Source organism: Rhinoderma darwinii (genome assembly GCF_050947455.1).
Source record: "Rhinoderma darwinii isolate aRhiDar2 chromosome 3 unlocalized genomic scaffold, aRhiDar2.hap1 SUPER_3_unloc_12, whole genome shotgun sequence".
NCBI lineage: Eukaryota > Metazoa > Chordata > Amphibia > Anura > Rhinodermatidae > Rhinoderma > Rhinoderma darwinii.
Window position 1 is genome coordinate 1 of NW_027461737.1, and position 70,677 is coordinate 70,677.

The 70,677-nt window shown below is 38.7% G+C and overlaps 39 non-coding genes across 39 annotated transcripts; all 39 read left to right on the forward strand.

Moving 5' to 3' along the window:
* Window positions 1-350: 350 nt before the first annotated feature.
* Window positions 351-423, forward strand: TRNAD-GUC (transfer RNA aspartic acid (anticodon GUC)). The gene has a single exon. It is a non-coding gene; the product is annotated as a tRNA-Asp (tRNA).
* Window positions 424-1,499: 1,076 nt separating this feature from the next.
* Window positions 1,500-1,571, forward strand: TRNAD-GUC (transfer RNA aspartic acid (anticodon GUC)). Its single transcript has one exon. It is a non-coding gene; the product is annotated as a tRNA-Asp (tRNA).
* A 1,070-nt stretch (window positions 1,572-2,641) lies between these two features.
* On the forward strand, window positions 2,642-2,713 carry TRNAD-GUC (transfer RNA aspartic acid (anticodon GUC)). The gene has a single exon. It is a non-coding gene; the product is annotated as a tRNA-Asp (tRNA).
* A 2,238-nt stretch (window positions 2,714-4,951) lies between these two features.
* Window positions 4,952-5,023, forward strand: TRNAD-GUC (transfer RNA aspartic acid (anticodon GUC)). Its single transcript has one exon. It is a non-coding gene; the product is annotated as a tRNA-Asp (tRNA).
* A 1,082-nt stretch (window positions 5,024-6,105) lies between these two features.
* On the forward strand, window positions 6,106-6,177 carry TRNAD-GUC (transfer RNA aspartic acid (anticodon GUC)). Its single transcript has one exon. It is a non-coding gene; the product is annotated as a tRNA-Asp (tRNA).
* A 1,082-nt stretch (window positions 6,178-7,259) lies between these two features.
* Window positions 7,260-7,331, forward strand: TRNAD-GUC (transfer RNA aspartic acid (anticodon GUC)). Its single transcript has one exon. It is a non-coding gene; the product is annotated as a tRNA-Asp (tRNA).
* Window positions 7,332-8,413: 1,082 nt separating this feature from the next.
* Window positions 8,414-8,485, forward strand: TRNAD-GUC (transfer RNA aspartic acid (anticodon GUC)). Its single transcript has one exon. It is a non-coding gene; the product is annotated as a tRNA-Asp (tRNA).
* A 1,082-nt stretch (window positions 8,486-9,567) lies between these two features.
* TRNAD-GUC (transfer RNA aspartic acid (anticodon GUC)) lies at window positions 9,568-9,639 on the forward strand. The gene has a single exon. It is a non-coding gene; the product is annotated as a tRNA-Asp (tRNA).
* Window positions 9,640-10,721: 1,082 nt separating this feature from the next.
* On the forward strand, window positions 10,722-10,793 carry TRNAD-GUC (transfer RNA aspartic acid (anticodon GUC)). The gene has a single exon. It is a non-coding gene; the product is annotated as a tRNA-Asp (tRNA).
* Window positions 10,794-11,875: 1,082 nt separating this feature from the next.
* TRNAD-GUC (transfer RNA aspartic acid (anticodon GUC)) lies at window positions 11,876-11,947 on the forward strand. The gene has a single exon. It is a non-coding gene; the product is annotated as a tRNA-Asp (tRNA).
* A 1,082-nt stretch (window positions 11,948-13,029) lies between these two features.
* Window positions 13,030-13,101, forward strand: TRNAD-GUC (transfer RNA aspartic acid (anticodon GUC)). Its single transcript has one exon. It is a non-coding gene; the product is annotated as a tRNA-Asp (tRNA).
* Window positions 13,102-14,183: 1,082 nt separating this feature from the next.
* Window positions 14,184-14,255, forward strand: TRNAD-GUC (transfer RNA aspartic acid (anticodon GUC)). Its single transcript has one exon. It is a non-coding gene; the product is annotated as a tRNA-Asp (tRNA).
* Window positions 14,256-15,325: 1,070 nt separating this feature from the next.
* TRNAD-GUC (transfer RNA aspartic acid (anticodon GUC)) lies at window positions 15,326-15,397 on the forward strand. The gene has a single exon. It is a non-coding gene; the product is annotated as a tRNA-Asp (tRNA).
* Window positions 15,398-16,479: 1,082 nt separating this feature from the next.
* Window positions 16,480-16,551, forward strand: TRNAD-GUC (transfer RNA aspartic acid (anticodon GUC)). The gene has a single exon. It is a non-coding gene; the product is annotated as a tRNA-Asp (tRNA).
* Window positions 16,552-17,633: 1,082 nt separating this feature from the next.
* TRNAD-GUC (transfer RNA aspartic acid (anticodon GUC)) lies at window positions 17,634-17,705 on the forward strand. The gene has a single exon. It is a non-coding gene; the product is annotated as a tRNA-Asp (tRNA).
* Window positions 17,706-18,786: 1,081 nt separating this feature from the next.
* On the forward strand, window positions 18,787-18,858 carry TRNAD-GUC (transfer RNA aspartic acid (anticodon GUC)). The gene has a single exon. It is a non-coding gene; the product is annotated as a tRNA-Asp (tRNA).
* Window positions 18,859-19,939: 1,081 nt separating this feature from the next.
* Window positions 19,940-20,011, forward strand: TRNAD-GUC (transfer RNA aspartic acid (anticodon GUC)). Its single transcript has one exon. It is a non-coding gene; the product is annotated as a tRNA-Asp (tRNA).
* Window positions 20,012-21,092: 1,081 nt separating this feature from the next.
* TRNAD-GUC (transfer RNA aspartic acid (anticodon GUC)) lies at window positions 21,093-21,164 on the forward strand. The gene has a single exon. It is a non-coding gene; the product is annotated as a tRNA-Asp (tRNA).
* A 1,082-nt stretch (window positions 21,165-22,246) lies between these two features.
* On the forward strand, window positions 22,247-22,318 carry TRNAD-GUC (transfer RNA aspartic acid (anticodon GUC)). Its single transcript has one exon. It is a non-coding gene; the product is annotated as a tRNA-Asp (tRNA).
* Window positions 22,319-23,404: 1,086 nt separating this feature from the next.
* On the forward strand, window positions 23,405-23,476 carry TRNAD-GUC (transfer RNA aspartic acid (anticodon GUC)). The gene has a single exon. It is a non-coding gene; the product is annotated as a tRNA-Asp (tRNA).
* A 1,081-nt stretch (window positions 23,477-24,557) lies between these two features.
* Window positions 24,558-24,629, forward strand: TRNAD-GUC (transfer RNA aspartic acid (anticodon GUC)). The gene has a single exon. It is a non-coding gene; the product is annotated as a tRNA-Asp (tRNA).
* A 1,081-nt stretch (window positions 24,630-25,710) lies between these two features.
* TRNAD-GUC (transfer RNA aspartic acid (anticodon GUC)) lies at window positions 25,711-25,782 on the forward strand. Its single transcript has one exon. It is a non-coding gene; the product is annotated as a tRNA-Asp (tRNA).
* Window positions 25,783-26,863: 1,081 nt separating this feature from the next.
* On the forward strand, window positions 26,864-26,935 carry TRNAD-GUC (transfer RNA aspartic acid (anticodon GUC)). Its single transcript has one exon. It is a non-coding gene; the product is annotated as a tRNA-Asp (tRNA).
* A 1,081-nt stretch (window positions 26,936-28,016) lies between these two features.
* Window positions 28,017-28,088, forward strand: TRNAD-GUC (transfer RNA aspartic acid (anticodon GUC)). Its single transcript has one exon. It is a non-coding gene; the product is annotated as a tRNA-Asp (tRNA).
* A 1,081-nt stretch (window positions 28,089-29,169) lies between these two features.
* TRNAD-GUC (transfer RNA aspartic acid (anticodon GUC)) lies at window positions 29,170-29,241 on the forward strand. Its single transcript has one exon. It is a non-coding gene; the product is annotated as a tRNA-Asp (tRNA).
* A 1,081-nt stretch (window positions 29,242-30,322) lies between these two features.
* On the forward strand, window positions 30,323-30,394 carry TRNAD-GUC (transfer RNA aspartic acid (anticodon GUC)). The gene has a single exon. It is a non-coding gene; the product is annotated as a tRNA-Asp (tRNA).
* Window positions 30,395-31,452: 1,058 nt separating this feature from the next.
* Window positions 31,453-31,524, forward strand: TRNAD-GUC (transfer RNA aspartic acid (anticodon GUC)). The gene has a single exon. It is a non-coding gene; the product is annotated as a tRNA-Asp (tRNA).
* A 1,429-nt stretch (window positions 31,525-32,953) lies between these two features.
* On the forward strand, window positions 32,954-33,035 carry TRNAS-GCU (transfer RNA serine (anticodon GCU)). Its single transcript has one exon. It is a non-coding gene; the product is annotated as a tRNA-Ser (tRNA).
* Window positions 33,036-33,437: 402 nt separating this feature from the next.
* Window positions 33,438-33,519, forward strand: TRNAS-GCU (transfer RNA serine (anticodon GCU)). Its single transcript has one exon. It is a non-coding gene; the product is annotated as a tRNA-Ser (tRNA).
* Window positions 33,520-65,756: 32,237 nt separating this feature from the next.
* On the forward strand, window positions 65,757-65,838 carry TRNAS-GCU (transfer RNA serine (anticodon GCU)). Its single transcript has one exon. It is a non-coding gene; the product is annotated as a tRNA-Ser (tRNA).
* A 401-nt stretch (window positions 65,839-66,239) lies between these two features.
* Window positions 66,240-66,321, forward strand: TRNAS-GCU (transfer RNA serine (anticodon GCU)). Its single transcript has one exon. It is a non-coding gene; the product is annotated as a tRNA-Ser (tRNA).
* Window positions 66,322-66,724: 403 nt separating this feature from the next.
* Window positions 66,725-66,806, forward strand: TRNAS-GCU (transfer RNA serine (anticodon GCU)). The gene has a single exon. It is a non-coding gene; the product is annotated as a tRNA-Ser (tRNA).
* A 404-nt stretch (window positions 66,807-67,210) lies between these two features.
* On the forward strand, window positions 67,211-67,292 carry TRNAS-GCU (transfer RNA serine (anticodon GCU)). The gene has a single exon. It is a non-coding gene; the product is annotated as a tRNA-Ser (tRNA).
* Window positions 67,293-67,694: 402 nt separating this feature from the next.
* Window positions 67,695-67,776, forward strand: TRNAS-GCU (transfer RNA serine (anticodon GCU)). The gene has a single exon. It is a non-coding gene; the product is annotated as a tRNA-Ser (tRNA).
* Window positions 67,777-68,177: 401 nt separating this feature from the next.
* TRNAS-GCU (transfer RNA serine (anticodon GCU)) lies at window positions 68,178-68,259 on the forward strand. The gene has a single exon. It is a non-coding gene; the product is annotated as a tRNA-Ser (tRNA).
* An 872-nt stretch (window positions 68,260-69,131) lies between these two features.
* On the forward strand, window positions 69,132-69,213 carry TRNAS-GCU (transfer RNA serine (anticodon GCU)). Its single transcript has one exon. It is a non-coding gene; the product is annotated as a tRNA-Ser (tRNA).
* A 403-nt stretch (window positions 69,214-69,616) lies between these two features.
* TRNAS-GCU (transfer RNA serine (anticodon GCU)) lies at window positions 69,617-69,698 on the forward strand. Its single transcript has one exon. It is a non-coding gene; the product is annotated as a tRNA-Ser (tRNA).
* A 402-nt stretch (window positions 69,699-70,100) lies between these two features.
* On the forward strand, window positions 70,101-70,182 carry TRNAS-GCU (transfer RNA serine (anticodon GCU)). Its single transcript has one exon. It is a non-coding gene; the product is annotated as a tRNA-Ser (tRNA).
* Window positions 70,183-70,584: 402 nt separating this feature from the next.
* TRNAS-GCU (transfer RNA serine (anticodon GCU)) lies at window positions 70,585-70,666 on the forward strand. Its single transcript has one exon. It is a non-coding gene; the product is annotated as a tRNA-Ser (tRNA).
* Window positions 70,667-70,677: the final 11 nt, after the last annotated feature.

The window sequence follows — 70,677 nt, forward strand, 5'->3', positions numbered from 1 at the left end:
TCACAAGAAAACAATCTCAGAATGCTTGGATAAATAAAAGAATTCCAAAGTTATTACCACATAAAGAGAAGACAATATGTCATTGCCATATTTATTCATTTCCTATCATAGGGGGGCACACTAATCTGTATTAGAGTTGTTGAATGGTCTCAGTGGTGTCAGATTAATAGTGAATAACGAGCACAGGGATGTGGGGGCATAGCATAGTTACAAAAACAAAGACCACTCTCGCATCGGACACGCCATACAGACCATTCCACATATATGCCATTTACACAATGCACTCAGGCCACACATGCGCCGCCGCTAGGCCTGCTCCACGCAACTCACACAGCCGGGGTATCAGCAGGTCCTCGTTAGTATAGTGGAGAGTATCCCCGCCTGTCACGCGGGAGACCGGGGTTCGATTCCCCGACGGGAGAATTGTCACTTTTAGACACATCAATAACCAGAATAATAAAACAAGACTCTTTCTTTTCACTTTGGGCGGTGTAATGTTTTCTGTATGACGCTGTCCAATCAGCTTCTGCACCCTTCCCTGTCCAGCAACACGTGTGATCTTATAGTATACAGCTTTCATTCCCAATTCTGTATTCAACTGGCTATATCTCAGGCTCTGTCACAGCTAGAACTGTGATTCTACTGTCATATGAAAGATTGGAATCTCCCCTTTCATATGCCACCAGAACCGCGGTTCTAGGTCGTCCACAGCCCGAGATATGGCTGTTTGAATGGATCCCCTTCCCTCTAGACTGTCTCCTAATGCTGTGAAACAGCATCCTGCTGATAGGACAGAGTCAGAGGCTGGGAGGAAGCCCCACCTCAGGAGAATCGCTGCTGTTACCTCCCAGTTGTCTTATAAATCCTCATTTACATATTTAGAAAAAAGCTCATAACTTTTGAAATAATAAACGTTTTGGGACACAATTTTCACTAGTATTATCAGTGTGACAGCGCCTATCAAATTAGCTAGGAGATAGGAAGTACAAGTGACAGAGCCTCTTTAAATAGGACGAAATTGCAGTACCAGGATTATTATCTGTCTTACAAGCAGATTACATTTAGAAAAATGCTAATTTTCTCTACAATTTTCTCTACGATTCGGATTGTATCGACCACATTTTACCACTTACATAAAGTACAATGTGTCACAAGAAAACAATCTCAGAATGCTTGGATAAATAAAAGAATTCAAAGTTATTACCACATAAAGAGAAGACAATATGTCATTGCCATATTTATTCATTTTCCTATCATAGGGGGGCACACTAATCTGTATTAGAGTTGTTGAATGGTCTCAGTGGTGTCAGATTAATAGTGAATAACGAGCACAGGGATGTGGGGGCATAGCTAGTTACCAAAACAAAGACCACTCTCGGCATCGGACACGCCATACAGACCCATTCCACATATATGCCATTTACACAATGCACTCAGGCCACACATGTGCCGCCGCTAGGCCTGCTCCACGCAACTCACACAGCCGGGGTATCAGCAGGTCCTCGTTAGTATAGTGGAGAGTATCCCCGCCTGTCACGCGGGAGACCGGGGTTCGATTCCCCGACGGGGAGAATTGTCACTTTTAGACACATCAATAACCAGAATAATAAAACAAGACTCTTTCTTTTCACTTTGGGCGGTGTAATGTTTTCTGTATGACGCTGTCCAATCAGCTTCTGCACCCTTCCCTGTCCAGCAACACAGTGTGATCTTATAGTATACAGCTTTCATTCCCAATTCTGTATTCAACTGGCTATATCTCAGGCTCTGTCACAGCTAGAACTGTGATTCTACTGTCATATGAAAGATTGGAATCTCCCCTTTCATATGCCACCAGAACCGCGGTTCTAGGTCGTCCACAGCCCGAGATATGGCTGTTTGAATGGATCCCCCTTCCCTCTAGACTGTCTCCTAATGCTGTGAAACAGCATCCTGCTGATAGGACAGAGTCAGAGGCTGGGAAGAAGCCCCACCTCAGGAGAATCGCTGCTGTTACCTCCCAGTTGTCTTATAAATCCTCATTTACATATTTAGAAAAAAGCTCATAACTTTTGAAATAATAAACGTTTTGGGACACAATTTTCACTAGTATTATCAGTGTGACAGCGCCTATCAAATTAGCTAGGAGATAGGGAAGTACAAGTGACAGAGCCTCTTTAAATAGGACGAAATTGCAGTACCAGGATTATTATCTGTCTTACAAGCAGATACATTTAGAAAAATGCTAATTTTCTCTACGATTCGGATTGTATCGACCACATTTTACCACTTACATAAAGTACAATGTGTCACAAGAAAACAATCTCAGAATGCTTGGATAAATAAAAGAATTCCAAAGTTATTACCACATAAAGAGAAGACAATATGTCATTGCCATATTTATTCATTTTCCTATCATAGGGGGGCACACTAATCTGTATTAGAGTTGTTGAATGGTCTCAGTGGTGTCAGATTAATAGTGAATAACGAGCACAGGGATGTGGGGGCATAGCATAGTTACCAAAACAAAGACCACTCTCGGCATCGGACACGCCATACAGACCCATTCCACATATATGCCATTTACACAATGCACTCAGGCCACACATGCGCCGCCGCTAGGCCTGCTCCACGCAACTCACACAGCCAGGGTATCAGCAGGTCCTCGTTAGTATAGTGGAGAGTATCCCCGCCTGTCACGCGGGAGACCGGGGTTCGATTCCCCGACGGGGAGAATTGTCACTTTTAGACACATCAATAACCAGAATAATAAAACAAGACTCTTTCTTTTCACTTTGGGCGGTGTAATGTTTTCTGTATGACGCTGTCCAATCAGCTTCTGCACCCTTCCCTGTCCAGCAACACAGTGTGATCTTATAGTATACAGCTTTCATTCCCAATTCTGTATTCAACTGGCTATATCTCAGGCTCTGTCACAGCTAGAACTGTGATTCTACTGTCATATGAAAGATTGGAATCTCCCCTTTCATATGCCACCAGAACCGCGGTTCTAGGTCGTCCACAGCCCGAGATATGGCTGTTTGAATGGATCCCCCTTCCCTCTAGACTGTCTCCTAATGCTGTGAAACAGCATCCTGCTGATAGGACAGAGTCAGAGGCTGGGAGGAAGCCCCACCTCAGGAGAATCGCTGCTGTTACCTCCCAGTTGTCTTATAAATCCTCATTTACATATTTAGAAAAAAGCTCATAACTTTTGAAATAATAAACGTTTTGGGACACAATTTTCACTAGTATTATCAGTGTGACAGCGCCTATCAAATTAGCTAGGAGATAGGGAAGTACAAGTGACAGAGCCTCTTTAAATAGGACGAAATTGCAGTACCAGGATTATTATCTGTCTTACAAGCAGATACATTTAGAAAAATGCTAATTTTCTCTACAATTTTCTCTACGATTCGGATTGTATCGACCACATTTTACCACTTACATAAAGTACAATGTGTCACAAGAAAACAATCTCAGAATGCTTGGATAAATAAAAGAATTCCAAAGTTATTACCACATAAAGAGAAGACAATATGTCATTGCCATATTTATTCATTTTCCTATCATAGGGGGGCACACTAATCTGTATTAGAGTTGTTGAATGGTCTCAGTGGTGTCAGATTAATAGTGAATAACGAGCACAGGGATGTGGGGGCATAGCATAGTTACCAAAACAAAGACCACTCTCGGCATCGGACACGCCATACAGACCCATTCCACATATATGCCATTTACACAATGCACTCAGGCCACACATGTGCCGCCGCTAGGCCTGCTCCACGCAACTCACACAGCCGGGGTATCAGCAGGTCCTCGTTAGTATAGTGGAGAGTATCCCCGCCTGTCACGCGGGAGACCGGGGTTCGATTTTACCCGACGGGGAGAATTGTCACTTTTAGACACATCAATAACCAGAATAATAAAACAAGACTCTTTCTTTTCACTTTGGGCGGTGTAATGTTTTCTGTATGACGCTGTCCAATCAGCTTCTGCACCCTTCCCTGTCCAGCAACACAGTGTGATCTTATAGTATACAGCTTTCATTCCCAATTCTGTATTCAACTGGCTATATCTCAGGCTCTGTCACAGCTAGAACTGTGATTCTACTGTCATATGAAAGATTGGAATCTCCCCTTTCATATGCCACCAGAACCGCGGTTCTAGGTCGTCCACAGCTCGAGATATGGCTGTTTGAATGGATCCCCCTTCCCTCTAGACTGTCTCCTAATGCTGTGAAACAGCATCCTGCTGATAGGACAGAGTCAGAGGCTGGGAGGAAGCCCCACCTTAGGAGAATCGCTGCTGTTACCTCCCAGTTGTCTTATAAATCCTCATTTACATATTTAGAAAAAAGCTCATAACTTTTGAAATAATAAACGTTTTGGGACACAATTTTCACTAGTATTATCAGTGTGACAGCGCCTATCAAATTAGCTAGGAGATAGGGAAGTACAAGTGACAGAGCCTCTTTAAATAGGACGAAATTGCAGTACCAGGATTATTATCTGTCTTACAAGCAGATACATTTAGAAAAATGCTAATTTTCTCTACAATTTTCTCTACGATTCGGATTGTATCGACCACATTTTACCACTTACATAAAGTACAATGTGTCACAAGAAAACAATCTCAGAATGCTTGGATAAATAAAAGAATTCCAAAGTTATTACCACATAAAGAGAAGACAATATGTCATTGCCATATTTATTCATTTTCCTATCATAGGGGGGCACACTAATCTGTATTAGAGTTGTTGAATGGTCTCAGTGGTGTCAGATTAATAGTGAATAACGAGCACAGGGATGTGGGGGCATAGCATAGTTACCAAAACAAAGACCACTCTCGGCATCGGACACGCCATACAGACCCATTCCACATATATGCCATTTACACAATGCACTCAGGCCACACATGCGCCGCCGCTAGGCCTGCTCCACGCAACTCACACAGCCGGGGTATCAGCAGGTCCTCGTTAGTATAGTGGAGAGTATCCCCGCCTGTCACGCGGGAGACCGGGGTTCGATTCCCCGACGGGGAGAATTGTCACTTTTAGACACATCAATAACCAGAATAATAAAACAAGACTCTTTCTTTTCACTTTGGGCGGTGTAATGTTTTCTGTATGACGCTGTCCAATCAGCTTCTGCACCCTTCCCTGTCCAGCAACACAGTGTGATCTTATAGTATACAGCTTTCATTCCCAATTCTGTATTCAACTGGCTATATCTCAGGCTCTGTCACAGCTAGAACTGTGATTCTACTGTCATATGAAAGATTGGAATCTCCCCTTTCATATGCCACCAGAACCGCGGTTCTAGGTCGTCCACAGCCCGAGATATGGCTGTTTGAATGGATCCCCCTTCCCTCTAGACTGTCTCCTAATGCTGTGAAACAGCATCCTGCTGATAGGACAGAGTCAGAGGCTGGGAGGAAGCCCCACCTCAGGAGAATCGCTGCTGTTACCTCCCAGTTGTCTTATAAATCCTCATTTACATATTTAGAAAAAAGCTCATAACTTTTGAAATAATAAACGTTTTGGGACACAATTTTCACTAGTATTATCAGTGTGACAGCGCCTATCAAATTAGCTAGGAGATAGGGAAGTACAAGTGACAGAGCCTCTTTAAATAGGACGAAATTGCAGTACCAGGATTATTATCTGTCTTACAAGCAGATACATTTAGAAAAATGCTAATTTTCTCTACAATTTTCTCTACGATTCGGATTGTATCGACCACATTTTACCACTTACATAAAGTACAATGTGTCACAAGAAAACAATCTCAGAATGCTTGGATAAATAAAAGAATTCCAAAGTTATTACCACATAAAGAGAAGACAATATGTCATTGCCATATTTATTCATTTTCCTATCATAGGGGGGCACACTAATCTGTATTAGAGTTGTTGAATGGTCTCAGTGGTGTCAGATTAATAGTGAATAACGAGCACAGGGATGTGGGGGCATAGCATAGTTACCAAAACAAAGACCACTCTCGGCATCGGACACGCCATACAGACCCATTCCACATATATGCCATTTACACAATGCACTCAGGCCACACATGTGCCGCCGCTAGGCCTGCTCCACGCAACTCACACAGCCGGGGTATCAGCAGGTCCTCGTTAGTATAGTGGAGAGTATCCCCGCCTGTCACGCGGGAGACCGGGGTTCGATTCCCCGACGGGGAGAATTGTCACTTTTAGACACATCAATAACCAGAATAATAAAACAAGACTCTTTCTTTTCACTTTGGGCGGTGTAATGTTTTCTGTATGACGCTGTCCAATCAGCTTCTGCACCCTTCCCTGTCCAGCAACACAGTGTGATCTTATAGTATACAGCTTTCATTCCCAATTCTGTATTCAACTGGCTATATCTCAGGCTCTGTCACAGCTAGAACTGTGATTCTACTGTCATATGAAAGATTGGAATCTCCCCTTTCATATGCCACCAGAACCGCGGTTCTAGGTCGTCCACAGCCCGAGATATGGCTGTTTGAATGGATCCCCCTTCCCTCTAGACTGTCTCCTAATGCTGTGAAACAGCATCCTGCTGATAGGACAGAGTCAGAGGCTGGGAGGAAGCCCCACCTCAGGAGAATCGCTGCTGTTACCTCCCAGTTGTCTTATAAATCCTCATTTACATATTTAGAAAAAAGCTCATAACTTTTGAAATAATAAACGTTTTGGGACACAATTTTCACTAGTATTATCAGTGTGACAGCGCCTATCAAATTAGCTAGGAGATAGGGAAGTACAAGTGACAGAGCCTCTTTAAATAGGACGAAATTGCAGTACCAGGATTATTATCTGTCTTACAAGCAGATACATTTAGAAAAATGCTAATTTTCTCTACAATTTTCTCTACGATTCGGATTGTATCGACCACATTTTACCACTTACATAAAGTACAATGTGTCACAAGAAAACAATCTCAGAATGCTTGGATAAATAAAAGAATTCCAAAGTTATTACCACATAAAGAGAAGACAATATGTCATTGCCATATTTATTCATTTTCCTATCATAGGGGGGCACACTAATCTGTATTAGAGTTGTTGAATGGTCTCAGTGGTGTCAGATTAATAGTGAATAACGAGCACAGGGATGTGGGGGCATAGCATAGTTACCAAAACAAAGACCACTCTCGGCATCGGACACGCCATACAGACCCATTCCACATATATGCCATTTACACAATGCACTCAGGCCACACATGTGCCGCCGCTAGGCCTGCTCCACGCAACTCACACAGCCGGGGTATCAGCAGGTCCTCGTTAGTATAGTGGAGAGTATCCCCGCCTGTCACGCGGGAGACCGGGGTTCGATTCCCCGACGGGGAGAATTGTCACTTTTAGACACATCAATAACCAGAATAATAAAACAAGACTCTTTCTTTTCACTTTGGGCGGTGTAATGTTTTCTGTATGACGCTGTCCAATCAGCTTCTGCACCCTTCCCTGTCCAGCAACACAGTGTGATCTTATAGTATACAGCTTTCATTCCCAATTCTGTATTCAACTGGCTATATCTCAGGCTCTGTCACAGCTAGAACTGTGATTCTACTGTCATATGAAAGATTGGAATCTCCCCTTTCATATGCCACCAGAACCGCGGTTCTAGGTCGTCCACAGCCCGAGATATGGCTGTTTGAATGGATCCCCCTTCCCTCTAGACTGTCTCCTAATGCTGTGAAACAGCATCCTGCTGATAGGACAGAGTCAGAGGCTGGGAGGAAGCCCCACCTCAGGAGAATCGCTGCTGTTACCTCCCAGTTGTCTTATAAATCCTCATTTACATATTTAGAAAAAAGCTCATAACTTTTGAAATAATAAACGTTTTGGGACACAATTTTCACTAGTATTATCAGTGTGACAGCGCCTATCAAATTAGCTAGGAGATAGGGAAGTACAAGTGACAGAGCCTCTTTAAATAGGACGAAATTGCAGTACCAGGATTATTATCTGTCTTACAAGCAGATACATTTAGAAAAATGCTAATTTTCTCTACAATTTTCTCTACGATTCGGATTGTATCGACCACATTTTACCACTTACATAAAGTACAATGTGTCACAAGAAAACAATCTCAGAATGCTTGGATAAATAAAAGAATTCCAAAGTTATTACCACATAAAGAGAAGACAATATGTCATTGCCATATTTATTCATTTTCCTATCATAGGGGGGCACACTAATCTGTATTAGAGTTGTTGAATGGTCTCAGTGGTGTCAGATTAATAGTGAATAACGAGCACAGGGATGTGGGGGCATAGCATAGTTACCAAAACAAAGACCACTCTCGGCATCGGACACGCCATACAGACCCATTCCACATATATGCCATTTACACAATGCACTCAGGCCACACATGTGCCGCCGCTAGGCCTGCTCCACGCAACTCACACAGCCGGGGTATCAGCAGGTCCTCGTTAGTATAGTGGAGAGTATCCCCGCCTGTCACGTGGGAGACCGGGGTTCGATTCCCCGACGGGGAGAATTGTCACTTTTAGACACATCAATAACCAGAATAATAAAACAAGACTCTTTCTTTTCACTTTGGGCGGTGTAATGTTTTCTGTATGACGCTGTCCAATCAGCTTCTGCACCCTTCCCTGTCCAGCAACACAGTGTGATCTTATAGTATACAGCTTTCATTCCCAATTCTGTATTCAACTGGCTATATCTCAGGCTCTGTCACAGCTAGAACTGTGATTCTACTGTCATATGAAAGATTGGAATCTCCCCTTTCATATGCCACCAGAACCGCGGTTCTAGGTCGTCCACAGCCCGAGATATGGCTGTTTGAATGGATCCCCCTTCCCTCTAGACTGTCTCCTAATGCTGTGAAACAGCATCCTGCTGATAGGACAGAGTCAGAGGCTGGGAGGAAGCCCCACCTCAGGAGAATCGCTGCTGTTACCTCCCAGTTGTCTTATAAATCCTCATTTACATATTTAGAAAAAAGCTCATAACTTTTGAAATAATAAACGTTTTGGGACACAATTTTCACTAGTATTATCAGTGTGACAGCGCCTATCAAATTAGCTAGGAGATAGGGAAGTACAAGTGACAGAGCCTCTTTAAATAGGACGAAATTGCAGTACCAGGATTATTATCTGTCTTACAAGCAGATACATTTAGAAAAATGCTAATTTTCTCTACAATTTTCTCTACGATTCGGATTGTATCGACCACATTTTACCACTTACATAAAGTACAATGTGTCACAAGAAAACAATCTCAGAATGCTTGGATAAATAAAAGAATTCCAAAGTTATTACCACATAAAGAGAAGACAATATGTCATTGCCATATTTATTCATTTTCCTATCATAGGGGGGCACACTAATCTGTATTAGAGTTGTTGAATGGTCTCAGTGGTGTCAGATTAATAGTGAATAACGAGCACAGGGATGTGGGGGCATAGCATAGTTACCAAAACAAAGACCACTCTCGGCATCGGACACGCCATACAGACCCATTCCACATATATGCCATTTACACAATGCACTCAGGCCACACATGTGCCGCCGCTAGGCCTGCTCCACGCAACTCACACAGCCGGGGTATCAGCAGGTCCTCGTTAGTATAGTGGAGAGTATCCCCGCCTGTCACGCGGGAGACCGGGGTTCGATTCCCCGACGGGGAGAATTGTCACTTTTAGACACATCAATAACCAGAATAATAAAACAAGACTCTTTCTTTTCACTTTGGGCGGTGTAATGTTTTCTGTATGACGCTGTCCAATCAGCTTCTGCACCCTTCCCTGTCCAGCAACACAGTGTGATCTTATAGTATACAGCTTTCATTCCCAATTCTGTATTCAACTGGCTATATCTCAGGCTCTGTCACAGCTAGAACTGTGATTCTACTGTCATATGAAAGATTGGAATCTCCCCTTTCATATGCCACCAGAACCGCGGTTCTAGGTCGTCCACAGCCCGAGATATGGCTGTTTGAATGGATCCCCCTTCCCTCTAGACTGTCTCCTAATGCTGTGAAACAGCATCCTGCTGATAGGACAGAGTCAGAGGCTGGGAGGAAGCCCCACCTCAGGAGAATCGCTGCTGTTACCTCCCAGTTGTCTTATAAATCCTCATTTACATATTTAGAAAAAAGCTCATAACTTTTGAAATAATAAACGTTTTGGGACACAATTTTCACTAGTATTATCAGTGTGACAGCGCCTATCAAATTAGCTAGGAGATAGGGAAGTACAAGTGACAGAGCCTCTTTAAATAGGACGAAATTGCAGTACCAGGATTATTATCTGTCTTACAAGCAGATACATTTAGAAAAATGCTAATTTTCTCTACAATTTTCTCTACGATTCGGATTGTATCGACCACATTTTACCACTTACATAAAGTACAATGTGTCACAAGAAAACAATCTCAGAATGCTTGGATAAATAAAAGAATTCCAAAGTTATTACCACATAAAGAGAAGACAATATGTCATTGCCATATTTATTCATTTTCCTATCATAGGGGGGCACACTAATCTGTATTAGAGTTGTTGAATGGTCTCAGTGGTGTCAGATTAATAGTGAATAACGAGCACAGGGATGTGGGGGCATAGCATAGTTACCAAAACAAAGACCACTCTCGGCATCGGACACGCCATACAGACCCATTCCACATATATGCCATTTACACAATGCACTCAGGCCACACATGTGCCGCCGCTAGGCCTGCTCCACGCAACTCACACAGCCGGGGTATCAGCAGGTCCTCGTTAGTATAGTGGAGAGTATCCCCGCCTGTCACGCGGGAGACCGGGGTTCGATTCCCCGACGGGGAGAATTGTCACTTTTAGACACATCAATAACCAGAATAATAAAACAAGACTCTTTCTTTTCACTTTGGGCGGTGTAATGTTTTCTGTATGACGCTGTCCAATCAGCTTCTGCACCCTTCCCTGTCCAGCAACACAGTGTGATCTTATAGTATACAGCTTTCATTCCCAATTCTGTATTCAACTGGCTATATCTCAGGCTCTGTCACAGCTAGAACTGTGATTCTACTGTCATATGAAAGATTGGAATCTCCCCTTTCATATGCCACCAGAACCGCGGTTCTAGGTCGTCCACAGCCCGAGATATGGCTGTTTGAATGGATCCCCCTTCCCTCTAGACTGTCTCCTAATGCTGTGAAACAGCATCCTGCTGATAGGACAGAGTCAGAGGCTGGGAGGAAGCCCCACCTCAGGAGAATCGCTGCTGTTACCTCCCAGTTGTCTTATAAATCCTCATTTACATATTTAGAAAAAAGCTCATAACTTTTGAAATAATAAACGTTTTGGGACACAATTTTCACTAGTATTATCAGTGTGACAGCGCCTATCAAATTAGCTAGGAGATAGGGAAGTACAAGTGACAGAGCCTCTTTAAATAGGACGAAATTGCAGTACCAGGATTATTATCTGTCTTACAAGCAGATACATTTAGAAAAATGCTAATTTTCTCTACAATTTTCTCTACGATTCGGATTGTATCGACCACATTTTACCACTTACATAAAGTACAATGTGTCACAAGAAAACAATCTCAGAATGCTTGGATAAATAAAAGAATTCCAAAGTTATTACCACATAAAGAGAAGACAATATGTCATTGCCATATTTATTCATTTTCCTATCATAGGGGGGCACACTAATCTGTATTAGAGTTGTTGAATGGTCTCAGTGGTGTCAGATTAATAGTGAATAACGAGCACAGGGATGTGGGGGCATAGCATAGTTACCAAAACAAAGACCACTCTCGGCATCGGACACGCCATACAGACCCATTCCACATATATGCCATTTACACAATGCACTCAGGCCACACATGTGCCGCCGCTAGGCCTGCTCCACGCAACTCACACAGCCGGGGTATCAGCAGGTCCTCGTTAGTATAGTGGAGAGTATCCCCGCCTGTCACGCGGGAGACCGGGGTTCGATTCCCCGACGGGGAGAATTGTCACTTTTAGACACATCAATAACCAGAATAATAAAACAAGACTCTTTCTTTTCACTTTGGGCGGTGTAATGTTTTCTGTATGACGCTGTCCAATCAGCTTCTGCACCCTTCCCTGTCCAGCAACACAGTGTGATCTTATAGTATACAGCTTTCATTCCCAATTCTGTATTCAACTGGCTATATCTCAGGCTCTGTCACAGCTAGAACTGTGATTCTACTGTCATATGAAAGATTGGAATCTCCCCTTTCATATGCCACCAGAACCGCGGTTCTAGGTCGTCCACAGCCCGAGATATGGCTGTTTGAATGGATCCCCCTTCCCTCTAGACTGTCTCCTAATGCTGTGAAACAGCATCCTGCTGATAGGACAGAGTCAGAGGCTGGGAGGAAGCCCCACCTCAGGAGAATCGCTGCTGTTACCTCCCAGTTGTCTTATAAATCCTCATTTACATATTTAGAAAAAAGCTCATAACTTTTGAAATAATAAACGTTTTGGGACACAATTTTCACTAGTATTATCAGTGTGACAGCGCCTATCAAATTAGCTAGGAGATAGGGAAGTACAAGTGACAGAGCCTCTTTAAATAGGACGAAATTGCAGTACCAGGATTATTATCTGTCTTACAAGCAGATACATTTAGAAAAATGCTAATTTTCTCTACAATTTTCTCTACGATTCGGATTGTATCGACCACATTTTACCACTTACATAAAGTACAATGTGTCACAAGAAAACAATCTCAGAATGCTTGGATAAATAAAAGAATTCCAAAGTTATTACCACATAAAGAGAAGACAATATGTCATTGCCATATTTATTCATTTTCCTATCATAGGGGGGCACACTAATCTGTATTAGAGTTGTTGAATGGTCTCAGTGGTGTCAGATTAATAGTGAATAACGAGCACAGGGATGTGGGGGCATAGCATAGTTACCAAAACAAAGACCACTCTCGGCATCGGACACGCCATACAGGCCCATTCCACATATATGCCATTTACACAATGCACTCAGGCCACACATGCGCCGCCGCTAGGCCTGCTCCACGCAACTCACACAGCCGGGGTATCAGCAGGTCCTCGTTAGTATAGTGGAGAGTATCCCCGCCTGTCACGCGGGAGACCGGGGTTCGATTCCCCGACGGGGAGAATTGTCACTTTTAGACACATCAATAACCAGAATAATAAAACAAGACTCTTTCTTTTCACTTTGGGCGGTGTAATGTTTTCTGTATGACGCTGTCCAATCAGCTTCTGCACCCTTCCCTGTCCAGCAACACAGTGTGATCTTATAGTATACAGCTTTCATTCCCAATTCTGTATTCAACTGGCTATATCTCAGGCTCTGTCACAGCTAGAACTGTGATTCTACTGTCATATGAAAGATTGGAATCTCCCCTTTCATATGCCACCAGAACCGCGGTTCTAGGTCGTCCACAGCCCGAGATATGGCTGTTTGAATGGATCCCCCTTCCCTCTAGACTGTCTCCTAATGCTGTGAAACAGCATCCTGCTGATAGGACAGAGTCAGAGGCTGGGAGGAAGCCCCACCTCAGGAGAATCGCTGCTGTTACCTCCCAGTTGTCTTATAAATCCTCATTTACATATTTAGAAAAAAGCTCATAACTTTTGAAATAATAAACGTTTTGGGACACAATTTTCACTAGTATTATCAGTGTGACAGCGCCTATCAAATTAGCTAGGAGATAGGGAAGTACAAGTGACAGAGCCTCTTTAAATAGGACGAAATTGCAGTACCAGGATTATTATCTGTCTTACAAGCAGATACATTTAGAAAAATGCTAATTTTCTCTACAATTTTCTCTACGATTCGGATTGTATCGACCACATTTTACCACTTACATAAAGTACAATGTGTCACAAGAAAACAATCTCAGAATGCTTGGATAAATAAAAGAATTCCAAAGTTATTACCACATAAAGAGAAGACAATATGTCATTGCCATATTTATTCATTTTCCTATCATAGGGGGGCACACTAATCTGTATTAGAGTTGTTGAATGGTCTCAGTGGTGTCAGATTAATAGTGAATAACGAGCACAGGGATGTGGGGGCATAGCATAGTTACCAAAACAAAGACCACTCTCGGCATCGGACACGCCATACAGACCCATTCCACATATATGCCATTTACACAATGCACTCAGGCCACACATGTGCCGCCGCTAGGCCTGCTCCACGCAACTCACACAGCCGGGGTATCAGCAGGTCCTCGTTAGTATAGTGGAGAGTATCCCCGCCTGTCACGCGGGAGACCGGGGTTCGATTCCCCGACGGGGAGAATTGTCACTTTTAGACACATCAATAACCAGAATAATAAAACAAGACTCTTTCTTTTCACTTTGGGCGGTGTAATGTTTTCTGTATGACGCTGTCCAATCAGCTTCTGCACCCTTCCCTGTCCAGCAACACAGTGTGATCTTATAGTATACAGCTTTCATTCCCAATTCTGTATTCAACTGGCTATATCTCAGGCTCTGTCACAGCTAGAACTGTGATTCTACTGTCATATGAAAGATTGGAATCTCCCCTTTCATATGCCACCAGAACCGCGGTTCTAGGTCGTCCACAGCCCGAGATATGGCTGTTTGAATGGATCCCCCTTCCCTCTAGACTGTCTCCTAATGCTGTGAAACAGCATCCTGCTGATAGGACAGAGTCAGAGGCTGGGAAGAAGCCCCACCTCAGGAGAATCGCTGCTGTTACCTCCCAGTTGTCTTATAAATCCTCATTTACATATTTAGAAAAAAGCTCATAACTTTTGAAATAATAAACGTTTTGGGACACAATTTTCACTAGTATTATCAGTGTGACAGCGCCTATCAAATTAGCTAGGAGATAGGGAAGTACAAGTGACAGAGCCTCTTTAAATAGGACGAAATTGCAGTACCAGGATTATTATCTGTCTTACAAGCAGATACATTTAGAAAAATGCTAATTTTCTCTACGATTCGGATTGTATCGACCACATTTTACCACTTACATAAAGTACAATGTGTCACAAGAAAACAATCTCAGAATGCTTGGATAAATAAAAGAATTCCAAAGTTATTACCACATAAAGAGAAGACAATATGTCATTGCCATATTTATTCATTTTCCTATCATAGGGGGGCACACTAATCTGTATTAGAGTTGTTGAATGGTCTCAGTGGTGTCAGATTAATAGTGAATAACGAGCACAGGGATGTGGGGGCATAGCATAGTTACCAAAACAAAGACCACTCTCGGCATCGGACACGCCATACAGACCCATTCCACATATATGCCATTTACACAATGCACTCAGGCCACACATGCGCCGCCGCTAGGCCTGCTCCACGCAACTCACACAGCCGGGGTATCAGCAGGTCCTCGTTAGTATAGTGGAGAGTATCCCCGCCTGTCACGCGGGAGACCGGGGTTCGATTCCCCGACGGGGAGAATTGTCACTTTTAGACACATCAATAACCAGAATAATAAAACAAGACTCTTTCTTTTCACTTTGGGCGGTGTAATGTTTTCTGTATGACGCTGTCCAATCAGCTTCTGCACCCTTCCCTGTCCAGCAACACAGTGTGATCTTATAGTATACAGCTTTCATTCCCAATTCTGTATTCAACTGGCTATATCTCAGGCTCTGTCACAGCTAGAACTGTGATTCTACTGTCATATGAAAGATTGGAATCTCCCCTTTCATATGCCACCAGAACCGCGGTTCTAGGTCGTCCACAGCCCGAGATATGGCTGTTTGAATGGATCCCCCTTCCCTCTAGACTGTCTCCTAATGCTGTGAAACAGCATCCTGCTGATAGGACAGAGTCAGAGGCTGGGAGGAAGCCCCACCTCAGGAGAATCGCTGCTGTTACCTCCCAGTTGTCTTATAAATCCTCATTTACATATTTAGAAAAAAGCTCATAACTTTTGAAATAATAAACGTTTTGGGACACAATTTTCACTAGTATTATCAGTGTGACAGCGCCTATCAAATTAGCTAGGAGATAGGGAAGTACAAGTGACAGAGCCTCTTTAAATAGGACGAAATTGCAGTACCAGGATTATTATCTGTCTTACAAGCAGATACATTTAGAAAAATGCTAATTTTCTCTACAATTTTCTCTACGATTCGGATTGTATCGACCACATTTTACCACTTACATAAAGTACAATGTGTCACAAGAAAACAATCTCAGAATGCTTGGATAAATAAAAGAATTCCAAAGTTATTACCACATAAAGAGAAGACAATATGTCATTGCCATATTTATTCATTTTCCTATCATAGGGGGGCACACTAATCTGTATTAGAGTTGTTGAATGGTCTCAGTGGTGTCAGATTAATAGTGAATAACGAGCACAGGGATGTGGGGGCATAGCATAGTTACCAAAACAAAGACCACTCTCGGCATCGGACACGCCATACAGACCCATTCCACATATATGCCATTTACACAATGCACTCAGGCCACACATGCGCCGCCGCTAGGCCTGCTCCACGCAACTCACACAGCCGGGGTATCAGCAGGTCCTCGTTAGTATAGTGGAGAGTATCCCCGCCTGTCACGCGGGAGACCGGGGTTCGATTCCCCGACGGGGAGAATTGTCACTTTTAGACACATCAATAACCAGAATAATAAAACAAGACTCTTTCTTTTCACTTTGGGCGGTGTAATGTTTTCTGTATGACGCTGTCCAATCAGCTTCTGCACCCTTCCCTGTCCAGCAACACAGTGTGATCTTATAGTATACAGCTTTCATTCCCAATTCTGTATTCAACTGGCTATATCTCAGGCTCTGTCACAGCTAGAACTGTGATTCTACTGTCATATGAAAGATTGGAATCTCCCCTTTCATATGCCACCAGAACCGCGGTTCTAGGTCGTCCACAGCCCGAGATATGGCTGTTTGAATGGATCCCCCTTCCCTCTAGACTGTCTCCTAATGCTGTGAAACAGCATCCTGCTGATAGGACAGAGTCAGAGGCTGGGAGGAAGCCCCACCTCAGGAGAATCGCTGCTGTTACCTCCCAGTTGTCTTATAAATCCTCATTTACATATTTAGAAAAAAGCTCATAACTTTTGAAATAATAAACGTTTTGGGACACAATTTTCACTAGTATTATCAGTGTGACAGCGCCTATCAAATTAGCTAGGAGATAGGGAAGTACAAGTGACAGAGCCTCTTTAAATAGGACGAAATTGCAGTACCAGGATTATTATCTGTCTTACAAGCAGATACATTTAGAAAAATGCTAATTTTCTCTACAATTTTCTCTACGATTCGGATTGTATCGACCACATTTTACCACTTACATAAAGTACAATGTGTCACAAGAAAACAATCTCAGAATGCTTGGATAAATAAAAGAATTCCAAAGTTATTACCACATAAAGAGAAGACAATATGTCATTGCCATATTTATTCATTTTCCTATCATAGGGGGGCACACTAATCTGTATTAGAGTTGTTGAATGGTCTCAGTGGTGTCAGATTAATAGTGAATAACGAGCACAGGGATGTGGGGGCATAGCATAGTTACCAAAACAAAGACCACTCTCGGCATCGGACACGCCATACAGACCCATTCCACATATATGCCATTTACACAATGCACTCAGGCCACACATGCGCCGCCGCTAGGCCTGCTCCACGCAACTCACACAGCCGGGGTATCAGCAGGTCCTCGTTAGTATAGTGGAGAGTATCCCCGCCTGTCACGTGGGAGACCGGGGTTCGATTCCCCGACGGGGAGAATTGTCACTTTTAGACACATCAATAACCAGAATAATAAAACAAGACTCTTTCTTTTCACTTTGGGCAGTGTAATGTTTTCTGTATGACGCTGTCCAATCAGCTTCTGCCCCTTCCCTGTCCAGCAACACAGTGTGATCTTATAGTATACAGCTTTCATTCCCAATTCTGTATTCAACTGGCTATATCTCAGGCTCTGTCACAGCTAGTACTATGATTCTACTGTTATATGAAAGATTGGAATCTCCCCTTTCATATGCCACCAGAACCGCGGTTCTAGGTCGTCCACAGCCCGAGATATGGCTGTTTGAATGGATCCCCCTTCCCTCTAGACTGTCTCCTAATGCTGTGAAACAGCATCCTGCTGATAGGACAGAGTCAGAGGCTGGGAGGAAGCCCCACCTCAGGAGAATCGCTGCTGTTACCTCCCAGTTGTCTTATAAATCCTCATTTACATATTTAGAAAAAAGCTCATAACTTTTGAAATAATAAACGTTTTGGGACACAATTTTCACTAGTATTATCAGTGTGACAGCGCCTATCAAATTAGCTAGGAGATAGGGTAGTACAAGTGACAGAGCCTCTTTAAATAGGACGAAATTGCAGTACCAGGATTATTATCTGTCTTACAAGCAGATACATTTAGAAAAATGCTAATTTTCTCTACAATTTTCTCTACGATTCGGATTGTATCGACTACATTTTACCTCTTACATAAAGTACAATGTGTCACAAGAAAACAATCTCAGAATGCTTGGATAAATAAAAGAATTCCAAAGTTATTACCACATAAAGAGAAGACAATATGTCATTGCCATATTTATTCATTTTCCTATCATAGGGGGGCACACTAATCTGTATTAGAGTTGTTGAATGGTCTCAGTGGTGTCAGATTAATAGTGAATAACGAGCACAGGGATGTGGGGGCATAGCATAGTTACCAAAACAAAGACCACTCTCCGCATCGGACACGCCATACAGACCCATTCCACATATATGCCATTTACACAATGCACTCAGGCCACACATGCGCCGCCGCTAGGCCTGCTCCACGCAACTCACACAGCCCTGGTATCAGCAGGTCCTCGTTAGTATAGTGGAGAGTATCCCCGCCTGTCACGCGGGAGACTGGGGTTCGATTCCCCGACGGGGAGAATTGTCACTTTTAGACACATCAATAACCAGAATTATAAAACAAGACTCTTTCTTTTCACTTTGGGCGGTGTAATGTTTTCTGTATGACGCTGTCCAATCAGCTTCTGCCCCTTCCCTGTCCAGCAACACAGTGTGATCTTATAGTATACAGCTTTCATTCCCAATTCTGTATTCAACTGGCTATATCTCAGGCTCTGTCACAGCTAGAACTGTGATTCTACTGTCATATGAAAGATTGGAATCTCCCCTTTCATATGCCACCAGAACCGCGGTTCTAGGTCGTCCACAGCCCGAGATATGGCTGTTTGAATGGATCCCCCTTCCCTCTAGACTGTCTCCTAATGCTGTGAAACAGCATCCTGCTGATAGGACAGAGTCAGAGGCTGGGAGGAAGCCCCACCTCAGGAGAATCGCTGCTGTTACCTCCCAGTTGTCTTATAAATCCTCATTTACATATTTAGAAAAAAGCTCATAACTTTTGAAATAATAAACGTTTTGGGACACAATTTTCACTAGTATTATCAGTGTGACAGCGCCTATCAAATTAGCTAGGAGATAGGGAAGTACAAGTGACAGAGCCTCTTTAAATAGGACGAAATTGCAGTACCAGGATTATTATCTGTCTTACAAGCAGATACATTTAGAAAAATGCTAATTTTCTCTACAATTTTCTCTACGATTCGGATTGTATCGACCACATTTTACCTCTTACATAAAGTACAATGTGTCACAAGAAAACAATCTCAGAATGCTTGGATAAATAAAAGAATTCCAAAGTTATTACCACATAAAGAGAAGACAATATGTCATTGCCATATTTATTCATTTTCCTATCATAGGGGGGCACACTAATCTGTATTAGAGTTGTTGAATGGTCTCAGTGGTGTCAGATTAATAGTGAATAACGAGCACAGGGATGTGGGGGCATAGCATAGTTACCAAAACAAAGACCACTCTCCGCATCGGACACGCCATACAGACCCATTCCACATATATGCCATTTACACAATGCACTCAGGCCACACATGCGCCGCCGCTAGGCCTGCTCCACGCAACTCACACAGCCGTGGTATCAGCAGGTCCTCGTTAGTATAGTGGAGAGTATCCCCGCCTGTCACGCGGGAGACCGGGGTTCGATTCCCCGACGGGGAGAATTGTCACTTTTAGACACATCAATAACCAGAATTATAAAACAAGACTCTTTCTTTTCACTTTGGGCGGTGTAATGTTTTCTGTATGACGCTGTCCAATCAGCTTCTGCACCCTTCCCTGTCCAGCAACACAGTGTGATCTTATAGTATACAGCTTTCATTCCCAATTCTGTATTCAACTGGCTATATCTCAGGCTCTGTCACAGCTAGAACTGTGATTCTACTGTCATATGAAAGATTAGAATCTCCCCTTTCATATGCACCAGAACCGCGGTTCTAGGTCGTCCACAGCCCGAGATATGGCTGTTTGAATGGATCCCCCTTCCCTCTAGACTGTCTCCTAATGCTGTGAAACAGCATCCTGCTGATAGGACAGAGTCAGAGGCTGGGAGGAAGCCCCACCTCAGGAGAATCGCTGCTGTTACCTCCCAGTTGTCTTATAAATCCTCATTTACATATTTAGAAAAAAGCTCATAACTTTTGAAATAATAAACGTTTTGGGACACAATTTTCACTAGTATTATCAGTGTGACAGCGCCTATCAAATTAGCTAGGAGATAGGGAAGTACAAGTGACAGAGCCTCTTTAAATAGGACGAAATTGCAGTACCAGGATTATTATCTGTCTTACAAGCAGATACATTTAGAAAAATGCTAATTTTCTCTACAATTTTCTCTACGATTCGGATTGTATCGACCACATTTTACCTCTTACATAAAGTACAATGTGTCACAAGAAAACAATCTCAGAATGCTTGGATAAATAAAAGAATTCCAAAGTTATTACCACATAAAGAGAAGACAATATGTCATTGCCATATTTATTCATTTTCCTATCATAGGGGGGCACACTAATCTGTATTAGAGTTGTTGAATGGTCTCAGTGGTGTCAGATTAATAGTGAATAACGAGCACAGGGATGTGGGGGCATAGCATAGTTACCAAAACAAAGACCACTCTCCGCATCGGACACGCCATACAGACCCATTCCACATATATGCCATTTACACAATGCACTCAGGCCACACATGCGCCGCCGCTAGGCCTGCTCCACGCAACTCACACAGCTGTGGTATCAGCAGGTCCTCGTTAGTATAGTGGAGAGTATCCCCGCCTGTCACGCGGGAGACCGGGGTTCGATTCCCCGACGGGGAGAATTGTCACTTTTAGACACATCAATAACCAGAATTATAAAACAAGACTCTTTCTTTTCACTTTGGGCGGTGTAATGTTTTCTGTATGACGCTGTCCAATCAGCTTCTGCACCCTTCCCTGTCCAGCAACACAGTGTGATCTTATAGTTTACAGCTTTCATTCCCAATTCTGTATTCAACTGGCTATATCTCAGGCTCTGTCACAGCTAGAACTGTGATTCTACTGTCATATGAAAGATTGGAATCTCCCCTTTCATATGCCACCAGAACCGCGGTTCTAGGTCGTCCACAGCCCGAGATATGGCTGTTTGAATGGATCCCCCTTCCCTATAGACTGTCTCCTAATGCTGTGGAACAGCATCCTGCTGATAGGACAGAGTCAGAGGCTGGGAGGAAGCCCCACCTCAGGAGAATCGCTGCTGTTACCTCCCAGTTGTCTTATAAATCCTCATTTACATATTTAGAAAAAAGCTCATAACTTTTGAAATAATAAACGTTTTGGGACACAATTTTCACTAGTATTATCAGTGTGACAGCGCCTATCAAATTAGCTAGGAGATAGGGAAGTGCAAGTGACAGAGCCTCTTTAAATAGGACGAAATTGCAGTACCAGGATTATTATCTGTCTTACAAGCAGATACATTTAGAAAAATGCTAATTTTCTCTACAATTTTCTCTACGATTCGGATTGTATCGACCACATTTTACCACTTACATAAAGTACAATGTGTCACAAGAAAACAATCTCAGAATGCTTGGATAAATAAAAGAATTCCAAAGTTATTACCACATAAAGAGAAGACAATATGTCATTGCCATATTTATTCATTTTCCAATCATAGGGGGGCACACTAATCTGTATTAGAGTTGTTGAATGGTCTCAGTGGTGTCAGATTAATAGTGAATAACGAGCACAGGGATGTGGGGGCATAGCATAGTTACCAAAACAAAGACCACTCTCCGCATCGGACACGCCATACAGACCCATTCCACATATATGCCATTTACACAATGCACTCAGGCCACACATGCGCCGCCGCTAGGCCTGCTCCACGCAACTCACACAGCCCTGGTATCAGCAGGTCCTCGTTAGTATAGTGGAGAGTATCCCCGCCTGTCACGCGGGAGACCGGGGTTCGATTCCCCGACGGGGAGAATTGTCACCTTTAGACACATCAATAACCAGAATTATAAAACAAGACTCTTTCTTTTCACTTTGGGCGGTGTAATGTTTTCTGTATGACGCTGTCCAATCAGCTTCTGCCCCTTCCCTGTCCAGCAACACAGTGTGATCTTATAGTATAGTATACAGCTTTCATTCCCAATTCTGTATTCAACTGGCTATATCTCAGGCTCTGTCACAGCTAGAACTGTGATTCTACTGTCATATGAAAGATTGGAATCTCCCCTTTCATATGCCACCAGAACCGCGGTTCTAGGTCGTCCACAGCCCGAGATATGGCTGTTTGAATGGATCCCCCTTCCCTCTAGACTGTCTCCTAATGCTGTGAAACAGCATCCTGCTGATAGGACAGAGTCAGAGGCTGGGAGGAAGCCCCACCTCAGGAGAATCGCTGCTGTTACCTCCCAGTTGTCTTATAAATCCTCATTTACATATTTAGAAAAAAGCTCATAACTTTTGAAATAATAAACGTTTTGGGACACAATTTTCACTAGTATTATCAGTGTGACAGCGCCTATCAAATTAGCTAGGAGATAGGGAAGTGCAAGTGACAGAGCCTCTTTAAATAGGACGAAATTGCAGTACCAGGATTATTATCTGTCTTACAAGCAGATACATTTAGAAAAATGCTAATTTTCTCTACAATTTTCTCTACGATTCGGATTGTATCGACCACATTTTACCACTTACATAAAGTACAATGTGTCACAAGAAAACAATCTCAGAATGCTTGGATAAATAAAAGAATTCCAAAGTTATTACCACATAAAGAGAAGACAATATGTCATTGCCATATTTATTCATTTTCCAATCATAGGGGGGCACACTAATCTGTATTAGAGTTGTTGAATGGTCTCAGTGGTGTCAGATTAATAGTGAATAACGAGCACAGGGATGTGGGGGCATAGCATAGTTACCAAAACAAAGACCACTCTCCGCATCGGACACGCCATACAGACCCATTCCACATATATGCCATTTACACAATGCACTCAGGCCACACATGCGCCGCCGCTAGGCCTGCTCCACGCAACTCACACAGCTCTGGTATCAGCAGGTCCTCGTTAGTATAGTGGAGAGTATCCCCGCCTGTCACGCGGGAGACCGGGGTTCGATTCCCCGACGGGGAGAATTGTCACCTTTAGACACATCAATAACCAGAATTATAAAACAAGACTCTTTCTTTTCACTTTGGGCGGTGTAATGTTTTCTGTATGACGCTGTCCAATCAGCTTCTGCCCCTTCCCTGTCCAGCAACACAGTGTGATCTTATAGTATACAGCTTTCATTCCCAATTCTGTATTCAACTGGCTATATCTCAGGCTCTGTCACAGCTAGAACTGTGATTCTACTGTCATATGAAAGATTGGAATCTCCCCTTTCATATGCCACCAGAACCGCGGTTCTAGGTCGTCCACAGCCCGAGATATGGCTGTTTGAATGGATCCCCCTTCCCTCTAGACTGTCTCCTAATGCTGTGAAACAGCATCCTGCTGATAGGACAGAGTCAGAGGCTGGGAGGAAGCCCCACCTCAGGAGAATCGCTGCTGTTACCTCCCAGTTGTCTTATAAATCCTCATTTACATATTTAGAAAAAAGCTCATAACTTTTGAAATAATAAACGTTTTGGGACACAATTTTCACTAGTATTATCAGTGTGACAGCGCCTATCAAATTAGCTAGGAGATAGGGAAGTGCAAGTGACAGAGCCTCTTTAAATAGGACGAAATTGCAGTACCAGGATTATTATCTGTCTTACAAGCAGATACATTTAGAAAAATGCTAATTTTCTCTACAATTTTCTCTACGATTCGGATTGTATCGACCACATTTTACCACTTACATAAAGTACAATGTGTCACAAGAAAACAATCTCAGAATGCTTGGATAAATAAAAGAATTCCAAAGTTATTACCACATAAAGAGAAGACAATATGTCATTGCCATATTTATTCATTTTCCAATCATAGGGGGGCACACTAATCTGTATTAGAGTTGTTGAATGGTCTCAGTGGTGTCAGATTAATAGTGAATAACGAGCACAGGGATGTGGGGGCATAGCATAGTTACCAAAACAAAGACCACTCTCCGCATCGGACACGCCATACAGACCCATTCCACATATATGCCATTTACACAATGCACTCAGGCCACACATGCGCCGCCGCTAGGCCTGCTCCACGCAACTCACACAGCCCTGGTATCAGCAGGTCCTCGTTAGTATAGTGGAGAGTATCCCCGCCTGTCACGCGGGAGACCGGGGTTCGATTCCCCGACGGGGAGAATTGTCACCTTTAGACACATCAATAACCAGAATTATAAAACAAGACTCTTTCTTTTCACTTTGGGCGGTGTAATGTTTTCTGTATGACGCTGTCCAATCAGCTTCTGCCCCTTCCCTGTCCAGCAACACAGTGTGATCTTATAGTATACAGCTTTCATTCCCAATTCTGTATTCAACTGGCTATATCTCAGGCTCTGTCACAGCTAGAACTGTGATTCTACTGTCATATGAAAGATTGGAATCTCCCCTTTCATATGCCAACAGAACCGCGGTTCTAGGTCGTCCACAGCCCGAGATATGGCTGTTTGAATGGATCCCCCTTCCCTCTAGACTGTCTCCTAATGCTGTGAAACAGCATCCTGCTGATAGGACAGAGTCAGAGGCTGGGAGGAAGCCCCACCTCAGGAGAATCGCTGCTGTTACCTCCCAGTTGTCTTATAAATCCTCATTTACATATTTAGAAAAAAGCTCATAACTTTTGAAATAATAAACGTTTTGGGACACAATTTTCACTAGTATTATCAGTGTGACAGCGCCTATCAAATTAGCTAGGAGATAGGGAAGTGCAAGTGACAGAGCCTCTTTAAATAGGACGAAATTGCAGTACCAGGATTATTATCTGTCTTACAAGCAGATACATTTAGAAAAATGCTAATTTTCTCTACAATTTTCTCTACGATTCGGATTGTATCGACCACATTTTACCACTTACATAAAGTACAATGTGTCACAAGAAAACAATCTCAGAATGCTTGGATAAATAAAAGAATTCCAAAGTTATTACCACATAAAGAGAAGACAATATGTCATTGCCATATTTATTCATTTTCCAATCATAGGGGGGCACACTAATCTGTATTAGAGTTGTTGAATGGTCTCAGTGGTGTCAGATTAATAGTGAATAACGAGCACAGGGATGTGGGGGCATAGCATAGTTACCAAAACAAAGACCACTCTCCGCATCGGACACGCCATACAGACCCATTCCACATATATGCCATTTACACAATGCACTCAGGCCACACATGCGCCGCCGCTAGGCCTGCTCCACGCAACTCACACAGCCCTGGTATCAGCAGGTCCTCGTTAGTATAGTGGAGAGTATCCCCGCCTGTCACGCGGGAGACCGGGGTTCGATTCCCCGATGGGGAGAATTGTCACCTTTAGACACATCAATAACCAGAATTATAAAACAAGACTCTTTCTTTTCACTTTGGGCGGTGTAATGTTTTCTGTATGACGCTGTCCAATCAGCTTCTGCCCCTTCCCTGTCCAGCAACACAGTGTGATCTTATAGTATACAGCTTTCATTCCCAATTCTGTATTCAACTGGCTATATCTCAGGCTCTGTCACAGCTAGAACTGTGATTCTACTGTCATATGAAAGATTGGAATCTCCCCTTTCATATGCCACCAGAACCGCGGTTCTAGGTCGTCCACAGCCCGAGATATGGCTGTTTGAATGGATCCCCCTTCCCTCTAGACTGTCTCCTAATGCTGTGAAACAGCATCCTGCTGATAGGACAGAGTCAGAGGCTGGGAGGAAGCCCCACCTCAGGAGAATCGCTGCTGTTACCTCCCAGTTGTCTTATAAATCCTCATTTACATATTTAGAAAAAAGCTCATAACTTTTGAAATAATAAACGTTTTGGGACACAATTTTCACTAGTATTATCAGTGTGACAGCGCCTATCAAATTAGCTAGGAGATAGGGAAGTACAAGTGACAGAGCCTCTTTAAATAGGACGAAATTGCAGTACCAGGATTATTATCTGTCTTACAAGCAGATACATTTAGAAAAATGCTAATTTTCTCTACAATTTTCTCTACGATTCGGATTGTATCGACCACATTTTACCTCTTACATAAAGTACAATGTGTCACAAGAAAACAATCTCAGAATGCTTGGATAAATAAAAGAATTCCAAAGTTATTACCACATAAAGAGAAGACAATATGTCATTGCCATATTTATTCATTTTCCTATCATAGGGGGGCACACTAATCTGTATTAGAGTTGTTGAATGGTCTCAGTGGTGTCAGATTAATAGTGAATAACGAGCACAGGGATGTGGGGGCATAGCATAGTTACCAAAACAAAGACCACTCTCCGCATCGGACACGCCATACAGACCCATTCCACATATATGCCATTTACACAATGCACTCAGGCCACACATGCGCCGCCGCTAGGCCTGCTCCACGCAACTCACACAGCCCTGGTATCAGCAGGTCCTCGTTAGTATAGTGGAGAGTATCCCCGCCTGTCACGCGGGAGACCGGGGTTCGATTCCCCGATGGGGAGAATTGTCACCTTTAGACACATCAATAACCAGAATTATAAAACAAGACTCTTTCTTTTCACTTTGGGCGGTGTAATGTTTTCTGTATGACGCTGTCCAATCAGCTTCTGCCCCTTCCCTGTCCAGCAACACAGTGTGATCTTATAGTATACAGCTTTCATTCCCAATTCTGTATTCAACTGGCTATATCTCAGGCTCTGTCACAGCTAGAACTGTGATTCTACTGTCATATGAAAGATTGGAATCTCCCCTTTCATATGCCACCAGAACCGCGGTTCTAGGTCGTCCACAGCCCGAGATATGGCTGTTTGAATGGATCCCCCTTCCCTCTAGACTGTCTCCTAATGCTGTGAAACAGCATCCTGCTGATAGGACAGAGTCAGAGGCTGGGAGGAAGCCCCACCTCAGGAGAATCGCTGCTGTTACCTCCCAGTTGTCTTATAAATCCTCATTTACATATTTAGAAAAAAGCTCATAACTTTTGAAATAATAAACGTTTTGGGACACAATTTTCACTAGTATTATCAGTGTGACAGCGCCTATCAAATTAGCTAGGAGATAGGGAAGTACAAGTGACAGAGCCTCTTTAAATAGGACGAAATTGCAGTACCAGGATTATTATCTGTCTTACAAGCAGATACATTTAGAAAAATGCTAATTTTCTCTACAATTTTCTCTACGATTCGGATTGTATCGACCACATTTTACCTCTTACATAAAGTACAATGTGTCACAAGAAAACAATCTCAGAATGCTTGGATAAATAAAAGAATTCCAAAGTTATTACCACATAAAGAGAAGACAATATGTCATTGCCATATTTATTCATTTTCCTATCATAGGGGGGCACACTAATCTGTATTAGAGTTGTTGAATGGTCTCAGTGGTGTCAGATTAATAGTGAATAACGAGCACAGGGATGTGGGGGCATAGCATAGTTACCAAAACAAAGACCACTCTCCGCATCGGACACGCCATACAGACCCATTCCACATATATGCCATTTACACAATGCACTCAGGCCACACATGCGCCGCCGCTAGGCCTGCTCCACGCAACTCACACAGCCCTGGTATCAGCAGGTCCTCGTTAGTATAGTGGAGAGTATCCCCGCCTGTCACGCGGGAGACCGGGGTTCGATTCCCCGACGGGGAGAATTGTCACCTTTAGACACATCAATAACCAGAATTATAAAACAAGACTCTTTCTTTTCACTTTGGGCGGTGTAATGTTTTCTGTATGACGCTGTCCAATCAGCTTCTGCCCCTTCCCTGTCCAGCAACACAGTGTGATCTTATAGTATACAGCTTTCATTCCCAATTCTGTATTCAACTGGCTATATCTCAGGCTCTGTCACAGCTAGAACTGTGATTCTACTGTCATATGAAAGATTGGAATCTCCCCTTTCATATGCCACCAGAACCGCGGTTCTAGGTCGTCCACAGCCCGAGATATGGCTGTTTGAATGGATCCCCCTTCCCTCTAGACTGTCTCCTAATGCTGTGAAACAGCATCCTGCTGATAGGACAGAGTCAGAGGCTGGGAGGAAGCCCCACCTCAGGAGAATCGCTGCTGTTACCTCCCAGTTGTCTTATAAATCCTCATTTACATATTTAGAAAAAAGCTCATAACTTTTGAAATAATAAACGTTTTGGGACACAATTTTCACTAGTATTATCAGTGTGACAGCGCCTATCAAATTAGCTAGGAGATAGGGAAGTGCAAGTGACAGAGCCTCTTTAAATAGGACGAAATTGCAGTACCAGGATTATTATCTGTCTTACAAGCAGATACATTTAGAAAAATGCTAATTTTCTCTACAATTTTCTCTACGATTCGGATTGTATCGACCACATTTTACCACTTACATAAAGTACAATGTGTCACAAGAAAACAATCTCAGAATGCTTGGATAAATAAAAGAATTCCAAAGTTATTACCACATAAAGAGAAGACAATATGTCATTGCCATATTTATTCATTTTCCAATCATAGGGGGGCACACTAATCTGTATTAGAGTTGTTGAATGGTCTCAGTGGTGTCAGATTAATAGTGAATAACGAGCACAGGGATGTGGGGGCATAGCATAGTTACCAAAACAAAGACCACTCTCCGCATCGGACACGCCATACAGACCCATTCCACATATATGCCATTTACACAATGCACTCAGGCCACACATGTGCCGCCGCTAGGCCTGCTCCACGCAACTCACACAGCCCTGGTATCAGCAGGTCCTCGTTAGTATAGTGGAGAGTATCCCCGCCTGTCACGCGGGAGACCGGGGTTCGATTCCCCGACGGGGAGAATTGTCACCTTTAGACACATCAATAACCAGAATTATAAAACAAGACTCTTTCTTTTCACTTTGGGCGGTGTAATGTTTTCTGTATGACGCTGTCCAATCAGCTTCTGCCCCATCCCTGTCCAGCAACACAGTGTGATCTTATAGTATACAGCTTTCATTCCCAATTCTGTATTCAACTGGCTATATCTCAGGCTCTGTCACAGCTAGAACTGTGATTCTACTGTCATATGAAAGATTGGAATCTCCCCTTTCATATGCCACCAGAACCGCGGTTCTAGGTCGTCCACAGCCCGAGATATGGCTGTTTGAATGGATCCCCCTTCCCTCTAGACTGTCTCCTAATGCTGTGAAACAGCATCCTGCTGATAGGACAGAGTCAGAGGCTGGGAGGAAGCCCCACCTCAGGAGAATCGCTGCTGTTACCTCCCAGTTGTCTTATAAATCCTCATTTACATATTTAGAAAAAAGCTCATAACTTTTGAAATAATAAACGTTTTGGGACACAATTTTCACTAGTATTATCAGTGTGACAGCGCCTATCAAATTAGCTAGGAGATAGGGAAGTACAAGTGACAGAGCCTCTTTAAATAGGACGAAATTGCAGTACCAGGATTATTATCTGTCTTACAAGCAGATACATTTAGAAAAATGCTAATTTTCTCTACAATTTTCTCTACGATTCGGATTGTATCGACCACATTTTACCACTTACATAAAGTACAATGTGTCACAAGAAAACAATCTCAGAATGCTTGGATAAATAAAAGAATTCCAAAGTTATTACCACATAAAGAGAAGACAATATGTCATTGCCATATTTATTCATTTTCCAATCATAGGGGGGCACACTAATCTGTATTAGAGTTGTTGAATGGTCTCAGTGGTGTCAGATTAATAGTGAATAACGAGCACAGGGATGTGGGGGCATAGCATAGTTACCAAAACAAAGACCACTCTCCGCATCGGACACGCCATACAGACCCATTCCACATATATGCCATTTACACAATGCACTCAGGCCACACATGTGCCGCCGCTAGGCCTGCTCCACGCAACTCACACAGCCCTGGTATCAGCAGGTCCTCGTTAGTATAGTGGAGAGTATCCCCGCCTGTCACGCGGGAGACCGGGGTTCGATTCCCCGACGGGGAGAATTGTCACCTTTAGACACATCAATAACCAGAATTATAAAACAAGACTCTTTCTTTTCACTTTGGGCGGTGTAATGTTTTCTGTATGACGCTGTCCAATCAGCTTCTGCCCCATCCCTGTCCAGCAACACAGTGTGATCTTATAGTATACAGCTTTCATTCCCAATTCTGTATTCAACTGGCTATATCTCAGGCTCTGTCACAGCTAGAACTGTGATTCTACTGTCATATGAAAGATTGGAATCTCCCCTTTCATATGCCACCAGAACCCGAGATATGGCTGTTTGAATGGATCCCCCTTCCCTCTAGACTGTCTCCTAATGCTGTGAAACAGCATCCTGCTGATAGGACAGAGTCAGAGGCTGGGAGGAAGCCCCACCTCAGGAGAATCGCTGCTGTTACCTCCCAGTTGTCTTATAAATCCTCATTTACATATTTAGAAAAAAGCTCATAACTTTTGAAATAATAAACGTTTTGGGACACAATTTTCACTAGTATTATCAGTGTGACAGCGCCTATCAAATTAGCTAGGAGATAGGGAAGTACAAGTGACAGAGCCTCTTTAAATAGGACGAAATTGCAGTACCAGGATTATTATCTGTCTTACAAGCAGATACATTTAGAAAAATGCTAATTTTCTCTACAATTTTCTCTACGATTCGGATTGTATCGACCACATTTTACCTCTTATATAAAGTACAATGTGTCACAAGAAAACAATCTCAGAATGCTTGGATAAATAAAAGAATTCCAAAGTTATTACCACATAAAGAGAAGACAATATGTCATTGCCATATTTATTCATTTTCCTATCATAGGGGGGCACACTAATCTGTATTAGAGTTGTTGAATGGTCTCAGTGGTGTCAGATTAATAGTGAATAACGAGCACAGGGATGTGGGGGCATAGCATAGTTACCAAAACAAAGACCACTCTCCGCATCGGACACGCCATACAGACCCATTCCACATATATGCCATTTACACAATGCACTCAGGCCACACATGCGCCGCCGCTAGGCCTGCTCCACGCAACTCACACAGCCCTGGTATCAGCAGGTCCTCGTTAGTATAGTGGAGAGTATCCCCGCCTGTCACGCGGGAGACCGGGGTTCGATTCCCCGACGGGGAGAATTGTCACCTTTAGACACATCAATAACCAGAATTATAAAACAAGACTCTTTCTTTTCACTTTGGGCGGTGTAATGTTTTCTGTATGACGCTGTCCAATCAGCTTCTGCCCCTTCCCTGTCCAGCAACACAGTGTGATCTTATAGTATACAGCTTTCATTCCCAATTCTGTATTCAACTGGCTATATCTCAGGCTCTGTCACAGCTAGAACTGTGATTCTACTGTCATATGAAAGATTGGAATCTCCCCTTTCATATGCCACCAGAACCGCGGTTCTAGGTCGTCCACAGCCCGAGATATGGCTGTTTGAATGGATCCCCCTTCCCTCTAGACTGTCTCCTAATGCTGTGAAACAGCATCCTGCTGATAGGACAGAGTCAGAGGCTGGGAGGAAGCCCCACCTCAGGAGAATCGCTGCTGTTACCTCCCAGTTGTCTTATAAATCCTCATTTACATATTTAGAAAAAAGCTCATAACTTTTGAAATAATAAACGTTTTGGGACACAATTTTCACTAGTATTATCAGTGTGACAGCGCCTATCAAATTAGCTAGGAGATAGGGAAGTACAAGTGACAGAGCCTCTTTAAATAGGACGAAATTGCAGTACCAGGATTATTATCTGTCTTACAAGCAGATACATTTAGAAAAATGCTAATTTTCTCTACAATTTTCTCTACGATTCGGATTGTATCGACCACATTTTACCTCTTACATAAAGTACAATGTGTCACAAGAAAACAATCTCAGAATGCTTGGATAAATAAAAGAATTCCAAAGTTATTACCACATAAAGAGAAGACAATATGTCATTGCCATATTTATTCATTTTCCTATCATAGGGGGGCACACTAATCTGTATTAGAGTTGTTGAATGGTCTCAGTGGTGTCAGATTAATAGTGAATAACGAGCACAGGGATGTGGGGGCATAGCATAGTTACCAAAACAAAGACCACTCTCCGCATCGGACACGCCATACAGACCCATTCCACATATATGCCATTTACACAATGCACTCAGGCCACACATGCGCCGCCGCTAGACCCTTATTGTCTTCCAAAGCCCAAGATTGCAGGCAGGGCTAATACTGCCAAAACAGGTTGAAATTTGTTAAGCCGATTAGAGGAGCAGAACTCTAAAAACTTGTGTAAATGATAAACCTTCTAGAAAATGTTTGCATGGAACTATTACTACAAATGTTTTTTTTTGTAGATGTGTTCTAGTAGACCTATATATACACTCATCTAGTTCTTGCATGCCATTTAATGACATTTTTATAAACAAGAAAAGATTTGATTTTAAATAAGGGAAAATAAATTTAGAATACATATTACTTACACTTCTAAAAATTTGTAAAACACTTTTTATGGATCAGGTTTGGTTATAAAACAGCTGGAAACTAACCAAAGAAAAAAAAATGAAAATAAGTTGACGAGGTGGCCGAGTGGTTAAGGCGATGGACTGCTAATCCATTGTGCTCTGCATGCATGGGTTCAAATCCCATCCTCGTCGGGTGTTTTTGTAAATGACCATTATTGTCTTCCAAAGCCCAAGATTGCAGGCAGGGCTAATACTGCCAAAACAGATTGAAATTTGTTAAGCCGATTAGAGGAGCAGAACTCTAAAAACTTGTGTAAATGATAAACCTTCTAGAAAATGTTTGCATGGAACTATTACTACAAATGTTTTTTTTTGTAGATGTGTTCTAGTAGACCTATATATACACTCATCTAGTTCTTGCATGCCATTTAATGACATTTTTATAAACAAGAAAAGATTTGATTTTAAATAAGGGAAAATAAATTTAGAATACATATTACTGACACTTCTAAAAATTTGTAAAACACTTTTTATGGATCAGGTTTGGTTATAAAACAGCTGGAAACTAACCAAAGAAAAAAATGAAAATAAGTTGACGAGGTGGCCGAGTGGTTAAGGCGATGGACTGCTAATCCATTGTGCTCTGCATGCATGGGTTCAAATCCCATCCTCGTCGGGTGTTTTTGTAAATGACCATTATTGTCTTCCAAAGCCCAAGATTGCAGGCAGGGCTAATACTGCCAAAACAGGTTGAAATTTGTTAAGCCGATTAGAGGAGCAGAACTCTAAAAACTTGTGTAAATGATAAACCTTCTAGAAAATGTTTGCATGGAACTATTACTACAAATGTTTTTTTTTGTAGATGTGTTCTAGTAGACCTATATATACACTCATCTAGTTCTTGCATGCCATTTAATGACATTTTTATAAACAAGAAAAGATTTGATTTTAAATAAGGGAAAATAAATTTAGAATACATATTACTGACACTTCTAAAAATTTGTAAAACACTTTTTATGGATCAGGTTTGGTTATAAAACTTCAAAAGCAGGGGGGGGTTGGATCCAGCGCTGCAGGTACGATGTCTGTTAAAACGGGAATCTGTTCCCAAGTTATATTTTGGCTTGATTAAAATCGTAGCAAGTGAGCTACGTATAGTGGTTGAAGTGACAAGTGGGTATTGTCCAAATCCAGAGGGAAAAAGAAGTATAGGCGGTAGCCTACGCGTTTCTGACCTTCTCCAGGTCCTTAGTCATGGCTTATGGTAAGTCTGACTATGCAGTCTTCACTTTATATAACCAGTCTGTCTTGTATGTAATTAGTTGATTGCGGTTCAAGGCCGAAAGAACAGGGGGGAGCCCCGTGGAACGCAATCTTCCATTCTAACATCCAGAGAAAGTGTCCAAATTCCATTGGATACGATATGGATAAGGTGTTATTTTCTATGCGTAAAGATACTATGTCAGAAAAAACGATCTGTGTACTTGGTAATATCTGATATTTCTTATTTTCTTATTTTTTAAATTTCAACAGAAATAGAAAGAAGCTCGACAATTTTCATTAGATCGCTGTTCCTCTTCGGTAACTATGTTTGGTATACATAATATTTAATATTCAGTTACAATGTATGTTTATAATAGAAATGTCCTATTCTAGTGACCTTAGATACACCAATATGTTTAAAAAGCTGGCTTGAAAAGTGAAGAAACGCCTATTGTTGTTTTTAATGAAAAACAATGGATTATGTGTAGATGTGAAAAAGACGTACATTTAAAATAACAAAAAATACACTGGTATTAGACTTCTTGAAATACGTTGGTTTTTAGTTATCTATTGTCGGGTGTTCTTTAAGGTTGGTTTACTTTTTTACCTTTTTTCCCATTTCTTAGTTTTTATTTCTCACCTTTGCGTTTTTTGTATGGGTTTTTGTGTGTGAATTGACGGGTATATCTCGAAATTACTGCTGAAGCCAAAATTCTGGAAACATTTGAACATTTCCTGTAAGAATAGGGAACTTCTTATTGATTATGTATATATTCGGATGTTAAATACAAATATCCTGGTGTATTTATACACGATTGACAGTTTTGTTTTTGGAGAAATATAAATATTTTTTAATTTTTTCAATTTTTATTTTCTCCTTTCCCCCAAATGAGCGGATAGATGTTTTATTAGATGTTGTAAGGGTAATTCTTGAAGTGGTTCCCAGTCTATATTATTTCTTTAGGCACTTATAATTCATAACGATTTATGAATTAATGTAATATATTATTTGAGTATAACATAAAAAGATTTTTTATTATTGTTTGTTTTATTTGTTTTTTATTTTTCGTTGTTTATTTATTTGATACCATGGTATTTTTTATGTATAGTTTGGAAATGTTATGGAAGTATTCTTGTTTAATTACTTGCCATTGATTTGAATCAAAAAATTTTTTTTAGTTTTGTCACTATATTCTTAGAGTATATTTGAAAATATTTAGTTAGTATACAAGTTCATTATATTTTTAGAGTTGGATTGCCAATTGTAAGTGAAATCGAGGATGTCACCATTTTGTGGTTAATAGTGGAACATAAGATCCTTTCTCAAATTTAAGCCTTTTGGGACCCTTGTTTGGAGGCTAAAGATCCAGAAGGCTTCTCTCGTTTGTGTTATATGTCTAATATCACCACCTCTTTTTGGATTATAAATTTTTTCAATCGCATAACAAGAAAAACCATCAAATGTTCTGTTGTGTTGAGTTATGAAGTGCTTTGCTACATTTGATGTGTTGAGGATGTTTGGATTGCGGATGTAGCCAAGATGTTCAAGGATTCTTGTTTTAAATTTCCTGTTTGTACACCCAATATATTTCAGGTTACATAAAGTACATTCAATTACGTATATGACCGAGTCGGTGTTACAGTTCATATAATTTTTAATGGGATGTGTATCAGTATTGGTTGAATTTGTGAATGTCTTTTTTGGTATCACATATGAGCATACTTTACACGGATTATTTCCACATCTAAAGAATCCTTTTTGTTCTAACCAAGAACTTTTTGTCTTGATGGGATTGAAGAATGATGGAGAGAGTGTTGTGGCCAAAGAGGGAGCCTTGCGTGGGACTATTCTACATCCGTTCCTGAGGATGTCTTCTAGAGCTGGGTCTTCTCTGAGCATAGGTAGGTGTTTGTTCACAATCCTTTTTATACTGTTAAATTGGTTAGTTTGTTGTAAGACTAGTGTGGGTGTATTGGATGTTGGTTTTACATGTTTGTTTTGGGACAAAAGGATGTCTCTGTTTTTCTCAGCTATTATTTTGTCAGCTCTGTCTAAAGCCCAACCTGGATACCCCCTGTTAGATAGTCTATTATGTATAACTTGTGTTTCAGTTTTGAATTGTGCGTCTGAGCTACAGTTTCGTTTTGCTCTATATAATTCGCCCACTGGGATCGAAACAATGGTCTGTTTGGAATGGTTACTACCTGCATGTAGGATGGTATTTCCTGCTGTTGGTTTTCTGTAAGTTTTTGTATGTATTTGTATTCCATCTTCTCCTCTTAGTTCCAGGTCTAGGAAAATAATATTAGTTTTTGAAAATGTATGTGTGAACCGAAGGTTGTACTCGTTGGAATTGAGGAAATCCATAAATTTCTGTATGGTAGATACATCTCCCTCCCAGATGAACAGGAGGTCATCGATGTATCTACCATACCAGTTGATATTATCTCCAAACGAATTTTCTGTAGAGAAAATGGTTTTTTCCTCCCACCACGCCATAACCAAGTTCGCCAAGGACGGGGAAAATTTTGCCCCCATTGAGACCCCCCTTAATTGGAGGTAATATTTGGTATCAAAATAGAAATAGTTATGCGTTAGTAAAAAAGTGAGGATTTCCAGAATGTATAATTGTAATGAATCACTGTAGTTGCTATGTTTGTTCAGGTGGTGTTTAATGGCAACATGAGCTATATTATGAGGTATACTTGGATAAAGAGATGTAACATCACAAGTTAACCATGTGTAATTTTTTGACCATGTTTTGTACCTGAATGCACATAGGACATCTTTGGTGTCCTTCAAAAAACCTGATGTATTTTGTGCAATAGGTTGCAGGAGGGAGTCCAGCCACTCCGATGTTTTTTCGGAAAACGACCCTATTCCCGATACTATTGGTCGCATAGGGGGAGGGATAATATTTTTATGTGTTTTTGGCAGGGCATGCAATATTGGCGTGATAGGATGTTCCACAGTCATGTAATCTGCCTGTTTTGATGTTAAGGAGCCACTATCTAAGCCTATCTTTATCAGATTTTTTATTTCTTTTTGAAATCCAATGATTGGATTTTGTTTTAATATTTTATAGGTGCTTTGGTCTGACAGTAGATCCTCTATTTGCATTTTGTAGTCTTCCCTCTTCATGATGGCAATGCTGCCTCCCTTGTCTGATTTTTTGATAATTAGGTCCTTGTTGTCTTCAAGCGATTTTTTGGCTTTTCTTAGTTTGTTTGGAAAATTGTTGATTCTTTTTTCTTTCTTGGTTGATTCAGACAGTTGTTGTAAGTCTTTTTCTATCAGAATCTGGAACCGATCCATTGTTTCCGTCCTTGATGTGACCGGGTAAAATTTAGGGTTAATGGTTTTGAAATTACTTGATGTTTGGATATCCTTTGTTGGAAGTTCTGTATCTAAAGTTTCCAAAACTAGCAAGGTCTTAGATTCTTGGAAGGACAATGCGTTTTCAGACCGGTTTTTGATATTCAAAGGTTCCAGATGAAAATCTGTAGTTTGATCGGTCGTTGTTAGAGTTGTACATATTTGTGCTTCGACAGGGTCTGTCTCATGATTATAAAAATGTCTTCTTATGGTTAAATTTCTAACGAATTTGTTGACATCAAGTAATGTACTGAACAGGTCGAAATTTTTTGTTGGTGCAAAATTAAGGCCAAGGGATAAGACTTCAGTTTGTTCCTCTGTGAGACTGGTTGTGGAGAGGTTAGTGATGTTTAGGTTAGATTGTAGTTCCTCCGCAAGGCTCCCTCTTTGGCCACAACACTCTCTCCATCATTCTTCAATCCCATCAAGACAAAAAGTTCTTGGTTAGAACAAAAAGGATTCTTTAGATGTGGAAATAATCCGTGTAAAGTATGCTCATATGTGATACCAAAAAAGACATTCACAAATTCAACCAATACTGATACACATCCCATTAAAAATTATATGAACTGTAACACCGACTCGGTCATATACGTAATTGAATGTACTTTATGTAACCTGAAATATATTGGGTGTACAAACAGGAAATTTAAAATAAGAATCCTTGAACATCTTGGCTACATCCGCAATCCAAACATCCTCAACACATCAAATGTAGCAAAGCACTTCATAACTCAACACAACAGAACATTTGATGGTTTTTCTTGTTATGCGATTGAAAAAATTTATAATCCAAAAAGAGGTGGTGATATTAGACATATAACACAAACGAGAGAAGCCTTCTGGATCTTTAGCCTCCAAACAAGGGTCCCAAAAGGCTTAAATTTGAGAAAGGATCTTATGTTCCACTATTAACCACAAAATGGTGACATCCTCGATTTCACTTACAATTGGCAATCCAACTCTAAAAATATAATGAACTTGTATACTAACTAAATATTTTCAAATATACTCTAAGAATATAGTGACAAAACTAAAAAAAATTTTTTGATTCAAATCAATGGCAAGTAATTAAACAAGAATACTTCCATAACATTTCCAAACTATACATAAAAAATACCATGGTATCAAATAAATAAACAACGAAAAATAAAAAACAAATAAAACAAACAATAATAAAAAATCTTTTTATGTTATACTCAAATAATATATTACATTAATTCATAAATCGTTATGAATTATAAGTGCCTAAAGAAATAATATAGACTGGGAACCACTTCAAGAATTACCCTTACAACATCTAATAAAACATCTATCCGCTCATTTGGGGGAAAGGAGAAAATAAAAATTGAAAAAATTAAAAAATATTTATATTTCTCCAAAAACAAAACTGTCAATCGTGTATAAATACACCAGGATATTTGTATTTAACATCCGAATATATACATAATCAATAAGAAGTTCCCTATTCTTACAGGAAATGTTCAAATGTTTCCAGAATTTTGGCTTCAGCAGTAATTTCGAGATATACCCGTCAATTCACACACAAAAACCCATACAAAAAACGCAAAGGTGAGAAATAAAAACTAAGAAATGGGAAAAAAGGTAAAAAAGTAAACCAACCTTAAAGAACACCCGACAATAGATAACTAAAAACCAACGTATTTCAAGAAGTCTAATACCAGTGTATTTTTTGTTATTTTAAATGTACGTCTTTTTCACATCTACACATAATCCATTGTTTTTCATTAAAAACAACAATAGGCGTTTCTTCACTTTTCAAGCCAGCTTTTTAAACATATTGGTGTATCTAAGGTCACTAGAATAGGACATTTCTATTATAAACATACATTGTAACTGAATATTAAATATTATGTATACCAAACATAGTTACCGAAGAGGAACAGCGATCTAATGAAAATTGTCGAGCTTCTTTCTATTTCTGTTGAAATTTAAAAAATAAGAAAATAAGAAATATCAGATATTACCAAGTACACAGATCGTTTTTTCTGACATAGTATCTTTACGCATAGAAAATAACACCTTATCCATATCGTATCCAATGGAATTTGGACACTTTCTCTGGATGTTAGAATGGAAGATTGCGTTCCACGGGGCTCCCCCCTGTTCTTTCGGCCTTGAACCGCAATCAACTAATTACATACAAGACAGACTGGTTATATAAAGTGAAGACTGCATAGTCAGACTTACCATAAGCCATGACTAAGGACCTGGAGAAGGTCAGAAACGCGTAGGCTACCGCCTATACTTCTTTTTCCCTCTGGATTTGGACAATACCCACTTGTCACTTCAACCACTATACGTAGCTCACTTGCTACGATTTTAATCAAGCCAAAATATAACTTGGGAACAGATTCCCGTTTTAACAGACATCGTACCTGCAGCGCTGGATCCAACCCCCCCCTGCTTTTGAAGTATTTCTGACGTGTGCCGACACGGGGATCCGTGTGCTGACTTACTTGTGACAAGGTGAGCTGGAGGATTTTTTTCTACACTTTTTTCTTGTACTTCACTATCGGTTGAAAAAATTTTCCTCACGTGTCTCAATCTTATTTGGATATTGATGGGTGTCCAAACCTCTACATCTACAATCAGTGTTCCATATTATTGATGAACAGTGAAGCTTCACTTTACCAGCACAGAGGTGAACTAAGAATTATTATACCCATGACATATTGAAATAAGGATAATATTTAATGCTATTTGTCAAAGGCTTACTTTCATATTTTATTCATGTACACTGGTTTCTTCTGACAATTTTTCTGGATTCCTCAAGTATAAAATAAGAGATGACAAACGAAACTCAATATACTCGAGCCGATCTGGCAGCAAGGGTTTTTGGCACTACGGATAATTTAAAGGAAAATTGTTATGAAATGGAAGATCTCTTTCATACACTAGAAAAATCTATGATCCATGAAACAAAAGTCTGGTGGGACCTCACAACCTTAAAAAATTATTGTGCCAAAGACATGATCCCAAGAGGGTTACGTATGAAAAAAACACCTACATTTAAATATTCAGAAACTTTCAGTACTGAGTGGAATCAGACCCTTTCTGAGTGCTCGTTGAAACTGATGAAATTAATTATCTCACAAGAGGAACTGAAACTAATTGAACTTAAAGACGAAATCTCTACAACCAAAAAAAAGCTAGAAGCATTTGCCAGCTCACCCAACTATGTCACACTAGAAACACGGACTTCCAATAGTATCGACAAAATCGACAAATCAATGGCAGAAATTAAAAGAACCAAGTTCCAAAGAGATCTACGGGACTATGCCAATCAGGAAATTTACAATTGGAACAACAGGGGAAAAAACTTCAACAAATTCAGACCGATTTTAAAACAAAGGAAAAATTCAGGAAGACACGGCCAATACCAACACAGAGTGAGCTTCAGTTCCACTGAACCTGATTCAGGAGAAGGTGAATGTGATGATCCAAATGTCGACAATCTCAAAGATAGATCTAAATACAACCCCAGATTTGACAGAAAATATACGTCAAAAAACGAGGCAGGAGGGGCGGTCGCAAACACAAATCCGGTAAATCAAGAACAGAGTGTTCGCCCCCGCACCCGGAGGAACTACAATCTAACCTAAACATCACTAACCTCTCCACAACCAGTCTCACAGAGGAACAAACTGAAGTCTTATCCCTTGGCCTTAATTTTGCACCAACAAAAAATTTCGACCTGTTCAGTACATTACTTGATGTCAACAAATTCGTTAGAAATTTAACCATAAGAAGACATTTTTATAATCATGAGACAGACCCTGTCGAAGCACAAATATGTACAACTCTAACAACGACCGATCAAACTACAGATTTTCATCTGGAACCTTTGAATATCAAAAACCGGTCTGAAAACGCATTGTCCTTCCAAGAATCTAAGACCTTGCTAGTTTTGGAAACTTTAGATACAGAACTTCCAACAAAGGATATCCAAACATCAAGTAATTTCAAAACCATTAACCCTAAATTTTACCCGGTCACATCAAGGACGGAAACAATGGATCGGTTCCAGATTCTGATAGAAAAAGACTTACAACAACTGTCTGAATCAACCAAGAAAGAAAAAAGAATCAACAATTTTCCAAACAAACTAAGAAAAGCCAAAAAATCGCTTGAAGACAACAAGGACCTAATTATCAAAAAATCAGACAAGGGAGGCAGCATTGCCATCATGAAGAGGGAAGACTACAAAATGCAAATAGAGGATCTACTGTCAGACCAAAGCACCTATAAAATATTAAAACAAAATCCAATCATTGGATTTCAAAAAGAAATAAAAAATCTGATAAAGATAGGCTTAGATAGTGGCTCCTTAACATCAAAACAGGCAGATTACATGACTGTGGAACATCCTATCACGCCAATATTGCATGCCCTGCCAAAAACACATAAAAATATTATCCCTCCCCCTATGCGACCAATAGTATCGGGAATAGGGTCGTTTTCCGAAAAAACATCGGAGTGGCTGGACTCCCTCCTGCAACCTATTGCACAAAATACATCAGGTTTTTTGAAGGACACCAAAGATGTCCTATGTGCATTCAGGTACAAAACATGGTCAAAAAATTACACATGGTTAACTTGTGATGTTACATCTCTTTATCCAAGTATACCTCATAATATAGCTCATGTTGCCATTAAACACCACCTGAACAAACATAGCAACTACAGTGATTCATTACAATTATACATTCTGGAAATCCTCACTTTTTTACTAACGCATAACTATTTCTATTTTGATACCAAATATTACCTCCAATTAAGGGGGGTCTCAATGGGGGCAAAATTTTCCCCGTCCTTGGCGAACTTGGTTATGGCGTGGTGGGAGGAAAAAACCATTTTCTCTACAGAAAATTCGTTTGGAGATAATATCAACTGGTATGGTAGATACATCGATGACCTCCTGTTCATCTGGGAGGGAGATGTATCTACCATACAGAAATTTATGGATTTCCTCAATTCCAACGAGTACAACCTTCGGTTCACACATACATTTTCAAAAACTAATATTATTTTCCTAGACCTGGAACTAAGAGGAGAAGATGGAATACAAATACATACAAAAACTTACAGAAAACCAACAGCAGGAAATACCATCCTACATGCAGGTAGTAACCATTCCAAACAGACCATTGTTTCGATCCCAGTGGGCGAATTATATAGAGCAAAACGAAACTGTAGCTCAGACGCACAATTCAAAACTGAAACACAAGTTATACATAATAGACTATCTAACAGGGGGTATCCAGGTTGGGCTTTAGACAGAGCTGACAAAATAATAGCTGAGAAAAACAGAGACATCCTTTTGTCCCAAAACAAACATGTAAAACCAACATCCAATACACCCACACTAGTCTTACAACAAACTAACCAATTTAACAGTATAAAAAGGATTGTGAACAAACACCTACCTATGCTCAGAGAAGACCCAGCTCTAGAAGACATCCTCAGGAACGGATGTAGAATAGTCCCACGCAAGGCTCCCTCTTTGGCCACAACACTCTCTCCATCATTCTTCAATCCCATCAAGACAAAAAGTTCTTGGTTAGAACAAAAAGGATTCTTTAGATGTGGAAATAATCCGTGTAAAGTATGCTCATATGTGATACCAAAAAAGACATTCACAAATTCAACCAATACTGATACACATCCCATTAAAAATTATATGAACTGTAACACCGACTCGGTCATATACGTAATTGAATGTACTTTATGTAACCTGAAATATATTGGGTGTACAAACAGGAAATTTAAAATAAGAATCCTTGAACATCTTGGCTACATCCGCAATCCAAACATCCTCAACACATCAAATGTAGCAAAGCACTTCATAACTCAACACAACAGAACATTTGATGGTTTTTCTTGTTATGCGATTGAAAAAATTTATAATCCAAAAAGAGGTGGTGATATTAGACATATAACACAAACGAGAGAAGCCTTCTGGATCTTTAGCCTCCAAACAAGGGTCCCAAAAGGCTTAAATTTGAGAAAGGATCTTATGTTCCACTATTAACCACAAAATGGTGACATCCTCGATTTCACTTACAATTGGCAATCCAACTCTAAAAATATAATGAACTTGTATACTAACTAAATATTTTCAAATATACTCTAAGAATATAGTGACAAAACTAAAAAAAATTTTTTGATTCAAATCAATGGCAAGTAATTAAACAAGAATACTTCCATAACATTTCCAAACTATACATAAAAAATACCATGGTATCAAATAAATAAACAACGAAAAATAAAAAACAAATAAAACAAACAATAATAAAAAATCTTTTTATGTTATACTCAAATAATATATTACATTAATTCATAAATCGTTATGAATTATAAGTGCCTAAAGAAATAATATAGACTGGGAACCACTTCAAGAATTACCCTTACAACATCTAATAAAACATCTATCCGCTCATTTGGGGGAAAGGAGAAAATAAAAATTGAAAAAATTAAAAAATATTTATATTTCTCCAAAAACAAAACTGTCAATCGTGTATAAATACACCAGGATATTTGTATTTAACATCCGAATATATACATAATCAATAAGAAGTTCCCTATTCTTACAGGAAATGTTCAAATGTTTCCAGAATTTTGGCTTCAGCAGTATTTTCGAGATATACCCGTCAATTCACACACAAAAACCCATACAAAAAACGCAAAGGTGAGAAATAAAAACTAAGAAATGGGAAAAAAGGTAAAAAAGTAAACCAACCTTAAAGAACACCCGACAATAGATAACTAAAAACCAACGTATTTCAAGAAGTCTAATACCAGTGTATTTTTTGTTATTTTAAATGTACGTCTTTTTCACATCTACACATAATCCATTGTTTTTCATTAAAAACAACAATAGGCGTTTCTTCACTTTTCAAGCCAGCTTTTTAAACATATTGGTGTATCTAAGGTCACTAGAATAGGACATTTCTATTATAAACATACATTGTAACTGAATATTAAATATTATGTATACCAAACATAGTTACCGAAGAGGAACAGCGATCTAATGAAAATTGTCGAGCTTCTTTCTATTTGTGTTGAAATTTAAAAAATAAGAAAATAAGAAATATCAGATATTACCAAGTACACAGATCGTTTTTTCTGACATAGTATCTTTACGCATAGAAAATAACACCTTATCCATATCGTATCCAATGGAATTTGGACACTTTCTCTGGATGTTAGAATGGAAGATTGCGTTCCACGGGGCTCCCCCCTGTTCTTTCGGCCTTGAACCGCAATCAACTAATTACATACAAGACAGACTGGTTATATAAAGTGAAGATTGCATAGTCAGACTTACCATAAGCCATGACTAAGGACCTGGAGAAGGTCAGAAACGCGTAGGCTACCGCCTATACTTCTTTTTCCCTCTGGATTTGGACAATACCCACTTGTCACTTCAACCACTATACGTAGCTCACTTGCTACGATTTTAATCAAGCCAAAATATAACTTGGGAACAGATTCCCGTTTTAACAGACATCGTACCTGCAGCGCTGGATCCAACCCCCCCCTGCTTTTGAAGTATTTCTGACGTGTGCCGACACGGGGATCCGTGTGCTGACTTACTTGTGACAAGGTGAGCTGGAGGATTTTTTTCTACACTTTTTTCTTGTACTTCACTATCGGTTGAAAAAATTTTCCTCACGTGTCTCAATCTTATTTGGATATTGATGGGTGTCCAAACCTCTACATCTACAATCAGTGTTCCATATTATTGATGAACAGTGAAGCTTCACTTTACCAGCACAGAGGTGAACTAAGAATTATTATACCCATGACATATTGAAATAAGGATAATATTTAATGCTATTTGTCAAAGGCTTACTTTCATATTTTATTCATGTACACTGGTTTCTTCTGACAATTTTTCTGGATTCCTCAAGTATAAAATAAGAGATGACAAACGAAACTCAATATACTCGAGCCGATCTGGCAGCAAGGGTTTTTGGCACTACGGATAATTTAAAGGAAAATTGTTATGAAATGGAAGATCTCTTTCATACACTAGAAAAATCTATGATCCATGAAACAAAAGTCTGGTGGGACCTCACAACCTTAAAAAATTATTGTGCCAAAGACATGATCCCAAGAGGGTTACGTATGAAAAAAACACCTACATTTAAATATTCAGAAACTTTCAGTACTGAGTGGAATCAGACCCTTTCTGAGTGCTCGTTGAAACTGATGAAATTAATTATCTCACAAGAGGAACTGAAACTAATTGAACTTAAAGACGAAATCTCTACAACCAAAAAAAAGCTAGAAGCATTTGCCAGCTCACCCAACTATGTCACACTAGAAACACGGACTTCCAATAGTATCGACAAAATCGACAAATCAATGGCAGAAATTAAAAGAACCAAGTTCCAAAGAGATCTACGGGACTATGCCAATCAGGAAATTTACAATTGGAACAACAGGGGAAAAAACTTCAACAAATTCAGACCGATTTTAAAACAAAGGAAAAATTCAGGAAGACACGGCCAATACCAACACAGAGTGAGCTTCAGTTCCACTGAACCTGATTCAGGAGAAGGTGAATGTGATGATCCAAATGTCGACAATCTCAAAGATAGATCTAAATACAACCCCAGATTTGACAGAAAATATACGTCAAAAAACGAGGCAGGAGGGGCGGTCGCAAACACAAATCCGGTAAATCAAGAACAGAGTGTTCGCCCCCGCACCCGGAGGAACTACAATCTAACCTAAACATCACTAACCTCTCCACAACCAGTCTCACAGAGGAACAAACTGAAGTCTTATCCCTTGGCCTTAATTTTGCACCAACAAAAAATTTCGACCTGTTCAGTACATTACTTGATGTCAACAAATTCGTTAGAAATTTAACCATAAGAAGACATTTTTATAATCATGAGACAGACCCTGTCGAAGCACAAATATGTACAACTCTAACAACGACCGATCAAACTACAGATTTTCATCTGGAACCTTTGAATATCAAAAACCGGTCTGAAAACGCATTGTCCTTCCAAGAATCTAAGACCTTGCTAGTTTTGGAAACTTTAGATACAGAACTTCCAACAAAGGATATCCAAACATCAAGTAATTTCAAAACCATTAACCCTAAATTTTACCCGGTCACATCAAGGACGGAAACAATGGATCGGTTCCAGATTCTGATAGAAAAAGACTTACAACAACTGTCTGAATCAACCAAGAAAGAAAAAAGAATCAACAATTTTCCAAACAAACTAAGAAAAGCCAAAAAATCGCTTGAAGACAACAAGGACCTAATTATCAAAAAATCAGACAAGGGAGGCAGCATTGCCATCATGAAGAGGGAAGACTACAAAATGCAAATAGAGGATCTACTGTCAGACCAAAGCACCTATAAAATATTAAAACAAAATCCAATCATTGGATTTCAAAAAGAAATAAAAAATCTGATAAAGATAGGCTTAGATAGTGGCTCCTTAACATCAAAACAGGCAGATTACATGACTGTGGAACATCCTATCACGCCAATATTGCATGCCCTGCCAAAAACACATAAAAATATTATCCCTCCCCCTATGCGACCAATAGTATCGGGAATAGGGTCGTTTTCCGAAAAAACATCGGAGTGGCTGGACTCCCTCCTGCAACCTATTGCACAAAATACATCAGGTTTTTTGAAGGACACCAAAGATGTCCTATGTGCATTCAGGTACAAAACATGGTCAAAAAATTACACATGGTTAACTTGTGATGTTACATCTCTTTATCCAAGTATACCTCATAATATAGCTCATGTTGCCATTAAACACCACCTGAACAAACATAGCAACTACAGTGATTCATTACAATTATACATTCTGGAAATCCTCACTTTTTTACTAACGCATAACTATTTCTATTTTGATACCAAATATTACCTCCAATTAAGGGGGGTCTCAATGGGGGCAAAATTTTCCCCGTCCTTGGCGAACTTGGTTATGGCGTGGTGGGAGGAAAAAACCATTTTCTCTACAGAAAATTCGTTTGGAGATAATATCAACTGGTATGGTAGATACATCGATGACCTCCTGTTCATCTGGGAGGGAGATGTATCTACCATACAGAAATTTATGGATTTCCTCAATTCCAACGAGTACAACCTTCGGTTCACACATACATTTTCAAAAACTAATATTATTTTCCTAGACCTGGAACTAAGAGGAGAAGATGGAATACAAATACATACAAAAACTTACAGAAAACCAACAGCAGGAAATACCATCCTACATGCAGGTAGTAACCATTCCAAACAGACCATTGTTTCGATCCCAGTGGGCGAATTATATAGAGCAAAACGAAACTGTAGCTCAGACGCACAATTCAAAACTGAAACACAAGTTATACATAATAGACTATCTAACAGGGGGTATCCAGGTTGGGCTTTAGACAGAGCTGACAAAATAATAGCTGAGAAAAACAGAGACATCCTTTTGTCCCAAAACAAACATGTAAAACCAACATCCAATACACCCACACTAGTCTTACAACAAACTAACCAATTTAACAGTATAAAAAGGATTGTGAACAAACACCTACCTATGCTCAGAGAAGACCCAGCTCTAGAAGACATCCTCAGGAACGGATGTAGAATAGTCCCACGCAAGGCTCCCTCTTTGGCCACAACACTCTCTCCATCATTCTTCAATCCCATCAAGACAAAAAGTTCTTGGTTAGAACAAAAAGGATTCTTTAGATGTGGAAATAATCCGTGTAAAGTATGCTCATATGTGATACCAAAAAAGACATTCACAAATTCAACCAATACTGATACACATCCCATTAAAAATTATATGAACTGTAACACCGACTCGGTCATATACGTAATTGAATGTACTTTATGTAACCTGAAATATATTGGGTGTACAAACAGGAAATTTAAAATAAGAATCCTTGAACATCTTGGCTACATCCGCAATCCAAACATCCTCAACACATCAAATGTAGCAAAGCACTTCATAACTCAACACAACAGAACATTTGATGGTTTTTCTTGTTATGCGATTGAAAAAATTTATAATCCAAAAAGAGGTGGTGATATTAGACATATAACACAAACGAGAGAAGCCTTCTGGATCTTTAGCCTCCAAACAAGGGTCCCAAAAGGCTTAAATTTGAGAAAGGATCTTATGTTCCACTATTAACCACAAAATGGTGACATCCTCGATTTCACTTACAATTGGCAATCCAACTCTAAAAATATAATGAACTTGTATACTAACTAAATATTTTCAAATATACTCTAAGAATATAGTGACAAAACTAAAAAAAAATTTTTGATTCAAATCAATGGCAAGTAATTAAACAAGAATACTTCCATAACATTTCCAAACTATACATAAAAAATACCATGGTATCAAATAAATAAACAACGAAAAATAAAAAACAAATAAAACAAACAATAATAAAAAATCTTTTTATGTTATACTCAAATAATATATTACATTAATTCATAAATCGTTATGAATTATAAGTGCCTAAAGAAATAATATAGACTGGGAACCACTTCAAGAATTACCCTTACAACATCTAATAAAACATCTATCCGCTCATTTGGGGGAAAGGAGAAAATAAAAATTGAAAAAATTAAAAAATATTTATATTTCTCCAAAAACAAAACTGTCAATCGTGTATAAATACACCAGGATATTTGTATTTAACATCCGAATATATACATAATCAATAAGAAGTTCCCTATTCTTACAGGAAATGTTCAAATGTTTCCAGAATTTTGGCTTCAGCAGTATTTTCGAGATATACCCGTCAATTCACACACAAAAACCCATACAAAAAACGCAAAGGTGAGAAATAAAAACTAAGAAATGGGAAAAAAGGTAAAAAAGTAAACCAACCTTAAAGAACACCCGACAATAGATAACTAAAAACCAACGTATTTCAAGAAGTCTAATACCAGTGTATTTTTTGTTATTTTAAATGTACGTCTTTTTCACATCTACACATAATCCATTGTTTTTCATTAAAAACAACAATAGGCGTTTCTTCACTTTTCAAGCCAGCTTTTTAAACATATTGGTGTATCTAAGGTCACTAGAATAGGACATTTCTATTATAAACATACATTGTAACTGAATATTAAATATTATGTATACCAAACATAGTTACCGAAGAGGAACAGCGATCTAATGAAAATTGTCGAGCTTCTTTCTATTTGTGTTGAAATTTAAAAAATAAGAAAATAAGAAATATCAGATATTACCAAGTACACAGATCGTTTTTTCTGACATAGTATCTTTACGCATAGAAAATAACACCTTATCCATATCGTATCCAATGGAATTTGGACACTTTCTCTGGATGTTAGAATGGAAGATTGCGTTCCACGGGGCTCCCCCCTGTTCTTTCGGCCTTGAACCGCAATCAACTAATTACATACAAGACAGACTGGTTATATAAAGTGAAGACTGCATAGTCAGACTTACCATAAGCCATGACTAAGGACCTGGAGAAGGTCAGAAACGCGTAGGCTACCGCCTATACTTCTTTTTCCCTCTGGATTTGGACAATACCCACTTGTCACTTCAACCACTATACGTAGCTCACTTGCTACGATTTTAATCAAGCCAAAATATAACTTGGGAACAGATTCCCGTTTTAACAGACATCGTACCTGCAGCGCTGGATCCAACCCCCCCCTGCTTTTGAAGTATTTCTGACGTGTGCCGACACGGGGATCCGTGTGCTGACTTACTTGTGACAAGGTGAGCTGGAGGATTTTTTTCTACACTTTTTTCTTGTACTTCACTATCGGTTGAAAAAATTTTCCTCACGTGTCTCAATCTTATTTGGATATTGATGGGTGTCCAAACCTCTACATCTACAATCAGTGTTCCATATTATTGATGAACAGTGAAGCTTCACTTTACCAGCACAGAGGTGAACTAAGAATTATTATACCCATGACATATTGAAATAAGGATAATATTTAATGCTATTTGTCAAAGGCTTACTTTCATATTTTATTCATGTACACTGGTTTCTTCTGACAATTTTTCTGGATTCCTCAAGTATAAAATAAGAGATGACAAACGAAACTCAATATACTCGAGCCGATCTGGCAGCAAGGGTTTTTGGCACTACGGATAATTTAAAGGAAAATTGTTATGAAATGGAAGATCTCTTTCATACACTAGAAAAATCTATGATCCATGAAACAAAAGTCTGGTGGGACCTCACAACCTTAAAAAATTATTGTGCCAAAGACATGATCCCAAGAGGGTTACGTATGAAAAAAACACCTACATTTAAATATTCAGAAACGTTCAGTACTGAGTGGAATCAGACCCTTTCTGAGTGCTCGTTGAAACTGATGAAATTAATTATCTCACAAGAGGAACTGAAACTAATTGAACTTAAAGACGAAATCTCTACAACCAAAAAAAAGCTAGAAGCATTTGCCAGCTCACCCAACTATGTCACACTAGAAACACGGACTTCCAATAGTATCGACAAAATCGACAAATCAATGGCAGAAATTAAAAGAACCAAGTTCCAAAGAGATCTACGGGACTATGCCAATCAGGAAATTTACAATTGGAACAACAGGGGAAAAAACTTCAACAAATTCAGACCGATTTTAAAACAAAGGAAAAATTCAGGAAGACACGGCCAATACCAACACAGAGTGAGCTTCAGTTCCACTGAACCTGATTCAGGAGAAGGTGAATGTGATGATCCAAATGTCGACAATCTCAAAGATAGATCTAAATACAACCCCAGATTTGACAGAAAATATACGTCAAAAAACGAGGCAGGAGGGGCGGTCGCAAACACAAATCCGGTAAATCAAGAACAGAGTGTTCGCCCCCGCACCCGGAGGAACTACAATCTAACCTAAACATCACTAACCTCTCCACAACCAGTCTCACAGAGGAACAAACTGAAGTCTTATCCCTTGGCCTTAATTTTGCACCAACAAAAAATTTCGACCTGTTCAGTACATTACTTGATGTCAACAAATTCGTTAGAAATTTAACCATAAGAAGACATTTTTATAATCATGAGACAGACCCTGTCGAAGCACAAATATGTACAACTCTAACAACGACCGATCAAACTACAGATTTTCATCTGGAACCTTTGAATATCAAAAACCGGTCTGAAAACGCATTGTCCTTCCAAGAATCTAAGACCTTGCTAGTTTTGGAAACTTTAGATACAGAACTTCCAACAAAGGATATCCAAACATCAAGTAATTTCAAAACCATTAACCCTAAATTTTACCCGGTCACATCAAGGACGGAAACAATGGATCGGTTCCAGATTCTGATAGAAAAAGACTTACAACAACTGTCTGAATCAACCAAGAAAGAAAAAAGAATCAACAATTTTCCAAACAAACTAAGAAAAGCCAAAAAATCGCTTGAAGACAACAAGGACCTAATTATCAAAAAATCAGACAAGGGAGGCAGCATTGCCATCATGAAGAGGGAAGACTACAAAATGCAAATAGAGGATCTACTGTCAGACCAAAGCACCTATAAAATATTAAAACAAAATCCAATCATTGGATTTCAAAAAGAAATAAAAAATCTGATAAAGATAGGCTTAGATAGTGGCTCCTTAACATCAAAACAGGCAGATTACATGACTGTGGAACATCCTATCACGCCAATATTGCATGCCCTGCCAAAAACACATAAAAATATTATCCCTCCCCCTATGCGACCAATAGTATCGGGAATAGGGTCGTTTTCCGAAAAAACATCGGAGTGGCTGGACTCCCTCCTGCAACCTATTGCACAAAATACATCAGGTTTTTTGAAGGACACCAAAGATGTCCTATGTGCATTCAGGTACAAAACATGGTCAAAAAATTACACATGGTTAACTTGTGATGTTACATCTCTTTATCCAAGTATACCTCATAATATAGCTCATGTTGCCATTAAACACCACCTGAACAAACATAGCAACTACAGTGATTCATTACAATTATACATTCTGGAAATCCTCACTTTTTTACTAACGCATAACTATTTCTATTTTGATACCAAATATTACCTCCAATTAAGGGGGGTCTCAATGGGGGCAAAATTTTCCCCGTCCTTGGCGAACTTGGTTATGGCGTGGTGGGAGGAAAAAACCATTTTCTCTACAGAAAATTCGTTTGGAGATAATATCAACTGGTATGGTAGATACATCGATGACCTCCTGTTCATCTGGGAGGGAGATGTATCTACCATACAGAAATTTATGGATTTCCTCAATTCCAACGAGTACAACCTTCGGTTCACACATACATTTTCAAAAACTAATATTATTTTCCTAGACCTGGAACTAAGAGGAGAAGATGGAATACAAATACATACAAAAACTTACAGAAAACCAACAGCAGGAAATACCATCCTACATGCAGGTAGTAACCATTCCAAACAGACCATTGTTTCGATCCCAGTGGGCGAATTATATAGAGCAAAACGAAACTGTAGCTCAGACGCACAATTCAAAACTGAAACACAAGTTATACATAATAGACTATCTAACAGGGGGTATCCAGGTTGGGCTTTAGACAGAGCTGACAAAATAATAGCTGAGAAAAACAGAGACATCCTTTTGTCCCAAAACAAACATGTAAAACCAACATCCAATACACCCACACTAGTCTTACAACAAACTAACCAATTTAACAGTATAAAAAGGATTGTGAACAAACACCTACCTATGCTCAGAGAAGACCCAGCTCTAGAAGACATCCTCAGGAACGGATGTAGAATAGTCCCACGCAAGGCTCCCTCTTTGGCCACAACACTCTCTCCATCATTCTTCAATCCCATCAAGACAAAAAGTTCTTGGTTAGAACAAAAAGGATTCTTTAGATGTGGAAATAATCCGTGTAAAGTATGCTCATATGTGATACCAAAAAAGACATTCACAAATTCAACCAATACTGATACACATCCCATTAAAAATTATATGAACTGTAACACCGACTCGGTCATATACGTAATTGAATGTACTTTATGTAACCTGAAATATATTGGGTGTACAAACAGGAAATTTAAAATAAGAATCCTTGAACATCTTGGCTACATCCGCAATCCAAACATCCTCAACACATCAAATGTAGCAAAGCACTTCATAACTCAACACAACAGAACATTTGATGGTTTTTCTTGTTATGCGATTGAAAAAATTTATAATCCAAAAAGAGGTGGTGATATTAGACATATAACACAAACGAGAGAAGCCTTCTGGATCTTTAGCCTCCAAACAAGGGTCCCAAAAGGCTTAAATTTGAGAAAGGATCTTATGTTCCACTATTAACCACAAAATGGTGACATCCTCGATTTCACTTACAATTGGCAATCCAACTCTAAAAATATAATGAACTTGTATACTAACTAAATATTTTCAAATATACTCTAAGAATATAGTGACAAAACTAAAAAAAATTTTTTGATTCAAATCAATGGCAAGTAATTAAACAAGAATACTTCCATAACATTTCCAAACTATACATAAAAAATACCATGGTATCAAATAAATAAACAACGAAAAATAAAAAACAAATAAAACAAACAATAATAAAAAATCTTTTTATGTTATACTCAAATAATATATTACATTAATTCATAAATCGTTATGAATTATAAGTGCCTAAAGAAATAATATAGACTGGGAACCACTTCAAGAATTACCCTTACAACATCTAATAAAACATCTATCCGCTCATTTGGGGGAAAGGAGAAAATAAAAATTGAAAAAATTAAAAAATATTTATATTTCTCCAAAAACAAAACTGTCAATCGTGTATAAATACACCAGGATATTTGTATTTAACATCCGAATATATACATAATCAATAAGAAGTTCCCTATTCTTACAGGAAATGTTCAAATGTTTCCAGAATTTTGGCTTCAGCAGTAATTTCGAGATATACCCGTCAATTCACACACAAAAACCCATACAAAAAACGCAAAGGTGAGAAATAAAAACTAAGAAATGGGAAAAAAGGTAAAAAAGTAAACCAACCTTAAAGAACACCCGACAATAGATAACTAAAAACCAACGTATTTCAAGAAGTCTAATACCAGTGTATTTTTTGTTATTTTAAATGTACGTCTTTTTCACATCTACACATAATCCATTGTTTTTCATTAAAAACAACAATAGGCGTTTCTTCACTTTTCAAGCCAGCTTTTTAAACATATTGGTGTATCTAAGGTCACTAGAATAGGACATTTCTATTATAAACATACATTGTAACTGAATATTAAATATTATGTATACCAAACATAGTTACCGAAGAGGAACAGCGATCTAATGAAAATTGTCGAGCTTCTTTCTATTTCTGTTGAAATTTAAAAAATAAGAAAATAAGAAATATCAGATATTACCAAGTACACAGATCGTTTTTTCTGACATAGTATCTTTACGCATAGAAAATAACACCTTATCCATATCGTATCCAATGGAATTTGGACACTTTCTCTGGATGTTAGAATGGAAGATTGCGTTCCACGGGGCTCCCCCCTGTTCTTTCGGCCTTGAACCGCAATCAACTAATTACATACAAGACAGACTGGTTATATAAAGTGAAGACTGCATAGTCAGACTTACCATAAGCCATGACTAAGGACCTGGAGAAGGTCAGAAACGCGTAGGCTACCGCCTATACTTCTTTTTCCCTCTGGATTTGGACAATACCCACTTGTCACTTCAACCACTATACGTAGCTCACTTGCTACGATTTTAATCAAGCCAAAATATAACTTGGGAACAGATTCCCGTTTTAACAGACATCGTACCTGCAGCGCTGGATCCAACCCCCCCCTGCTTTTGAAGTATTTCTGACGTGTGCCGACACGGGGATCCGTGTGCTGACTTACTTGTGACAAGGTGAGCTGGAGGATTTTTTTCTACACTTTTTTCTTGTACTTCACTATCGGTTGAAAAAATTTTCCTCACGTGTCTCAATCTTATTTGGATATTGATGGGTGTCCAAACCTCTACATCTACAATCAGTGTTCCATATTATTGATGAACAGTGAAGCTTCACTTTACCAGCACAGAGGTGAACTAAGAATTATTATACCCATGACATATTGAAATAAGGATAATATTTAATGCTATTTGTCAAAGGCTTACTTTCATATTTTATTCATGTACACTGGTTTCTTCTGACAATTTTTCTGGATTCCTCAAGTATAAAATAAGAGATGACAAACGAAACTCAATATACTCGAGCCGATCTGGCAGCAAGGGTTTTTGGCACTACGGATAATTTAAAGGAAAATTGTTATGAAATGGAAGATCTCTTTCATACACTAGAAAAATCTATGATCCATGAAACAAAAGTCTGGTGGGACCTCACAACCTTAAAAAATTATTGTGCCAAAGACATGATCCCAAGAGGGTTACGTATGAAAAAAACACCTACATTTAAATATTCAGAAACTTTCAGTACTGAGTGGAATCAGACCCTTTCTGAGTGCTCGTTGAAACTGATGAAATTAATTATCTCACAAGAGGAACTGAAACTAATTGAACTTAAAGACGAAATCTCTACAACCAAAAAAAAGCTAGAAGCATTTGCCAGCTCACCCAACTATGTCACACTAGAAACACGGACTTCCAATAGTATCGACAAAATCGACAAATCAATGGCAGAAATTAAAAGAACCAAGTTCCAAAGAGATCTACGGGACTATGCCAATCAGGAAATTTACAATTGGAACAACAGGGGAAAAAACTTCAACAAATTCAGACCGATTTTAAAACAAAGGAAAAATTCAGGAAGACACGGCCAATACCAACACAGAGTGAGCTTCAGTTCCACTGAACCTGATTCAGGAGAAGGTGAATGTGATGATCCAAATGTCGACAATCTCAAAGATAGATCTAAATACAACCCCAGATTTGACAGAAAATATACGTCAAAAAACGAGGCAGGAGGGGCGGTCGCAAACACAAATCCGGTAAATCAAGAACAGAGTGTTCGCCCCCGCACCCGGAGGAACTACAATCTAACCTAAACATCACTAACCTCTCCACAACCAGTCTCACAGAGGAACAAACTGAAGTCTTATCCCTTGGCCTTAATTTTGCACCAACAAAAAATTTCGACCTGTTCAGTACATTACTTGATGTCAACAAATTCGTTAGAAATTTAACCATAAGAAGACATTTTTATAATCATGAGACAGACCCTGTCGAAGCACAAATATGTACAACTCTAACAACGACCGATCAAACTACAGATTTTCATCTGGAACCTTTGAATATCAAAAACCGGTCTGAAAACGCATTGTCCTTCCAAGAATCTAAGACCTTGCTAGTTTTGGAAACTTTAGATACAGAACTTCCAACAAAGGATATCCAAACATCAAGTAATTTCAAAACCATTAACCCTAAATTTTACCCGGTCACATCAAGGACGGAAACAATGGATCGGTTCCAGATTCTGATAGAAAAAGACTTACAACAACTGTCTGAATCAACCAAGAAAGAAAAAAGAATCAACAATTTTCCAAACAAACTAAGAAAAGCCAAAAAATCGCTTGAAGACAACAAGGACCTAATTATCAAAAAATCAGACAAGGGAGGCAGCATTGCCATCATGAAGAGGGAAGACTACAAAATGCAAATAGAGGATCTACTGTCAGACCAAAGCACCTATAAAATATTAAAACAAAATCCAATCATTGGATTTCAAAAAGAAATAAAAAATCTGATAAAGATAGGCTTAGATAGTGGCTCCTTAACATCAAAACAGGCAGATTACATGACTGTGGAACATCCTATCACGCCAATATTGCATGCCCTGCCAAAAACACATAAAAATATTATCCCTCCCCCTATGCGACCAATAGTATCGGGAATAGGGTCGTTTTCCGAAAAAACATCGGAGTGGCTGGACTCCCTCCTGCAACCTATTGCACAAAATACATCAGGTTTTTTGAAGGACACCAAAGATGTCCTATGTGCATTCAGGTACAAAACATGGTCAAAAAATTACACATGGTTAACTTGTGATGTTACATCTCTTTATCCAAGTATACCTCATAATATAGCTCATGTTGCCATTAAACACCACCTGAACAAACATAGCAACTACAGTGATTCATTACAATTATACATTCTGGAAATCCTCACTTTTTTACTAACGCATAACTATTTCTATTTTGATACCAAATATTACCTCCAATTAAGGGGGGTCTCAATGGGGGCAAAATTTTCCCCGTCCTTGGCGAACTTGGTTATGGCGTGGTGGGAGGAAAAAACCATTTTCTCTACAGAAAATTCGTTTGGAGATAATATCAACTGGTATGTTAGATACATCGATGACCTCCTGTTCATCTGGGAGGGAGATGTATCTACCATACAGAAATTTATGGATTTCCTCAATTCCAACGAGTACAACCTTCGGTTCACACATACATTTTCAAAAACTAATATTATTTTCCTAGACCTGGAACTAAGAGGAGAAGATGGAATACAAATACATACAAAAACTTACAGAAAACCAACAGCAGGAAATACCATCCTACATGCAGGTAGTAACCATTCCAAACAGACCATTGTTTCGATCCCAGTGGGCGAATTATATAGAGCAAAACGAAACTGTAGCTCAGACGCACAATTCAAAACTGAAACACAAGTTATACATAATAGACTATCTAACAGGGGGTATCCAGGTTGGGCTTTAGACAGAGCTGACAAAATAATAGCTGAGAAAAACAGAGACATCCTTTTGTCCCAAAACAAACATGTAAAACCAACATCCAATACACCCACACTAGTCTTACAACAAACTAACCAATTTAACAGTATAAAAAGGATTGTGAACAAACACCTACCTATGCTCAGAGAAGACCCAGCTCTAGAAGACATCCTCAGGAACGGATGTAGAATAGTCCCACGTAAGGCTCCCTCTTTGGCCACAACACTCTCTCCATCATTCTTCAATCCCATCAAGACAAAAAGTTCTTGGTTAGAACAAAAAGGATTCTTTAGATGTGGAAATAATCCGTGTAAAGTATGCTCATATGTGATACCAAAAAAGACATTCACAAATTCAACCAATACTGATACACATCCCATTAAAAATTATATGAACTGTAACACCGACTCGGTCATATACGTAATTGAATGTACTTTATGTAACCTGAAATATATTGGGTGTACAAACAGGAAATTTAAAATAAGAATCCTTGAACATCTTGGCTACATCCGCAATCCAAACATCCTCAACACATCAAATGTAGCAAAGCACTTCATAACTCAACACAACAGAACATTTGATGGTTTTTCTTGTTATGCGATTGAAAAAATTTATAATCCAAAAAGAGGTGGTGATATTAGACATATAACACAAACGAGAGAAGCCTTCTGGATCTTTAGCCTCCAAACAAGGGTCCCAAAAGGCTTAAATTTGAGAAAGGATCTTATGTTCCACTATTAACCACAAAATGGTGACATCCTCGATTTCACTTACAATTGGCAATCCAACTCTAAAAATATAATGAACTTGTATACTAACTAAATATTTTCAAATATACTCTAAGAATATAGTGACAAAACTAAAAAAAATTTTTTGATTCAAATCAATGGCAAGTAATTAAACAAGAATACTTCCATAACATTTCCAAACTATACATAAAAAATACCATGGTATCAAATAAATAAACAACGAAAAATAAAAAACAAATAAAACAAACAATAATAAAAAATCTTTTTATGTTATACTCAAATAATATATTACATTAATTCATAAATCGTTATGAATTATAAGTGCCTAAAGAAATAATATAGACTGGGAACCACTTCAAGAATTACCCTTACAACATCTAATAAAACATCTATCCGCTCATTTGGGGGAAAGGAGAAAATAAAAATTGAAAAAATTAAAAAATATTTATATTTCTCCAAAAACAAAACTGTCAATCGTGTATAAATACACCAGGATATTTGTATTTAACATCCGAATATATACATAATCAATAAGAAGTTCCCTATTCTTACAGGAAATGTTCAAATGTTTCCAGAATTTTGGCTTCAGCAGTATTTTCGAGATATACCCGTCAATTCACACACAAAAACCCATACAAAAAACGCAAAGGTGAGAAATAAAAACTAAGAAATGGGAAAAAAGGTAAAAAAGTAAACCAACCTTAAAGAACACCCGACAATAGATAACTAAAAACCAACGTATTTCAAGAAGTCTAATACCAGTGTATTTTTTGTTATTTTAAATGTACGTCTTTTTCACATCTACACATAATCCATTGTTTTTCATTAAAAACAACAATAGGCGTTTCTTCACTTTTCAAGCCAGCTTTTTAAACATATTGGTGTATCTAAGGTCACTAGAATAGGACATTTCTATTATAAACATACATTGTAACTGAATATTAAATATTATGTATACCAAACATAGTTACCGAAGAGGAACAGCGATCTAATGAAAATTGTCGAGCTTCTTTCTATTTGTGTTGAAATTTAAAAAATAAGAAAATAAGAAATATCAGATATTACCAAGTACACAGATCGTTTTTTCTGACATAGTATCTTTACGCATAGAAAATAACACCTTATCCATATCGTATCCAATGGAATTTGGACACTTTCTCTGGATGTTAGAATGGAAGATTGCGTTCCACGGGGCTCCCCCCTGTTCTTTCGGCCTTGAACCGCAATCAACTAATTACATACAAGACAGACTGGTTATATAAAGTGAAGACTGCATAGTCAGACTTACCATAAGCCATGACTAAGGACCTGGAGAAGGTCAGAAACGCGTAGGCTACCGCCTATACTTCTTTTTCCCTCTGGATTTGGACAATACCCACTTGTCACTTCAACCACTATACGTAGCTCACTTGCTACGATTTTAATCAAGCCAAAATATAACTTGGGAACAGATTCCCGTTTTAACAGACATCGTACCTGCAGCGCTGGATCCAACCCCCCCCTGCTTTTGAAGTATTTCTGACGTGTGCCGACACGGGGATCCGTGTGCTGACTTACTTGTGACAAGGTGAGCTGGAGGATTTTTTTCTACACTTTTTTCTTGTACTTCACTATCGGTTGAAAAAAATTTCCTCACGTGTCTCAATCTTATTTGGATATTGATGGGTGTCCAAACCTCTACATCTACAATCAGTGTTCCATATTATTGATGAACAGTGAAGCTTCACTTTACCAGCACAGAGGTGAACTAAGAATTATTATACCCATGACATATTGAAATAAGGATAATATTTAATGCTATTTGTCAAAGGCTTACTTTCATATTTTATTCATGTACACTGGTTTCTTCTGACAATTTTTCTGGATTCCTCAAGTATAAAATAAGAGATGACAAACGAAACTCAATATACTCGAGCCGATCTGGCAGCAAGGGTTTTTGGCACTACGGATAATTTAAAGGAAAATTGTTATGAAATGGAAGATCTCTTTCATACACTAGAAAAATCTATGATCCATGAAACAAAAGTCTGGTGGGACCTCACAACCTTAAAAAATTATTGTGCCAAAGACATGATCCCAAGAGGGTTACGTATGAAAAAAACACCTACATTTAAATATTCAGAAACTTTCAGTACTGAGTGGAATCAGACCCTTTCTGAGTGCTCGTTGAAACTGATGAAATTAATTATCTCACAAGAGGAACTGAAACTAATTGAACTTAAAGACGAAATCTCTACAACCAAAAAAAAGCTAGAAGCATTTGCCAGCTCACCCAACTATGTCACACTAGAAACACGGACTTCCAATAGTATCGACAAAATCGACAAATCAATGGCAGAAATTAAAAGAACCAAGTTCCAAAGAGATCTACGGGACTATGCCAATCAGGAAATTTACAATTGGAACAACAGGGGAAAAAACTTCAACAAATTCAGACCGATTTTAAAACAAAGGAAAAATTCAGGAAGACACGGCCAATACCAACACAGAGTGAGCTTCAGTTCCACTGAACCTGATTCAGGAGAAGGTGAATGTGATGATCCAAATGTCGACAATCTCAAAGATAGATCTAAATACAACCCCAGATTTGACAGAAAATATACGTCAAAAAACGAGGCAGGAGGGGCGGTCGCAAACACAAATCCGGTAAATCAAGAACAGAGTGTTCGCCCCCGCACCCGGAGGAACTACAATCTAACCTAAACATCACTAACCTCTCCACAACCAGTCTCACAGAGGAACAAACTGAAGTCTTATCCCTTGGCCTTAATTTTGCACCAACAAAAAATTTCGACCTGTTCAGTACATTACTTGATGTCAACAAATTCGTTAGAAATTTAACCATAAGAAGACATTTTTATAATCATGAGACAGACCCTGTCGAAGCACAAATATGTACAACTCTAACAACGACCGATCAAACTACAGATTTTCATCTGGAACCTTTGAATATCAAAAACCGGTCTGAAAACGCATTGTCCTTCCAAGAATCTAAGACCTTGCTAGTTTTGGAAACTTTAGATACAGAACTTCCAACAAAGGATATCCAAACATCAAGTAATTTCAAAACCATTAACCCTAAATTTTACCCGGTCACATCAAGGACGGAAACAATGGATCGGTTCCAGATTCTGATAGAAAAAGACTTACAACAACTGTCTGAATCAACCAAGAAAGAAAAAAGAATCAACAATTTTCCAAACAAACTAAGAAAAGCCAAAAAATCGCTTGAAGACAACAAGGACCTAATTATCAAAAAATCAGACAAGGGAGGCAGCATTGCCATCATGAAGAGGGAAGACTACAAAATGCAAATAGAGGATCTACTGTCAGACCAAAGCACCTATAAAATATTAAAACAAAATCCAATCATTGGATTTCAAAAAGAAATAAAAAATCTGATAAAGATAGGCTTAGATAGTGGCTCCTTAACATCAAAACAGGCAGATTACATGACTGTGGAACATCCTATCACGCCAATATTGCATGCCCTGCCAAAAACACATAAAAATATTATCCCTCCCCCTATGCGACCAATAGTATCGGGAATAGGGTCGTTTTCCGAAAAAACATCGGAGTGGCTGGACTCCCTCCTGCAACCTATTGCACAAAATACATCAGGTTTTTTGAAGGACACCAAAGATGTCCTATGTGCATTCAGGTACAAAACATGGTCAAAAAATTACACATGGTTAACTTGTGATGTTACATCTCTTTATCCAAGTATACCTCATAATATAGCTCATGTTGCCATTAAACACCACCTGAACAAACATAGCAACTACAGTGATTCATTACAATTATACATTCTGGAAATCCTCACTTTTTTACTAACGCATAACTATTTCTATTTTGATACCAAATATTACCTCCAATTAAGGGGGGTCTCAATGGGGGCAAAATTTTCCCCGTCCTTGGCGAACTTGGTTATGGCGTGGTGGGAGGAAAAAACCATTTTCTCTACAGAAAATTCGTTTGGAGATAATATCAACTGGTATGGTAGATACATCGATGACCTCCTGTTCATCTGGGAGGGAGATGTATCTACCATACAGAAATTTATGGATTTCCTCAATTCCAACGAGTACAACCTTCGGTTCACACATACATTTTCAAAAACTAATATTATTTTCCTAGACCTGGAACTAAGAGGAGAAGATGGAATACAAATACATACAAAAACTTACAGAAAACCAACAGCAGGAAATACCATCCTACATGCAGGTAGTAACCATTCCAAACAGACCATTGTTTCGATCCCAGTGGGCGAATTATATAGAGCAAAACGAAACTGTAGCTCAGACGCACAATTCAAAACTGAAACACAAGTTATACATAATAGACTATCTAACAGGGGGTATCCAGGTTGGGCTTTAGACAGAGCTGACAAAATAATAGCTGAGAAAAACAGAGACATCCTTTTGTCCCAAAACAAACATGTAAAACCAACATCCAATACACCCACACTAGTCTTACAACAAACTAACCAATTTAACAGTATAAAAAGGATTGTGAACAAACACCTACCTATGCTCAGAGAAGACCCAGCTCTAGAAGACATCCTCAGGAACGGATGTAGAATAGTCCCACGCAAGGCTCCCTCTTTGGCCACAACACTCTCTCCATCATTCTTCAATCCCATCAAGACAAAAAGTTCTTGGTTAGAACAAAAAGGATTCTTTAGATGTGGAAATAATCCGTGTAAAGTATGCTCATATGTGATACCAAAAAAGACATTCACAAATTCAACCAATACTGATACACATCCCATTAAAAATTATATGAACTGTAACACCGACTCGGTCATATACGTAATTGAATGTACTTTATGTAACCTGAAATATATTGGGTGTACAAACAGGAAATTTAAAATAAGAATCCTTGAACATCTTGGCTACATCCGCAATCCAAACATCCTCAACACATCAAATGTAGCAAAGCACTTCATAACTCAACACAACAGAACATTTGATGGTTTTTCTTGTTATGCGATTGAAAAAATTTATAATCCAAAAAGAGGTGGTGATATTAGACATATAACACAAACGAGAGAAGCCTTCTGGATCTTTAGCCTCCAAACAAGGGTCCCAAAAGGCTTAAATTTGAGAAAGGATCTTATGTTCCACTATTAACCACAAAATGGTGACATCCTCGATTTCACTTACAATTGGCAATCCAACTCTAAAAATATAATGAACTTGTATACTAACTAAATATTTTCAAATATACTCTAAGAATATAGTGACAAAACTAAAAAAAATTTTTTGATTCAAATCAATGGCAAGTAATTAAACAAGAATACTTCCATAACATTTCCAAACTATACATAAAAAATACCATGGTATCAAATAAATAAACAACGAAAAATAAAAAACAAATAAAACAAACAATAATAAAAAATCTTTTTATGTTATACTCAAATAATATATTACATTAATTCATAAATCGTTATGAATTATAAGTGCCTAAAGAAATAATATAGACTGGGAACCACTTCAAGAATTACCCTTACAACATCTAATAAAACATCTATCCGCTCATTTGGGGGAAAGGAGAAAATAAAAATTGAAAAAATTAAAAAATATTTATATTTCTCCAAAAACAAAACTGTCAATCGTGTATAAATACACCAGGATATTTGTATTTAACATCCGAATATATACATAATCAATAAGAAGTTCCCTATTCTTACAGGAAATGTTCAAATGTTTCCAGAATTTTGGCTTCAGCAGTAATTTCGAGATATACCCGTCAATTCACACACAAAAACCCATACAAAAAACGCAAAGGTGAGAAATAAAAACTAAGAAATGGGAAAAAAGGTAAAAAAGTAAACCAACCTTAAAGAACACCCGACAATAGATAACTAAAAACCAACCTATTTCAAGAAGTCTAATACCAGTGTATTTTTTGTTATTTTAAATGTACGTCTTTTTCACATCTACACATAATCCATTGTTTTTCATTAAAAACAACAATAGGCGTTTCTTCACTTTTCAAGCCAGCTTTTTAAACATATTGGTGTATCTAAGGTCACTAGAATAGGACATTTCTATTATAAACATACATTGTAACTGAATATTAAATATTATGTATACCAAACATAGTTACCGAAGAGGAACAGCGATCTAATGAAAATTGTCGAGCTTCTTTCTATTTCTGTTGAAATTTAAAAAATAAGAAAATAAGAAATATCAGATATTACCAAGTACACAGATCGTTTTTTCTGACATAGTATCTTTACGCATAGAAAATAACACCTTATCCATATCGTATCCAATGGAATTTGGACACTTTCTCTGGATGTTAGAATGGAAGATTGCGTTCCACGGGGCTCCCCCCTGTTCTTTCGGCCTTGAACCGCAATCAACTAATTACATACAAGACAGACTGGTTATATAAAGTGAAGACTGCATAGTCAGACTTACCATAAGCCATGACTAAGGACCTGGAGAAGGTCAGAAACGCGTAGGCTACCGCCTATACTTCTTTTTCCCTCTGGATTTGGACAATACCCACTTGTCACTTCAACCACTATACGTAGCTCACTTGCTACGATTTTAATCAAGCCAAAATATAACTTGGGAACAGATTCCCGTTTTAACAGACATCGTACCTGCAGCGCTGGATCCAACCCCCCCTGCTTTTGAAGTATTTCTGACGTGTGCCGACACGGGGATCCGTGTGCTGACTTACTTGTGACAAGGTGAGCTGGAGGATTTTTTTCTACACTTTTTTCTTGGTTATAAAACAGCTGGAAACTAACCAAAGAAAAAAAATGAAAATAAGTTGACGAGGTGGCCGAGTGGTTAAGGCGATGGACTGCTAATCCATTGTGCTCTGCATGCATGGGTTCAAATCCCATCCTCGTCGGGTGTTTTTGTAAATGACCATTATTGTCTTCCAAAGCTTAAGATTGCAGGCAGGGCTAATACTGCCAAAACAGGTTGAAATTTGTTAAGCCGATTAGAGGAGCAGAACTCTAAAAACTTGTGTAAATGATAAACCTTCTAGAAAATGTTTGCATGGAACTATTACTACAAATGTTTTTTTTTGTAGATGTGTTCTAGTAGACCTATATATACACTCATCTAGTTCTTGCATGCCATTTAATGACATTTTTATAAACAAGAAAAGATTTGATTTTAAATAAGGAAAATAAATTTAGAATACATATTACTGACACTTCTCAAAATTTGTAAAACACTTTTCAGGGATCAGGTTTGGTTATAAAACAGCTGGACACTAACCAAAGAAAAAAAAGAAAATAAGTTGACGAGGTGGCCGAGTGGTTAAGGTGATGGACTGCTAATCCATTGTGCTCTGCATGCATGGGTTCAAATCCCATCCTCGTCGGGTGTTTTTGTAAATGACCATTATTGTCTTCCAAAGCCCAAGATTGCAGGCAGGGCTAATACTGCCAAAACAGGTTGAAATTTGTTAAGCCGATTAGAGGAGCAGAACTCTAAAAACTTGTGTAAATGATAAACCTTCTAGAAAATGTTTGCATGGAACTATTACTACAAATGTTTTTTTTTGTAGATGTGTTCTAGTAGACCTATATATACACTCATCTAGTTCTTGCATGCCATTTAATGACATTTTTATAAACAAGAAAAGATTTGATTTTAAATAAGGGAAAATAAATTTAGAATACATATTACTGACACTTCTAAAAATTTGTAAAACACTTTTTATGGATCAGGTTTGGTTATAAAACAGCTGGAAACTAACCAAAGAAAAAAAATGAAAATAAGTTGACAAGGTGGCCGAGTGGTTAAGGCGATGGACTGCTAATCCATTGTGCTCTGCATGCATGGGTTCAAATCCCATCCTCGTCGGGTGTTTTTGTAAATGACCATTATTGTCTTCCAAAGCTTAAGATTGCAGGCAGGGCTAATACTGCCAAAACAGGTTGAAATTTGTTAAGCCGATTAGAGGAGCAGAACTCTAAAAACTTGTGTAAATGATAAACCTTCTAGAAAATGTTTGCATGGAACTATTACTACAAATGTTTTTTTTTGTAGATGTGTTCTAGTAGACCTATATATACACTCATCTAGTTCTTGCATGCCATTTAATGACATTTTTATAAACAAGAAAAGATTTGATTTTAAATAAGGGAAAATAAATTTAGAATACATATTACTGACACTTCTAAAAATTTGTAAAAACACTTTTTATGGATCAGGTTTGGTTATAAAACAGCTGGAAACTAACCAAAGAAAAAAAATGAAAATAAGTTGACGAGGTGGCCGAGTGGTTAAGGCGATGGACTGCTAATCCATTGTGCTCTGCATGCATGGGTTCAAATCCCATCCTCGTCGGGTGTTTTTGTAAATGACCCTTATTGTCTTCCAAAGCCCAAGATTGCAGGCAGGGCTAATACTGCCAAAACAGGTTGAAATTTGTTAAGCCGATTAGAGGAGCAAAACTCTAAAAACTTGTGTAAATGATAAACCTTCTAGAAAATGTTTGCATGGAACTATTACTACAAATGTTTTTTTTTGTAGATGTGTTCTAGTAGACCTATATATACACTCATCTAGTTCTTGCATGCCATTTAATGACATTTTTATAAACAAGAAAAGATTTGATTTTAAATAAGGGAAAATAAATTTAGAATACATATTACTGACACTTCTCAAAATTTGTAAAACACTTTTTATGGATCAGGTTTGGTTATAAAACAGCTGGAAACTAACCAAAGAAAAAAATGAAAATAAGTTGACGAGGTGGCCGAGTGGTTAAGGCGATGGACTGCTAATCCATTGTGCTCTACATGCATGGGTTCAAATCCCATCCTCGTCGGGTGTTTTTGTAAATGACCATTATTGTCTTCCAAAGCCCAAGATTGCAGGCAGGGCTAATACTGCCAAAACAGATTGAAATTTGTTAAGCCGATTAGAGGAGCAGAACTCTAAAAACTTGTGTAAATGATAAACCTTCTAGAAAATGTTTGCATGGAACTATTACTACAAATGTTTTTTTTTGTAGATGTGTTCTAGTAGACCTATATATACACTCATCTAGTTCTTGCATGCCATTTAATGACATTTTTATAAACAAGAAAAGATTTGATTTTAAATAAGGAAAATAAATTTAGAATACATATTACTGACACTTCTCAAAATTTGTAAAACACTTTTCAGGGATCAGGTTTGGTTATAAAACAGCTGGACACTAACCAAAGAAAAAAATGAAAATAAGTTGACGAGGTGGCCGAGTGGTTAAGGCGATGGACTGCTAATCCATTGTGCTCTGCATGCATGGGTTCAAATCCCATCCTCGTCGGGTGTTTTTGTAAATGACCATTATTGTCTTCCAAAGCCCAAGATTGCAGGCAGGGCTAATACTGCCAAAACAGATTGAAATTTGTTAAGCCGATTAGAGGAGCAGAACTCTAAAAACTTGTGTAAATGATAAACCTTCTAGAAAATGTTTGCATGGAACTATTACTACAAATGTTTTTTTTTGTAGATGTGTTCTAGTAGACCTATGTATACACTCATCTAGTTCTTGCATGCCATTTAATGACATTTTTATAAACAAGAAAATATTTGATTTTAAATAAGGGAAAATAAATTTAGAATACATATTACTGACACTTCTCAAAATTTGTAAAACACTTTTTAGGGATCAGGTTTGGTTATAAAACAGCTGGAAACTAACCAAAGAAAAAAATGAAAATAAGTTGATGAGGTGGCCGAGTGGTTAAGGCGATGGACTGCTAATCCATTGTGCTCTGCATCCCATCCTCGTCGGGTGTTTTTGTAAATGACCCTTATTGTCTTCCAAAGCCCAAGATTGCAGGCAGGGCTAATACTGCCAAAACAGATTGAAATTTGTTAAGCCGATTAGAGGAGCAGAACTCTAAAAACTTGTGTAAATGATAAACCTTCTAGAAAATGTTTGCATGGAACTATTACTACAAATGTTTTTTTTTGTAGATGTGTTCTAGTAGACCTATATATACACTCATCTAGTTCTTGCATGCCATTTAATGACATTTTTATAAACAAGAAAAGATTTGATTTTAAATAAGGGAAAATAAATTTAGAATACATATTACTGACACTTCTAAAAATTTGTAAAACACTTTTTATGGATCAGGTTTGGTTATAAAACAGCTGGAAACTAACCAAAGAAAAAAATGAAAATAAGTTGACGAGGTGGCCGAGTGGTTAAGGCGATGGACTGCTAATCCATTGTGCTCTGCATGCATGGGTTCAAATCCCATCCTCGTCGGGTGTTTTTGTAAATGACCATTATTGTCTTCCAAAGCCCAAGATTGCAGGCAGGGCTAATACTGCCAAAACAGATTGAAATTTGTTAAGCCGATTAGAGGAGCAGAACTCTAAAAACTTGTGTAAATGATAAACCTTCTAGAAAATGTTTGCATGGAACTATTACTACAAATGTTTTTTTTTGTAGATGTGTTCTAGTAGACCTATATATACACTCATCTAGTTCTTGCATGCCATTTAATGACATTTTTATAAACAAGAAAAGATTTGATTTTAAATAAGGGAAAATAAATTTAGAATACATATTACTGACACTTCTAAAAATTTGTAAAACACTTTTTATGGATCAGGTTTGGTTATAAAACAGCTGGAAACTAACCAAAGAAAAAAAATGAAAATAAGTTGACGAGGTGGCCGAGTGGTTAAGGTGATGGACTGCTAATCCATTGTGCTCTGCATGCATGGGTTCAAATCCCATCCTCGTCGGGTGTTTTTGTAAATGACCATTATTGTCTTCCAAAGCCCAAGATTGCAGGCAGGGCTAATACTGCCAAAACAGGTTGAAATTTGTTAAGCCGATTAGAGGAGCAGAACTCTAAAAACTTGTGTAAATGATAAACCTTCTAGAAAATGTTTGCATGGAACTATTACTACAAATGTTTTTTTTTGTAGATGTGTTCTAGTAGACCTATATATACACTCATCTAGTTCTTGCATGCCATTTAATGACATTTTTATAAACAAGAAAAGATTTGATTTTAAATAAGGGAAAATAAATTTAGAATACATATTACTGACACTTCTAAAAATTTGTAAAACACTTTTTATGGATCAGGTTTGGTTATAAAACAGCTGGAAACTAACCAAAGAAAAAAATGAAAATAAGTTGACGAGGTGGCCGAGTGGTTAAGGCGATGGACTGCTAATCCATTGTGCTCTGCATGCATGGGTTCAAATCCCATCCTCGTCGGGTGTTTTTGTAAATGACCATTATTGTCTTCCAAAGCCCAAGATTGCAGGCAGGGCTAATACTGCCAAAACAGATTGAAATTTGTTAAGCCGATTAGAGGAGCAGAACTCTAAAAACTTGTGTAAATGATAAACCTTCTAGAAAATGTTTGCATGGAACTATTACTACAAATGTTTTTTTTTGTAGATGTGTTCTAGTAGACCTATATATACACTCATCTAGTTCTTGCATGCCATTTAATGACATTTTTATAAACAAGAAAAGATTTGATTTTAAATAAGGGAAAATAAATTTAGAATACATATTACTGACACTTCTAAAAATTTGTAAAACACTTTTTATGGATCAGGTTTGGTTATAAAACAGCTGGAAACTAAACAAAGAAAAAAATGAAAATAAGTTGACGAGGTGGCTGAGTGGTTAAGGCGATGGACTGCTAATCCATTGTGCTCTGCATGCATGGGTTCAAATCCCATCCTCGTCGGGTGTTTTTGT